The 72,089-nt window shown below is 33.5% G+C and overlaps 4 protein-coding genes across 5 annotated transcripts; all 4 read left to right on the top strand.

Annotated features, from left to right (window-relative positions):
• Window positions 1-14,482: 14,482 nt before the first annotated feature.
• Window positions 14,483-15,924, top strand: LOC105780413 (flavonol synthase/flavanone 3-hydroxylase). The gene is made up of 3 exons (XM_012604727.2): window positions 14,483-14,991; window positions 15,075-15,402; window positions 15,550-15,924. Exons 1-3 carry the CDS (start codon window positions 14,525-14,527, stop codon window positions 15,763-15,765), a joined length of 1,011 nt encoding a protein of 336 aa, XP_012460181.1. The 5' UTR covers window positions 14,483-14,524; the 3' UTR covers window positions 15,766-15,924.
• Window positions 15,925-28,030: 12,106 nt separating this feature from the next.
• On the top strand, window positions 28,031-29,488 carry LOC105780414 (flavonol synthase/flavanone 3-hydroxylase). Its single transcript, XM_012604728.2, has 3 exons — window positions 28,031-28,511; window positions 28,620-28,947; window positions 29,129-29,488. The coding sequence occupies exons 1-3, from the start codon at window positions 28,045-28,047 to the stop codon at window positions 29,339-29,341; spliced, it is 1,008 nt and encodes a 335-aa protein (XP_012460182.1). The 5' UTR covers window positions 28,031-28,044; the 3' UTR covers window positions 29,342-29,488.
• A 6,674-nt stretch (window positions 29,489-36,162) lies between these two features.
• LOC105780401 (glutamine--fructose-6-phosphate aminotransferase [isomerizing] 1) lies at window positions 36,163-48,037 on the top strand. The gene is made up of 11 exons (XM_012604711.2): window positions 36,163-36,556; window positions 37,565-37,737; window positions 41,294-41,402; window positions 42,789-42,934; window positions 44,086-44,250; window positions 45,761-46,124; window positions 46,220-46,470; window positions 46,541-46,655; window positions 46,775-47,030; window positions 47,115-47,283; window positions 47,619-48,037. The coding sequence occupies exons 1-11, from the start codon at window positions 36,301-36,303 to the stop codon at window positions 47,700-47,702; spliced, it is 2,088 nt and encodes a 695-aa protein (XP_012460165.1). The 5' UTR covers window positions 36,163-36,300; the 3' UTR covers window positions 47,703-48,037.
• Window positions 48,038-61,724: 13,687 nt separating this feature from the next.
• LOC105780749 (protein PHYTOCHROME KINASE SUBSTRATE 4) lies at window positions 61,725-63,607 on the top strand. Of its 2 annotated transcripts, XM_052629757.1 has the most exons (2): window positions 61,726-61,950; window positions 62,073-63,607. In XM_052629757.1, the coding sequence occupies exon 2, from the start codon at window positions 62,258-62,260 to the stop codon at window positions 63,401-63,403; it is 1,146 nt and encodes a 381-aa protein (XP_052485717.1). In that variant the 5' UTR covers window positions 61,726-61,950; window positions 62,073-62,257; the 3' UTR covers window positions 63,404-63,607. The 2 variants fall into 2 exon arrangements, with proteins under 2 accessions (XP_012460694.1, XP_052485717.1); XM_012605240.2 differs by having other exon boundaries at window positions 61,725-63,607.
• The last annotated feature ends 8,482 nt before the right edge of the window (window positions 63,608-72,089 follow it).

The following is a 72,089-nucleotide window of genomic DNA, read 5'->3' as shown; positions in this document are numbered from 1 at the left end:
CGTCTGACCCGTATCCGCAGCACCATGGGACTCATTCCGGTTCAAGTTCGTCGGCGGTGAACGAGCCACAGGACTTTTCCTCTATGTACGCTACACCCCCATCTGCGCCGGATGATGATGTTGGTCATCACCCAAGACGTGATCGTCGACCTCCGCGTAGGTATACCCCTAGGACAACACCATCGAACCATCAATTTTAGGGGTTTAATGCACTTTTTATATAAATTTAATATTTCTAATTTAATTTTTTTCTTACTTTTGAATTTTTTTGTATAAATAGAAATTATTTTATTTATTCTTGGCATTAAAGCTGAATCCAATTATGAATGCCTCAATTTTCGATATAATTTTAAGCGTTCCAAATTCACACATGATATTTTATAACTTAATTTGAATACAATTTGGATACAATTTAAGCGTAAGCATAAGCCGAATAATAAAAATTATTTCAAATCAATTATACTTTTTATAATAATATGCATAAAAATTTTACAGCATTGGGTCAATTCCGACCCGATCCGGACGACTGTCCAACATGAAAGTTTCGGTTAGGGCATTTATTTCGACTATGACCAATTAACATGCATATTCCACAACGCTTTCCGTCTGATTTCTCCCTAATGTCCATCTCATTACGGATTCTGCTTGACTGCGGACGACCCCTTAGATTCCTCCGTAGCCCTCTGTCTGAGAGAAGCTCGAAAGTCATTGGCGGCACCTCCCACGTACATAGGTCAGGCAGGACGGGGAACTCATTCTCCCAGACACGCAATGTGCACTCCAGCGTGTACACATCATCAACATATTGTTCAGCATCAAGGTTGACTTTAGCACACGCTGCCACGACATACGCACAGGGATAATGAAGTGTTTCGAACCTCCTGCACTCGCATCGTCTATTCCGAAGATCAACTCCGTATGACCTAGTTGGTATACCAGGTCGACGACTGATGGTCTCAGTAACTCGAAACGTTTCCAGTCGTCGTGAATATATTTCCATGTTCATTAACCTCGCCAACCGACGGTTTACGAACATTGCATCCCTGACATGATCGACAAACACATGTCCCGCCTGAATCTGGTCGACTTGCTGCCGACCCATTCTTGGCATCAAAGTAGCCAGCCTGTAGAAAGTAGTAGAAAATACCAAAGCAATCGAAAGATGACGTGTTTTCAACAAGACAACGTTGATCCCCTCCATTAAGTTTGTGGTCATTTGGCCATAATGAAAGCCCTCGTCAAAACTTTGAGCCCACTGCCACGGCTCCATTGTGCCCAACCATTGTTGGAAAGATGTGTTTGTCTGCCCCTCCATGTCACTCTCAAGTCGGATCATTCTTTGCCGAAAAATATGTGGCTCTAACTCGTACGCTGCATACGTATTAAGGAAAAATAAGTTCTAGTAAGTCAATAGCATCAAACATTACAACTTATATTGAAAAGATAAGATTATCATTTACCCATTGCCATGACTTGTCTCTTCCAGTCTGCATTCTTATAATCTTTATGGAAGTTAGACGCAATGTGACGAATGCAGTAAACGGATCTCCACGGCACACCGGAACGCCTAATAGCTGCAATTAAACCCTTCGCTCTATCGGAGATGATGCAAATGTTATCGTTCCTAATAACATACCTCCGCAGATTTGTGAAGAAGAATTTCTAAGACTCCATGTTCTCTTTATCTACGATAGCAAATGCTATCGGGAGTACGTTTCTGTTACCGTCTTGAGCAACTGCAACAAGTAGGATCTGTGTATATTTTCCATACAGCCAGGTCCCATCCACCTGCACAAGTGGCTTACAGTGGGGAAATGCCCGCAATATGGCCTTAATATGGAAAATTCGATGGAAAATCCTCTTTGCCGGCTGTAACTAGTCATCCGAGCCGTAATATGGCCTTGTCTGCAACTCAATCACAGTCCTCGGTACGTACTCCCGCATAGCAGCTATCCAACCTTGAAGCTCATTATACGACGGATCGTAATCCCCATACAGTTGCTCCATCGCCATCTGTTTAGCTATACATGCCTTCCGATATGAGACTCGATACTGGAATCGTGCTTACATTTCGACAATCAGTACCGAAACTTTAATGGTCGACATGTCCTTCACCATTGGCATGATACACGTACAAATAGTTTTCGAATCAAGTTTTCCATGATCTTCTGTCATACGTGTTGATGTGCATGTATGAAGACCAACAAATTTTCGTATCTCCCACATCTGAGAACTTCTAATTAATGCAGCTCGTACCCACCAATTGCAGCCTTCCGCTGCCTTCCAACACTCCCCAACATATATTGTCGGAGTAGATAATCCACCAATATATTCATGTTGTACCGTTTAATGGCATATACGCACTATTCTTTACAGCTGAATCTCTGGCCTATGAATAACTCCTCATCATCAGATGTTACGGCCAACCCGTGAGGATGAACTATTTCAGGGTACTCCGGGAACTCAGCTACATACGCTGCGTTAGGGTCTATGATCGACATGTGTGGCCCAGGATTATTGTGTATCAAAATACGTCGCATCTGCTCCCCAACCGAAGAAGCGTTAATGCCTTCATCATCAATATCATCATGTACATCGTCTACATCGGATCACCGTCACTATCGACCTCTTCATCCCAATGATCGCCACCACCTTCTTCTTCGCCAGCACCTTCTTCTTCACCACCAACCATATCAACATCGGGTGTAATATTCAGGTCGATACCAATCCCACCCATAGATGATTCACTATCAACATATAATATTGGAGCCACCATCCATGGTTCTTCAGCCCCGTCTTCTTCATCAGATGCATTAACATCTTCATTTTGCTCAATACCGACTAACTCAGCAAATAAGTGAATCGGTGCATTCTTCTCACTCCCATTCCCACAGCAGAGATCGACTATTGTCTCCACGTCTTCGTCGTCTACAAGTTCCATTTCGACGAATTTGACCGGATTTGTCGAAACTGGAAACTTGTAAAAAAAAATTGATATCCTTCTCTCACAACGTCTAAGTATTTTTGCATTAATCCTTGCTTTTATTTCATCGAACGATACATTTCTATTAAATCTCATTACTATTTGTTGTCGACATTCAAATACACTTCCAACACTTGTTGTCAAGATGACTCCATCGAAATAAACACATACAAAAAACTTAGCATCCATCTTCAATATTTAATCTGTAAAAAAAAAAAAAAATCTCATAAAATTCTCGAGCGGTAAATAAATTACTAATCCTAATAACTAACACAATAATAATATTAATAATTTTATACTCAAAAAATACACACTAAAATTATTAATTAGGGTTTTACTAAAATAATAACTAACTATAATAATAATACTAGTTTTTACTAACTAGTTTATATTGGTAAATAAAAATAATAACTAACAATAATAATAATACTAGTTTTTACTAACAATAATACTACTAAGTTAAATTTTAATACATTAATAACATCTTAATACTAACAACAACAACAATAATAATAATAATAATAATAATAATAATAATAATAATAATAATACTAACTAAAACTATCAATTTGAGTTTTATTAATCTTAATAACTAACCTAAAACAAAAAATATTACAAAATATACAAAACAATAACAACAATAACAACAATATAATCAATTATTTTTTAAAAATACCTTCTTTTTCTCTTCTCTTTCTCTCTTTTTCTCTTCTTTTCCGCAGCACCTCTTTTTCTTCTTTTTTTTTCTTCTGATTTTTCTCCCTTCAGTTGGGCAGAGGTCGTGTTTATAACACGGGTAGTGCCGCCAATGCCTTTGGCACCTTTGGTGCTGCCAATGCCATTGGTCTGATCAAGCTTTTTGCAGCTTTTTCCAGCTTTTTGCAGGTTTTTTTTTGGTTTTTTTATATATTTTGGTAAATAATAAAAATAATTATAATATTTTGGTAAATAAAAAAATTTATAATATTTTGATTTTTTTATTTTTTTATAATATTATTGTAAAAAACCCGTAGAGTGCGGATGACCTCTTTCTTCTTAGGTGGTGAAAAGGTATTTATAGAAGAAGAGTAGTTGAATGTGTATCCTAGTCATTAACTTTCCATTGTTGTAATTTAGTGCATTTAGTGTAGTTATTTTTATTAGGAATGCATGTAATTTTTTGAATAGATTGTTTAATAAAATTTCATCATTTACATTCTTATCTTTTGTATATGTCTTATATGATTTTTGCAAGAAAAACAAAATGTATCAAGAAAATATTAACTCATTGATTACCTAATGTTTAACTAATATTAAGTTGTATCATATGGTCAGATCATGATGCAAAATGAACACTTATATTAGTAGGTATATTTTGTCCTTGGTAAAATTATATATCTCCATTTATGCCCTTTACACTTTTAGGTATTTAGGCTTTTAGTCCTTTAACTTTTTGAATTTACACTTTAACCCCTCAACTTTTGAATATTCACACTTTGACCCCATCACTTTTCACTTCTTCGCAGTTTATTCAATACCTTGAATTTATATCTCACAATATAATACTTGTTTCAACTTTCTCTAGTATCCAATACCTTTCTCCACTAACACTGATGTACCTTATTTTATTTACTCGATAAATCAATTATACACTTTCCGAGTATGACACTTTACAAATTTAGTATGATGATTTTAGGGGAGTTATAGTTTTTTAACTCAAAAACTTCACTAGATCCATGATTTTCAACAAATTAAAAAACATGTGATACATGCACGGATGGGGTAAAATTTATTAAATTTTATTCATCGAAGCTACCAATTTTCAAGTTTGGAAAATCAGTTAACTTGTGATGACTTTTTAGATGAAATCCAGGCATTTCTAAGTTGATATGTCTTAATAACGTTCAAAGATATATCTCTAAGCTTCACAACTCAATTCCAAGTTTGGGAGCTTGAGTGATGTGAGTCTTAAGGCCCAATTTCAGATCCATGAAAATGATGGGCTCACACTACCTCAAGGTCCAACAACAATGTCAAAGGTTAATCAAATCAAACCAAGATTCAATCAAAGACAATATGAGAGGATGAATCTTTTCAAGGAAACAAGAAATGATAAATGCACGGAATGGGTGAAATTTATTAAAGATTCAACCAAGCTGTCAGTCTTCAAAATGAAAAGATTAGTCAACTTGAGACAAATTTTTGGATAGGATCCAGAAATTTATGAGCTTAGATGTCTGCATAGAGCTTGAAAATCCTCTTGTCTTCGAAATGCAATTTTAATCACTCGATTTCGAGTCTAGGAGCTCAAGTTATGACCCATTTAGTGAAGATTGCACGAGCAGAATTTTTGAACAAGATTATGACGGGAATTACAAGTTTCGAGCTTTCAATTCGAGTTTAAATCATATTGGGTTCGGTTTTTAGGCTTAATTTTTATTATATATGAGTCCAATATTGTATTTATTAGGTTTTATTATTTTTATTATTTATTTATTTTGAATTTTGGATATTGTTTAATTATTTTTAGTTGTTTAGGAGTTTTTGCTTCTTAGTCAAACAAGAAAGTTTAGTTTAAAACTATTTGTTTAGATTAATTAAGTTTCAGTATACTTCAAATTTGTATTTGAATGTATTTAGCTAGCCTATATAAAGACTTTTTCATTGCTCATTAATGAGACAATTGTTTTTGTCGTAACCATTTTTTTGATAACGGTCGACTTTGATTTTTGAAAACGAAAACGAACATGGGAGTCGCCACCAATCCTTTTTTATGAGGTGTGATCGGATCACCTCATAATTTGATTGTTTTAATAAGATGTTTTGATTTACTAAAACAACGATTTTGGTCTATGAAATTCGAGAAAATGGGTTCGGGTGTCGATTACGTACGATGAAGGATTAGCACCGTCGATACGCCCAAAATTGGTACCTAGTTGATTAATTAGTGTCTTAGTGTCGAAAATTGAAAATCTTGAAGAGGTTAAAAAACGATCCTTTTTTAAAATATTGAAAATTTTTTAGAGAATGGCGTATTTCACGTTAATCGGGAAAAAAATTATGTCCCGTAAGTTAGGACACAATGTCTTAAATTCTCGAAATGAGAATAAACACCGGAAAAGTTATTTATTTTGAAAGGTATTTGATTATCCCGATTTTAAAAAGAAATCATAGCCCATAAGTTAGAACACGATTTTTTTAATTCCCGAGAATATTTTAATTAAAATTTCATGCTAGAAAAACATTCGGCTATTTGGATTTATCGAGAAACTCAAAACCCCGTAAGTTAGGGAACGACTTTTCGAATCTCCAAAATACGAAATATTGCTTATTGTTAAACATTTTTACATACTTGGATAAAAGTTAATGTAATATTCAATAATAACATACGATAGATGATAAAATATTATAAAAATAATGATGTAATTACAAGGATGAATTCAACATTAGTAAACAAGTCATGATAAATAAATAAAGCAATGAAACGAAATGCATGATATAAAAACGAACTAACATAATATAAAATGTTTAAACATGAGTGAAATAATGAGACCATACATAAAAGGAACAAATTATAAACAAATGGATAAATAAGTGAATTTTAGCGAAGAAAACGTTAACCTTACAAACTAACGTATATATATATATATATGTATAAAACATATATATTACGAAAATATGCGATTACCATGCTTAGGTGTTGGGTTTATATGTTAAGTTCCATGTTTAATTAGAATTTTGACTTGTATATAGATAGTAGTTTCCTTGTAATATAGCTTGATCATAGGCTTAATTATTTATACTTGTATGTATATATTCACGTCTAATAATCAATGAGAAAAAAAAATCTTTTCTCTCTATTCTTTACATTGTATCAGAGCTTTCTTAGGCTATTGATTATCATTCTTATTAATCACATTCAAAACAGCCATGCCTAACAAAGAAAACTCATCAACGCAGTCTTCATCTGACCCCTCTCATTCTTTTTTTGTTCATCACTCCGATCAGCCTGGCCATTTACTTATTCCCATCAAACTAAATGGTGCTAACTATCAATCATGGAGTAAAGCCATGATCCATGTTCTTACTGCCAAAAACAAAATTAGCCTTATCGATAGATCCATTGAAGCTCCTTCACAAGACAAAAATCATGCAGAATTCACACTATGAAATCAGTGCAACAGTATGATTTTATCATGGTTAACACACTCGGTTGAACCGAATCTTGCCGAAGGCATAGTGCACGCAAAAACTGCACATCAAGTTTGGATTGATCTTCGACATCAATTTTCTCAAAAGAATGCACCAGCAATCTTCCAAGTCTAGAAACATGTCCGTAGCATCTTACTACATCAAACTGAAAATGCTATGGGATGAATTGGATACTTATCACAATCCGTTCACCTGCAACTAAACCGCGTCACATCTGGAGCAACTTCAGGAAGACAGATTAATGCAATTTTTAATAGGACTTAATGAGTCATATAAAGCTGTTAGATCCAACATTCTCATGATGACGCCTCTTCCTAATGTACGGCAAGCATATTCTCTGATTGTATAGGAAGAAACACAAAGACAACCTTCATTTGAACCAGTCGAGAACTTCATCATTGCTGCAGCTGTGTAAAACAAGGTGCAATTTTCCAAATCATCCCCTAATTTTTGTGATCATTGTCATAGATCTGGACATACTATCAATGAATGTCGTACCTTGAAATTTTATTGCAAGTTCTGTGATAAACGTGGACATACTGAGGATCATTGTAGGCTGAAGAATGAAAGAGCAAATGGCAATTCTTCAAGCCAAATCCGCGGAGGAAATTGAAACAATGGAAAAGCTATCCCTCTAGTTAATCTTTCTAAAACTTCTCATGAAAAGGAGGAAAAGAAATCGAATAATCTTCAGGGATTTTTGGTTGAATATCTTCAACAAATAGCAAAGGCATTATCCTCGATGGGTCAAAGAACTTCTATTGGTAATGGTGATGTTTATGCAAACGCGACAAGTTTGTTTTCGATATCCAAAGCTTTTGCCAATTCAGCCATGTCAAACTCGTGGATCTTAGACAGTGGTGCTACTGACCACATGTCTTCGGATCTATATCGTTTTAGATATAAAAAACCACCGATAGTACATTCAGTCAATATACCGAATGAAGTCACTGCTCCAATCACAAAAACTGGAAACAAAGAATTCAGTCCTGATATTACCCTTAAAAATGCCTTATGTGTTCCTACTTTTCATCTCAATTTAATCTCTGCCAGTAAACTTACTAGAGATTTGAATTGTCGCATTATGTTGCTTCCTGACTCATGTTTCTTGCGGGACTTGACGACGGGGAAGATGATTGGCTCGGGTATACAACATGGAGGTCTCTATCACATGATGCCTACGTATTCACCTGTTCATTATTTTCAAGCCTCTAACACACCAGATCCGTGGAATATGTGCCTCAACATCTATCCCATTCCCGTTTCAAATTAATTTCTCCTTTGTTATCCTTGAATAAGAAGTCTGTTGATTTTCATAATTGCAGTGTTTGTCCTTTAGCAAAACAAACAAGACGATATTTTCCTATCAGTTCAATCACCACTAAAGTTCTTTTGGTCTTAATACACTGCGATGTGTGGGGGCTTCATAAAATTGCCACATATACAGGAGCTCGTTTCTTTCTCGCCATCGTAGATGATTACACACGTTGCACCTATATTTTTTTAATGAGACACAGATCTGAAACTTAATATCTTTTATCAAAATTCATCTGTTTTGTCTATACACAGTTTGATACTTCCATTAAAATCCTAATAACTGATAATGGTACTGAGTTTAAGCCTCTTAAAACCTTTCTTTATGACCACGGTATTGAGCTTCAAACTTCTTGTGTCAACACACCACAACAAAATGGTGTTGTTGAACGAAAATATCGTCACATCCTTAACGTGGCTCGTTCCCTTAAGTTCCAATCTAATGTTACCTCAACCTTTTGGGGCGATTGTGTCTTGACTGCTGTTTACCTAATAAATTGGCTCCCTATACCAGTTTTATCAAACCAAACACCATATGAGCGTTTATACAACAAACGTTCAAAACTTGACCATCTCAAAGTTTTTGGCTGTCAATGTTATGCCACCAATGTTCATCGTAAACTCAAATTTGATCCTCGAACTATCTCTTATGTTTTCCTCGGATATCCAAATGGACAAAAGGGATACAAACTCTATGATCCTACTATTCAAAAAAATTTTGTCAGCCGTGATGTACATTTTTGCGAAAATATTTTTCCTTTTTCTCAAAAAGCTTCATCACATTCACCAAACTCGCAGCCACAATTAATTTTGGATGCTGATCAGGTTTCTTTCCCAACAAGTCATGCCCCATCTGCTGAAAATCAGCCATCAGTTAGTGACCCTTTACCACCGGACAATTCATCATCCTCGACCAGTCCACCATCCTTTACTCAGCCACCTAATATCACTTTATCACTACCATCCATTCCTCCTATTACTGCCGAAGAAATGCAACCACCTTCCGTAGCTCTACCTGATGACTAAACTCTCCGTAGGTTAATTCGAACTAAACAAACACCACGTTGGCATTAAGAGTATCTCATGTCATCTGAAGCCAATCACGCTGCCCCAAAAGCAAGTCTGATTCACAATACCAGGTATCCCATTACAAATTACTTGACTCTTTCTAATTTCTCACCTAAACATCGAGTTTTTTAACTAACCTTACAACAGAGATTGAATCTAAATCTTATGAAGAAGCTGCACTTCACCCTCATTGGCAAAAAGCTATGGATATAGAATTATAAGCTTTGGAACGTAACCATACTTGGAGCATTTTTTCTCTTCCTACAGGACAAAAGCCTATCGGTTGCCGGTGGGTTTATAAAATAAAGTACAATTCTGATGGATCGATCGAACATTATAAAGCTCGCCTTGTTGCCAAAGGTTACATGCAAGTTGAAGGAATCGATTACCATGAAATATTCTCACCAACGGTAAAGTTAACTACACTTTGATGTCTTCTGTCTGTTGCTTCTGCCCGAGGCTGGTATACTCATCAGTTAGATGTGCAAAACGCCTTTTTACATGGTGCATTACAAGAAGTTATTTATATGACTCTTCCACAGGGACTTCGCCGTCAAGGGGAAAATTTGGTATGTCGGCTGAATAAATCCCTTTATGGACTCAAGCAGGCTTCACGTAATTGGTTCTCCACATTTTCCATCACTATAAAGCAAGCTGGTTATAAGCAATCCAATGCTGATTACAGTTTATTCACAAAGATACAAGGTACATCTTTTACTGCATTACTCATCTATGTTGATGATATTTTATTAACGGGCAACAATTTGCAAGAAATCAGCCAACTCAAGTAGACCTTAGGCAATTTCTCATCAAAGACTTGGGCTCATTAAAATATTTTCTGGGCATTAAATTGTCACGATCCAAGCAAGGCATTTTTATATCCCAACGAAAGTATACACTAGATATACTACAGGATGCAGGTTTAATTGGGGCCAAACCAGAAAGTTTTCCTATGGAACAACAAATGAAGTTCAATGCAACCGACGGGGAATTACTTCACGAACAAACTAAATATAGGAGACTTGTTGGTCGTCTCATTTACTTGACAGTAACACGACCAGATATAGTGCATGCCGTACATATGCTCAGTCAGTTTATGGGAGAACCACGAACAACACACTGGAACACAACACTTCGATTATTGAGATATATAAAAGGCTCGCCAGGACAAGGTCTTCTATTGCCATCCATGAATTCTTTCAAATTGAAGGCTTATTGCGATTTAGATTGGGCAGGTTGTAGTATGACTCGACGGTCTATTTCAAAATATTGTATATTTCTTGGATCTTCTTTAATCTCATGGAAATCAAAGAAGCAGGCGAGCGTTTCGCGATCATCTGCTGAAGTAGAGTATAGAGCAATGGCAAATGCTTGTTTAGAGATTGCATGGCTCTATTATATCCTACAGGATTTGGGAGTGACAAGAACAAGATCGGCAAAATTATTTTGTGATAATCAATCAGCACTACACATAGCAGCGAATCCGGTCTTTTACAAACGTACAAAACATATAGAGATCGATTGTCATATTGTACATGAAAAGCTACAGTCTGGACTTATTAGACAATGTTATATCCCGACTAAAATGCAATTGGCAGACATTTTTACAAAGGCTTTAGGTCAAGACCAGTTTGAAAATCTGAAAAGCAAGTTGGGAGTTCAAAATATTCACTTACCAACTTGAGGGGGAGTATTACGAAAATATGTAGTTACCATGCTTAGGTGTTGGGTTGATATGTTAAGTTCAATGTTTAGAATTTTGACTTGTATATATATAGTAGTTTCCTTGTAATATAGCTTGATCATAGGCTTAATTATCTATACTTGTATGTATATATTCATGTCTAATAATCAATGAGAAAAAATATTTCTCTCTATTCTTTACAATATAGAATACTCAATGAATGAGTAAGTAAGTTAAATATACATAGTATTAAGCTTGAATATTTCAAAGTAGAAGTAATAAATAAATAATATAAACAATAAATAAATAACATAAAATGATAAGTGAATAGATAAATCAAACAAGTAAAATATTAAATTTGAAATATAAAAGAAACTAATAAGGGCATAGTAAACAAATAAGTATATGATTAAATAAAATCTCTCATAAAAATTTAAATTAAATGGGCGAAGGACTAAGTTATAATAAAAATGAAATTAACAATAAAACTTTTTATAATAGAATAACCACATAAGGACTATAGTATGAGGCGTGAAATTCCATATGGACTTATTAAGAAATTATTCCTTTCGCCCTCTGAACGCACCGTTTCCAGGACCAAATGGTCAAGGGACCAAAATAAAAATAGAATGAAAGTTTATGGATAGATTTTAAAAGGAAGAAATAATGGAACAAAGACCGTATTAAAAACTCTAGAAAAGCGGGAGGATTAAAAAAGAAAATAACCCCTTTTACTGAAAAACGCGCGGACCCCATCGGTGTGGGTGGGGTCAGCCCATTCCGTGTCAAAACGACGTCGTTTAACACTTGGGTTACTAATTCAAAACGACGTCGTTTCTGATAAGCTATATAAAATGATTTTTTTACCAAAAATTCATTTAGCCCATTGTTTTTTTTCTAAAAAAAAACTTAAAAAGCTTTCAAACTCTTTCCCTCTCCTCAGAATTCGGCTGAGCTCCAGTCACCGGACCACCGTGGCAGCCGCCAGTCTCTAAAAGTTATCGTTTTTTAGTAAATTTAAACTTTTATTAACATGATTAAATTAGAAGGTGATCCGATCACACCTAAATAAAAAGGTTGGTGGCGACTCTCATATTCATTTTCAAAATCTAAGTCGACCCCTTTATTAAAAAAAATGGTTTCGACAAATACATTACAGAGATTATGATATATGCGATTTTTTTCCATTTAGGTTCTGAATTTTTTTTTGTTATTATTAGTATCTAAATTTTGATTCCATTATCGCTTTGATCTAACAATTATAAACTATTAAATTTTTTTTTATTACATCACGTGACATTTTTAATTAAATAAAAATGTTTATCCCTCTTCCTTTCTTTGTTTCTTCTTTACCTCCTCATCCCTCATACTCCTTCACAGTGGCGAAGCTAAGGGGACTGGCAGGGGCCCTAATCCCTTAAAATAGGAAATTTTTTATTTGGATCTTTTATAATTTATAAAATTTTAAATTAAAAATAGTAAAATTATACTTTAGGCCCTCAAAAATAATAAAAATTTAATTTAATCATTCAAAAATGATAAATATATAAATTATTAAATTAATAAAATTATATTTTTACTATCGTAAAAATATATAATTTAATTTCGATCCCAAAAATTTTGTTCTGCCTCCGCCAGTACTTCAACCGTTTTGGAATGACACCCATTACTTTTCATGCAAGCTTTATTCTCAAATTGACTGCACATCTAACGCTTGTGAGTAATTTAGCTCCATCATTGATCAATTTACCAATTATTTAAGATTTTCTCTTGTTTATGTTTCTTTTTCTTATTTAATTTTGATATTAATTTTAAATTTTGAGATATTAATTTAAGTTTGATGCTTCAATTAATCTTTTAGTTTCTTTTCCTACAAATTTTCTGGGCTTCATCCAAAATTTATGAGTGAGTTTGTTGTTGTTGTTGCTCAGTAAGAGAAAGGAAGAAAATTGGTATGTATTAATATTATTTTTCATATATGATATAATATGATAAGATTTTATTTTATTAATTAAATTATTTAAAATTTTACAATAATTGCATGTTTATGTAAAACGATAATTTTTAACATGAATATATACAAGTATATATTAATATTAATTTATATGAAATTACATTAAAAATTTTGAACTAAATATCTTTGAGGATGAAATAAACACATATTTAAATTAACATAAAAGAAAAATTGAAGGATTCATGTTTATATGTTTTTTTTTCATCATTTCATTATAGATCTTAAAATAATTTTTAAAATTAATAAATATATGCAACAATTTGTGGCACACTTCTCTAAATTAATAAATATGCAACAAATGAACATAAGTTGGTAAATATATGCAACAAATTTGTGGCACACTTATCTAAATTAATAAATTTGTGCCACGATTTTCAACTTGTTTCAGCTCCCCAATATCCTATTAAAGTAACATCACGTCATAACATCTCACTCCATTAATTGGATGCAGGGTTTTAATAAGGATAAATTCCATTAAGTTTATTTTTATCATATAAGACTTGTGAGTATTTAGCTTCATCATTCATCAATTTATCAATTTAAGGTTTACTTGCCATATCTCGACCATGAATAAGAGAAATATATCAATATACAAAGTTGGGATTTCATCTTCACTTATATTTTAATTTTTACGATAGTCAATTTGAATGGTCTATATTTTTGTAATTTTAAATAATTAAATCAATTTTTATCATTTTTAGAGAGAGTCGAATTTTTATTTAATTAAAATGTAATGTGTGATAATATAATTTATTAAAAGAATTTTTAATTAAAAGTAACGGTTGAATCGGAATTGATAACACGGAACTAAATTTTAGATACCATTTCTGATAAAAAGAATTTAGCACATAAATAAAAAAAGTGGGTCAATATTTTCTTTAAATGTTATATGTGAATCACTATAAAAAATAAACATGTAAAATATTAATAAAAACAGTAGTTTAGAGGTGTCCATTATTAATGAAGATGAAAAATATATAGGCACCTACTTTCAGTAATGATACTTTCTGTGATGGATCCAAAGTCACGTAGGAGCATTTAAAGGAAAAGATTCAATTTGTATCATAGGTATAGACTTTTTTATCCTTGTTCTAGTGAGGTTGAAGGACGTTAAACGTGTCATGTTCTTTACATGGTGGTTGTTATAATAAGTGAACCCTGAAACTCCACGTTATTTCTTTATTTTGATGTTACTACTTAGTATGTTTGCTATAAAAGCAACTGTGCGATAAGATAGGGAACACAAAGCAGGAGAGAAAAAAGGAGTCAGATGGAGGTGGAACGAGTCCAAGCCATTGTTTCTTCATCTCTAGCTAAAGACAATATCCCACTAGAGTTTGTTCGACCCGAAGATGAACAACCTGCAATTACAACATTTCATGGTCTCATCCCTGACATCCCTGTTATCGACTTCAACCACCCTGATCAGGATCATATCATCCATTTGATTGCCAATGCTAGCAGGGATTGGGGGATATTCCAGGTTGTGAACCACGGGATACCCTTTCATCTAATTCAGAAACTGCAACAAGTTGGAAAGGAGTTCTTTGATCTCCCTCAGGAAGAGAAAGAAGTGTATGCTAAGCCACCCGGTGCACTCACCCTTGAAGGCTATGGAAGCAAGATCGGGAAAGATGTTAATGGAAAGAAGAACTGGGCTGATCACCTTTTTCATAAGATATGGCCTGCTTCATGCATTAACCACCAGTTTTGGCCCAAAAATCCTCCTTCTTACAGGTCATAGTTTATGCAAGATATAATCATTTTCTTGTGCTTTCATTATTAACAAAATTGTAAAAAATTTATTGGTTTGGTGACAGACCAGTGAACGAGGAGTATGCACAGGAGGTGAGGAAGGTGGTGGATAAACTGTTCAAATGGCTGTCAATGGGGCTAGGGCTTGAAGCAGATGTTTTGAAACAAGGAGTAGGAGGTGAGGAGATTGAGTATTTGATGAAGATAAATTATTATCCGCCATGTCCACGCCCTGATCTTACCCTTGGGGTAACATCCCACACTGATCTTTCTGCCATGACTGTGTTGGTGCCCAACGAGGTCCCTGGATTGCAGGTCTTCAAGGATGGCCATTGGATCGACGCCAAATATATCCCCGGCGCCCTTATTATTCACATTGGCGACCAAATTGAGGTTACTGCATTTTCTTCTTTCAATGCTACTTATCATTATTTTAGTTAAAACACACTTTAACATGTACATGTTAATTTATAAAAAAAATTGCTCCATTCTAATTTTAGACATTGAATTAGTCTAAGTTTTTTTTATTTTTAAATTTAGATACTAAGCAACGGGAAGTACAAGGCGGTGCTGCATCGAACAACAGTAGACAAGGAGAAAACGAGGATGTCATGGCCCGTATTCTTGGAGCCTCCAGGGGAATTTGTCGTTGGCCCACTTCCTCAACTCCTTGATCCCCAAATTCCTCCTAAATATAAGCCTAAGAAATTCAAGGACTATAGTTATTGTAAATTTCACAAACTACCCCAGTACTGAACCCAAATTGCACGCCCTATTATTTTTCCTTTTTTCTTTTTTTGTACTACGTAGTAATAATTGTGTGCTGTATTTCGGCCAAAATAGAAATTTGTGTGAGGGTATGCCCTAAGGTTTAACTATTTTCTTATATGCAATAAAAGTTTATATTTGATGTGAGTTCGAGAGTACGATTACATGTGAGGGAAGTATTTGTCTTCTCTTAACTATCGTTATCAAAATGATACCAAATAATAATGTGTTATCTAAAAATTAGATTAAAATGAGTTTAATTTTAATATTTCAAAATAATCTCCACAACAAACAACATTTTTATTTTAAATGAAACAAATTTTATTACATCCAAAAAACTTGGTATCTCTTCAAACAACCAGTGACGGAGCCAAAGGGGGCTGGCAAGGGTCTGACTTCCCCTAAAATGGAAAATATTTTATTTAGGCCCTTTATAATTTATAAAATTTTAAATTAATAATGATAATTTTGCATTTTGGCCTCCCAAAAATAATAAAAAATTAATTTAATCTTTTAAAAATTATAAAGATATAGACTATTAAAATGGTGAAATTATATTTTTACTATCGTAAAAAATATACAATTTAATTTCGCCTCCCAAAAATAAATTTTTTGACTTCACTGCATGGAATACAAGGATGTAATTATTTTTGAAAATTTTCATTTAATTTCGAGTAAGATATTCATTTGTGATAATTGTTAGAGTTGTGTGACCCAAATTCTAAGAGATTGCTTGCAAGTCAAGTTAAACAAAAATATATTTTCTTTCTAGAAGATTTAGTATTTATTAGTATAATATATTTAGCATTTATTAGTATAGTTTATTTGACTTACTAATTTAGCCTATAAATAGGCTCTTTTACAATCTTAGAAACACACACCCATTAGATTAGAACTCATAACACATTCAGAGAATTTTGTGTTTACGTTTTTCGGGTTCTTTGTTTTTCGGGTTTTCGGGTTTAGTTTTTATCTCCATCATTTGTACTCTTCATTCTTTTGCCATTATAGTAAAATTATCTTTACCCGTGGTTTTTTATCCTCTTTGGAGGGGTTTTTCTACGTTAAATTTGTGTGTTCATCTTCTCAATTTCTTCTGCTATTTTTACTTGTTTGTTGCTTAATCGGGACGATCCTAACAAGTGGTATCAGAGCTAGTTCAATTTTCATAGATCAGCCCGTTCAGATATGGCAGCAACAAGGTTTGAAATTGAGAAGTTCGATGGTGAGACAAATTTCAATCTATGGCAAGTTCGGATGATGGCAATTCTAGTTCAAAACGGCTTGAAAAAGGTTGTTAAAGGGAAAAAGCCGGAAAATCTAAATCAAACAGAATGGGAAGAGTTTGATGAAAAGGCCTTGTCTGCAATACAGTTGTGCCTCGCGAATATAGTATTGCAGGAGGTATTGATGGAGAAGACCTCATTCGCCTTGTGGAAAAAGTTAGAAACTCTTTATGCGACTAAGTCTCTGGCTAACCGTTTAGTGTTGAAACAACGTCTATTTACGTTTCGCATGAACGAAGGTGAGCTTCTTAGAGATCACATCAGTCAATTCATTACTCTTTTAAATGATTTAAAGAACGTTGAGGTTCATATTGACGATGAAGATCAAGCTATGCTATTATTGTGCTCTTTACCCTCTTCATACAAGTCTTTCAGGGAGACCTTGATTTATGGCAGAGACAAACTCTCGTTCGAAGATGTGAAGGGTCATTTGTTGAGTAGAGACAAACTCGACAATGAGTTTGGTTTGAATAGCAAAGCAGATAGGCAAGCTTCCGTTTTGGTAGCATCAAAGAAACAAGACAAAATGTGTCGCTATTGTAAAAAGTTAGGTCACATCAAAGCAGATTGTTATAAACTGCGAAATAAAAGAGCTGCTGAGAGTAACGAGGAAGATGTAGTTGGTTCTAATTTGGTCGATGAAGGTGGTGATGATTTATTGTTAGTGTCAACGAGCGATAACTCTAAGCTTACGTTTGAGTGGATCCTAGATTCAGGATGTTCTTTCCACATGTGTCCCAATAGAGAATGGTTCTCCACATACAGTTCAGTTGAAGGTGGAGTTGTGCACATGGGAAATGATTCATCTAGTAAGATAATCAGTATTGGTACTGTTAAAATTATGATACACGATGGGACGATTAGGACACTCTCAGATGTCAGGTGTATACCTGATTTACGAAAGAATCTCATCTCCTTGAGTATTTTAGACTTGAAAGGATGTAGAATCAACATCGAGTCGAGTCGAGCGACATTAAAGTATCTCGTGGAGCTCTCGTTTTGTTAAAAGGTAAAAGAACTGGTAGTCTTTATATTCTGGAAGGTTCTACAGTGACCGGTGAAATCAGACGTCCCTCATCCGTTACGGAGTCAAAGTCAACTCGTTTGGAGCGGAGGCAACCTGGTCATAAGAGGGAAAAAGGTATAACCGTTTCATTGAAGAAAGGTTCTCTTCTGGATGCAGGTTTTGAAAAGTTAGGGCACTGTGTTCGTGAAAATCAGACCCGGGTTAGTTTTGATTTGGCAGTGCACAAGTCGAAGGCTAAAAGTCTTCCAGCTTCTAAGCATAGGTTCGACTCAGTTAATTCCCTGCATAGTTCAAGATAGGCCCATGGCGAGTTTTGGCAAAGATGCGTTGAAAGAATTCGTGTCGAGGTGGAGATTGTTAGAGTTGTGTGACCCAAATTCTAAGAGATTGCTTGCAAGTCAAGTTAAACAAAAATATATTTTCTTTCTAGAAGATTTAGTATTTATTAGTATAATATATTTAGCATTTATTAGTATAGTTTATTTGACTTACTAATTTAGCCTATAAATAGGCTCTTTTACAATCTTAGAAACACACACCCATTAGATTAGAACTCATAACACATTCAGAGAATTTTGTGTTTACGTTTTTCGGGTTCTTTGTTTTTCAGGTTTTCGGGTTTAGTTTTTATCTCCATCTTTTGTACTCTTCATTCTTTTGCCATTATAGTAAAATTATCTTTGCCCGTGGTTTTTTATCCTCTTTGGAGGGGTTTTTCTACGTTAAATTTGTGTGTTCATCTTCTCAATTTCTTCTGCTATTTTTACTTGTTTGTTGCTTAATCGGGACGATCCTAACAATAATTAAGTTGATGGAGTCTCGATAACGGAACAACATTACCTTTAGAGAAATAATATTATCTAAAATTTAGACTGCATACCAAATGTATAAGAAACATGATATCAATGAACAAGATGATAATTTAATAATTATTATCCCCAAGTATTTTAAGAAACATCAAAATTTCATTATAGGTTTTAATCATATCTTTTCTTTTTAACACAATACGTAGAATTACCCATAGCTCCTCCCCAACCCATAAATAGGAGGGATAATGTGCTTCAACGCGCTCGAACCCACGTCCTCTTACATGTCAATAATCATACCAATTGAATTAAAACTCAATTGGCCAAATCCTGAAAAGCAGCTTAATTAACCATTTTTTATCCCAAAGTTGATTTTAACAAATTTGGATCGCATTTATTAATTCACTTATTTGGTATTCTAGACACATTAAATCCCAAAGAAAAAACCGAATACTCAGCACCTTGATGAGTCCAAAACATACCACAATAAATTTTTGACTTTAAACAAAATAATCGATTTCATTTTTTTCTTAATAAAAAAAGTAATTTTTAAAACACATTTATATTATTCTTTTTAAACATTTATTTTCTAAAATACTCTGGATAATTGAGATTTTTTAAATATGTTAATTTAAAAAAAAACAAACAAACAAACAAAAAAGAGTTTGACTCTTCAAAGATTCCTGTACAAGCCCAATTTTGTCCGGGCCCAGGCAAACAAAATACAAATACAAAATCACTAACCTAAACCTAAACAGATCAGCCCAAGTAAAACCCCAAGCCCAAACCTAAAATAACCCATTACAAGCCCAAATACTAAACCCACCTAAAACTAACCCAAACAGCCCAATTCAATCGGCTAAATTACCCAAACCCAAGTCAGACCCAAAACAATTAGTCAAACTAGGGTTTCAGCTTTTCTGAAACCTTAGGCGCCGCACGTCCCTAGCTCTACTAGCCGCCGCGCACTGCCACCACCGCCACTGTCTCATCGCCACCTGCTCCACCTGCAAAACAAGCAAACACGCAACCAAGCAGAAGGAAACAAAAGAAAAAGAAAAAATAAGTCCTGTATTTTTTTCAGCTATAAGAGCCGAACTTCATTCTTGTAAAAGGGGGATTTTTCCTAAAGAAAAAAATAAGAACAGAAAAAGCAATACAGCAGAGGTGATTTCTTTTTGAGATTCTCGTTTCAAATACCCTTTTTATTGTAGTATCATTTTTTTATTTCCAATTTAAAAAATACACGAAACTAAAAGAGCAAGGATTAGTGTTAATTGTTTATCTCGCGAACTCGGTGCCGGAGTTCTCCTCCGCTGTCGTCGGGATCGGACGAGGAGAGGGGCTTTGTTTTTTTTCTTTCGGTCCCATGGTTGAGAAGGCCTAGCCTTTGGACGCACCGTGAGGCGAGGGCAGAAAAGCCCGTTTTGCGCGACTCCGGCCACTGGCCACAGAGGCGGCGCAGTGGAGGTCAAGGACCCAAAGGCTGGAGATTGAGAGAGAAAGGGGGTGATTCTGAAGTTTTTTTCCTGAACACTGAAAAAATGAATTTTTTTTTAAAAAAATTGGTTTAAATAAAGTTTAAACGGCGCCGTTCTGGGGTTTAGGCTCAGAGACCAAAACGGCGTCGTTTTGGTCTCTAACCCGCGACCCGATCTACTGCAGGAGGATCCGCATGTTTTTTATGCGGAAGGGAAAATTGCGCTTTTAGCTCTTCCGCTTCTTAATGTTTTAGCAATCAGGTTTTTCTTACTTTTTAAATTTATCCCTTTAAGTTATTTTCGATTTCAATTTAGTCCTCACTGGGACGACTCCGTTTGGAGGGTGAGGGATTATTGCCCATTTAGCCCTTCCTCATTATCAGCGCGTTCAGTTTGGTCCTTTCTCTTTTATTTATTTGCGATTTGACCCCGAATTTTGTTTTTAATTCAATTTAGCTTTTTTGTTATTTTAGTTATTTTATTAGTAATATTAATAAATTTGATGTTATTATTATTATTATTATATTTCTATTTCTATTTACTTATTTAAATTTTAAATATGTTTGTCTTATTATCTATTAATATTATTATTTACTTATTCATATTTTTTTATCTCAAACTTTGTTATATATATATACATACATACATTTTGTTATATATATATATATATATATATATATATATATGCATACGTACATAATTTTTAATTTATTTGAATATATAAATACATACTTATATATTTTTATTATATCCTATAATTTATATATATATGTACATACATATACCTTTTACATTTTTATAATTTTATTCATTTTCTTTATTTCTTTATTTATTTACATTTTCATTATTATTTTGAACTAATGTTCTAATTTTATTTGCTCATATACTTGTTATTTTGTATGCTATTGATTTGTCCTTTTATTTATATTATTTTTATTGTTATTGCTCGTATTATTTTTACATCATCGCATTCATTTTTGTTTCGCATTTAGTATTAATATCGTGTTTTATTTCTACTATTTCATGTTAGATTAATTTTATTCAATGCATAAATTATGATTTTTGAATAAGTAAAATCTCATGTTTAGATTCGAGAAGGTCGTACCCTAACTTACTGGGTTTCGATTTTCACAATAAATCTAAATACACTAATCTTTTCAAATTCAAGTTTTAAACAATCTCGGGAATTAAGAAGAGATCGTGTCTTAACTTAATGGGCCGGCTCATTTTTTTAATAAACACCAAAAATTTATTTTAAAAATAAAAAAATAAAAAAATTATTTTAAAAATATTTTAAAATTAAAAAATAAAAATATATTTATTATATTCAGGCCGGGCCAGGCTGGGCCAAAAAAGTGGTGCTCGAGGCCCGGCCCGTTTTCTAAATGGGCCTCATTTTTTGCCCAAACCCATATTTCGGACCTATATTTTTACCTGAACCCTCCCATATTTCGGGCGGGCCGTTGAGTCGGGCCGGGCCGGGCCGCCCGGCCCATGAGCACCTCTAAAATAAATATATAAATGATATGCATATTCTTTTTTATTATATTAAATATCTTTTTTTAACATGGATATATACATGTAATATTAATCTATTATGGAATTACATTAAATATCTTATTTTATTTTATTAAATTATATATAATTTTTACAATCATTATAACATCATAAATGAAAAAAGATTTCATAACTTGGGTTAAGAGTTTAATAAACTAACAAATATTAAAAAAAAAAGAAAGATACATGTTAATTTTTTGATTTTTTATGGTAGATTTCCACTAGAGTGAGCTCAGTAACTAATTCTCGACATTCTGTAGGCCTTTTAATGGGGTAGATGTTGGCCACAAGTTTTGAAACTACTCCATAACCAAAGCGAGGATTGAACCCTCGACCACTGATTAAGATAGGAAAAACTATTGCCATCTCATTTAACTCTCGTAGTTGATACATATCAATTTCTTAAGATTATTTGTGGAATAAAAAAAATTATACTATCAGAATATCCCAATAAACATATCTTAAAAAAGCTCCACATTTTTCTTAAATTAAAAATTCTACCTAAAGTTGATTTCATCATGAGTTACAGTTTTAAGTTTGGGTCATGAAATTTCCATGGATGCAAATGTGGTTGAGTGTTGCATCTTTGAGGTCTACAATTATTAATGTATTTAATGAAGATGGTAAATTTATAGCCACCTACTTTTTGTGATAGCTCCAAAGTCACGTAGGCGAGTTTAAAGCAGCTTTATGCCACCCCAAGGCCAAAACCACGAAAATGAAATTGATTAGACATCGAAGCAGAAAAAGCATCCATCCATACGTAGGAGAAATGGAGTTGAAGTTATGTAGACGAGGGATGTGACCTAAGGGCTAAGAGGAGAAAACAAACAGACCTTAGAGATGACTGCTCCATAGTATAATATCTAAAAGACCCAAAGACAAAATGTTTTGTTTTATCAATAATCACCATTCCATCTCCATCAAAATCAGCCTACCATAAGCAATGTTAATCAATCTACCATAGTTTTCTCTTTTCATTATGTAGACAAAAAGCCCCATTCCTCCACCAAAATAAACCCCCCTTAACTCATCTTCTCAATCATTACCCATTTCCTTCATAACTCTCCATAAACTTCAATTCTTTCAACTTAAATCATCATAAAAATTTATTTCTGTTCCCACCCATCCACCTACTAATAATTTACTATATATTTCTTTTGTTTTTCATTCTGTTTTTAAGTTATATTTTGTGCATTTAATTCTCTTTTTTAAGTCATTATACCCTAAAAATCTTAAAACCCATGTTCATAATATATAAAAAGAGAGTATATATGCATGCAAATATATCTCAATTATAATATACATATATTTATATTCAAATATAAAATTTATTTGTTTGATTTAATGTCGTAGATTTAATTCAATATTCAACACGTAAAAATTTACCTACAAGACTAACATGAGAAAATCTTGTACTTGTTTTTATTTTTCAGTCTTATAAATTAAAAGGATCGTGATAATAAATTTAAGATATTTTATTTCTTTTTATTTTTTTAATTTTTTTATTTCATCTTCAAATTGTAAAATTAATTATAACTTCAATTAAAATTTAAAAAAAAATTTGCAAAAAGAAAAAGGAAGACGTGGCTAATTTTGAGACACGGATTGGGACAGGGAACTAGGGGCTGGGGATTTCTACTCAATAGGATAGGGGATAAATTATTTTGATTAAAATCAAACCAAAGATAATTGCAAATCAGTAGTTGGTTTTAGTTAGGTATATCGAATTTATTTGATGAGAAAATAGAAGAATGTTGCATTGAAATTACCTCAAAACATAGAGGGCAACCATGGTGGATTGCTCCTACCACACATGGATGGTCATTTTTTTAGAAGAATGTTGCATTGAAATTACCTCAAAACATAGAGGACAGCCATGGTGGACTGCTACTACCACACATGGATGGTACTTTTTTAGAAGAATGTTGCATTGAAGTTACCTCAAAACATAGAGGACAACCATGGTGGATTGCTCCTACCAGACATGGATGGTCATTTTTTTAGAAGAATTGAATGACTACAACATTTTCGTACAATAAATGCGAATTGAATAACTACAACATTTTCATACAATGAATGCGAAAGGAAATTGATTTGAAATATTAGATGTTAAAATATATGAATATGAGTAGAGTTGATCTTGGGTTAGGGTGATTTTAGATCGAGTTAATGTAAAATTTTAGACTCAGTTTTTAGGTTTAGGTTTGATCCAAAAAATGGGTCTAAAATTTTACTTAAACCCGTTCCAGATAAAAAATGTTTAACTTGAACCCAGCTTGACCTTCCGTATTAATTTTTTATATAAATACAAATTTAGAAAATATAATACATAAAATGCACTTAAAACATAAAAATAAATGTTTCCCAACAAATTGAAAATACATTCAAAAAAGTCATTATACTTAAATAACATTAAGTTGCAACTAAGCAAGTAAATGCCTCTAAAATAGTAGGAAAAAAATAAAACAATAGTTATATAATATCCAAACAATAACAACAACAAAATAATAGTAATACAATAGCAAACTGGCAGCAAAACAACAGTGAAAAAATTAGGCAAATTCGGGCTTGGCCGAAAAATCTTACCCAAGGACTAACCCGTTTAGAAAATAGGCCTTATTTTTTTGTCCAAGCTCATTTTTCGGGCCTATATTTTTACCCAAGTTCTCCCACTTTTCAAGCGGGCCTTCGAGCCTGAACAGATAACCCAACCCACTATCATGTCTAATACGAGGTATGGTTATAAAATATTTTATAATATAAAATGAAAACATTATTTTTTAAATGTAAAATGAACAACAAATAAAAAGAATCAAAATTATCCTATCCAAAGATTTATTGACAAAAATAGGGTAGTCCCTTGAATTTTATTGATAAACCTCAGGGTATATATATCTTTACAGTAGTAGTTACGTAGAAATTAAATTGCTAAGAGATAATATCCCATAATAATATCCTATTAGGAATCAAATTGCTAAAAGATAATATTCCATAATAATATCCTAAAACTCCGCTCAAGTTGGAGCATGCAAATCATAAATGTCCAACTTGCTGAGAAGATATTCAAATTGCGGTTTACCCAGCGCCTTTGTAAAAATGTCAGCCAACTGAACGAAGGTTGGAACATAAGAAGGTGCAATCAACCTATCCTGGATTGCATCCCTAACAAAGTGACAATCCACTTCAATATGTTTAGTACGCCCGTGAAATACGAGATTCTGTGCAATATGTTGCACAGATTGACTGTCACAAAATAAAGGAATTGCTTTAGGATGATGAACACCTAAGCTCAATAACAAGGCCTTCAGCCACCTGAGCTCACAAATGACAAAAGTCATAAACCTATACTCAACCTCAACAAAAGAATGAGAAACAATATGTTGTTTATTAGTTTTCTAGAAATAAGAGATTGTCTCAGAAAGACAAGCCAGCTAGTAAGAAAACGCTAAGTTAATGGACAAGTAGCCTTTCAAGTACTAGACAACATGCAGAGCCGCGTCCCAATGCTCCTGCCTCAGCTCATGCATAAAGTGGGATAAGACATGAACTGAGTATGCTAAATCAAGTCTAGTCACTACCAAATGAATCAAATGACATATTAACCGTTTGTACGACTTAGGATCAGACAAAACTATCCCTATAGTATGCGCTAATTTATGATTTTACTCTATTGGCGATCCTACGGGCTTTGCTCCCAAAAGACTCGCCTCCGAAGTAATATCAAGTGCATATTTCCTTTGACAAAGAAATAACCCCAAAGAGCTATAAGTTACCTTTATCCTCCAAAAATATTTCAAAACACCAAGATCCTTCATATGGAAGCAAGAACTGAGGTACCTTTTAAAAGTTTTCAAAGTAGCGGAATCGTTCCCAGGAATAAACAAATCATCAACATAAACCACCACATTAATGCGTACAAATCCCTTAGTGCGTGTAAAGATAAAATAATTAGAATATGATTGAAGAAATCCATACCCTTTCAGTGCAGTAATAAGTTTCTCAAACCAACACTAAGGAGCCTGTTTCAACCTATACAAAGACTTGCACAAATGACAAACCATTCCAAGCTTATTTGGAGAAAAACCTGGAGAAAGCTTCATGTAAACCTCTTCATCAAGGTCACCATGCAGGAAGGCGTTATGGACACCCATCTGATGTAACTCCCAATTTTTTGAAGTTGCAATCGCTAAGAAAGCCTGAACAGTTTCCATTTTCGCCACAGGTGCGAAAGTTTCATTATAGTCAATACCTTATACCTAGTGATTACCAAAAACAACAATATGAGCTTTAAGTCTCTCAATACTTCCATCAGAGTTATATTTAATCTTATACACCCACTTACTATCCAATGCTTTCTTTTTAGAAGGAAGTGTTTCCATAGACCAAGTGTCATGATCCTCCTAAGCACAAATCTCCTTCTACATAGCATCACGTCATCCTGCATCCTCCATAGCCTCTTTAAAAGACTGTGGCTTGACTCCTACAGTAATAGCTACAAGAAAATTTCGGTGTTTCATAGTAAATTTGTCACAATTAACATAATACTATAGGAAATGGAGTACCTAAGGTAGGATCTGAAGTAGGTGAGATTGGAGATGGACTTTTCTTTATGATGGTATGAGTGACAAAATCCCTAAGCTTCACAGCAAGAAATTTCTCCTTATACCCTCGTCCCAATTCAGACGCATCATGACCCAAAGCCTCTTGTACCACCATGTCATTAGAGAAAGAACTCTCATGTGACAAACTCACAGGCTGCAGAGTAGCAAACGAAGGAACTGCCGCGAGTTGTAACACTTCTGATTCATTAAAATATGTATCAAAAATTATGTTTGCACTCTCATATGGCAGAGCAACATTGTCAAGCTCAATGGTTGCGACATTCCCATCCAAATACGAAAAAATATCCTAAAAAAAATTCACATCGCGGGACATAAAGAACTTCTTAGAATTCAGATCATATAAATACCAACCCTTTTTGCCAAAAGGGTACCCAACAAAAACACACTTTTAACTTCGACTAGCAAACTTATCACCCTTAGAACGTTGATTATGAGCAAAACATAAGCAACTAAACACACGAAAATCATCAAACAAAGGATGGCTACCAAATAACATTTCATAGGGTGTTTTATTATGAAGAAGAGGTTTTGATTAATGAGATGAGAAGTAGCCAACACACACTCCCCTTAAAAAGATATAGGCAGATTTCCTTGAAAACGCAAAGCACGGGCTATATTTAAAATATATTGATGTTTCCTCTCCACTGTTCCATTTTGTTAAGGAGTACCAACACAATATGTTTGAAAAATAATGTCATTTGCAAGAAAATAATCATTGACAAAATTAAATTTCGTCCCATTATCACTTCTAACATACTTTATTTGTTGAGAAAATTGATGAACAACCATAGCAATGAATGACATGAAAACTTTGAAAACCTCATTTTTATTAGCCAATAGATATACCCAAACAGCCTAAGAGAAATCATCAACCAATGTCAAAAATAAGAGATCCACAAGATGAAGGATGTCATAAAACCCTCATAAATCACAATGAACTAACTCAAAAATACGAATGACTTTTTGTTCACTAATTGGAAAGTTATTTCCAGTTTCCTTAAAATGATGGTCAACCATTTAAAATAATGAAAGAAATTTTTTTTTTTCAAAAACCTTACTCACGCCATGACAAAAATAGGGTAATCTCTATATTTATATATTACAAAGATAATTGGAGTACTTTTTATTACAATAAATTTAAAAATAGAATATATATTCACTAAAAAATAATGATCAATTAATAGAAATATATTCATTTAAAAGGAAAAAAAAGTCATAATAATATTTTCATTTATTTATTTTTATTCAAGATACAAATGTAATTCATTATCTTAGGTGATATTTTAAAATTAAAATTTTTTTACCCGATTTGATTCGATTCGATTCAATCCAAGGTTAGTCCCAATTCTATTAGGTGGAACTCTAAAGGGAAACTGAACGTGATTTATTTGTTTATTTTTATGTTACTAGGACATTTGCTATAAATAAGGGAACACGTAAAGGCTAGGTGAAGCAGTTTTCTAAAGGGATAAAAAGAGGAGTCAGATGGAGGTGGAGCGAGTCCAAGCCATTGTTTCATCATCTCTAACTGAAGACAATATCCCAACAGAGTTTATTCGACCCGAGGATGAACAACCTGCAATTACAACATTTCATGGTCCCATCCCTGATATCCCTGTAATCGATTTCAGCGACCCTGATCAGGATAATATCATCCGTTTGATTGCCAATGCTAGCAGAGATTGGGGGATATTCCAGGTTGTGAACCATGGGATACCCTTTGATCTAATCCAAACACTGCAACTAATTGGAAAGCAGTTCTTCAATCTACCACAAGAAGAGAAAGAGGTGTATGCTAAGCCTCCTAGGGCACACACCATTGAAGGGTATGGAAGCAAGGTTGGGGAAGATGTTAATGGAAAGAAGAACTGGTCTGATTACCTTTTCCACAGGATATGGCCTGCTTCATGTATTAACCACCAGTTCTGGCCCAAAAATCCTCCTTCTTACAGGTGATTAAACCCATAGTTTATGCATGATATAATCATTTTTCTTGTGCTTTAATTTTTAATAAGATTATAAATAAATAAAATAAAAAAACATTATTGGTTTGGTGGTAGAGCGGTGAACGAAGAGTATGCGCAAGAGGTGAGAAAGGTGGTGGATAAGCTGTTTAAATGGCTATCAATAGGGCTTGGGCTTGAAGCAGATGTCCTGAAAGAAGGAGCAGGAGGAGAGGAGATTGAGTATCTGATGAAGATAAACTATTATCCGCCATGTCCACGTCCTGATCTTACTCTTGGGGTTGCTTCCCACACTGATCTTTCTGCCATGACTGTGTTGGTGCCCAACGAGGTCCCTGGATTGCAGGTATTCAAGGATGACCATTGGATTGACGCCAAGTACATCCCTGGCGCCCTCATTGTTCACATTGGCGACCAAATTGAGGTTTCTTCATTTTCCTCATTCAATGGAATTTTTATTATTTTTTTCAGTTTAAACATACTTCAACGTGTATGCATTAATTTATTTGATATTTAATGTAGCTTTTTTACTTGAAATGCAGTTTTAGATGTGAGGTAATTTTTATAGGATTTAAAAGTAATTGTTGTAAATATAATAAATGTAGATACTAAGCAATGGAAAGTACAAGTCAGTGTTGCATCGGACAACAGTAGATAAGAAGAAAACAAGGATGTCATGGCCTGTATTCTTGGAGCCTCCAGGGGAATTTGTGGTTGGGTCACTTCCTCAGCTTGTTGATCCTCAAAATCCCCCTAAATATAAGCCCAAGAAATTCAAGGACTATAGTTATTGTAAACTTAACAAATTACCCCAGTAAGTGAACCCACAAATATACATATAATTAATGAATTGCATGCCCTATTATTTTTCTCTTTATGTATTATGCAATAATAACTGTGTATTGTTGTATCAAAAAAACAACTGTGTGTTGTATTTGGCCCAAAATAGAAAATTGCGTGGGGTATGCCCAAAATTTCAGTATTTTCTTATATGTAATAGAAGTTTCTAATTTAATAAAAAAAAATTCTCCATAGTAAAAAGAGTTTTTGTTTTGATAATGATAGACAACTCTAATTTGTAATATGTTTGGTAAAAAGTGAGTAAAATATTTTTAATTAGAAATTATTTCATTGACCCTTCCCACCACATTATTCATAGCCACTTTTCAATTATTTAATGACATTTTAGTTAATTTTTTTGTTGGAGTTTAAGGGTTGGTGTTTGAAATTTGATGTTTAAGGTTTAGGGTTTTGGGGTTCGAGATTTGAGGTTTGATGTTTAAGATTTTGGGTTTGAGGGTTAGGGTTAGGGGTTCAGGGTAAAAAAAATTACCAAAATTATGCATCAATAACATGGAAACAATTGCTGAAATGTCATTAAATAATTGGAAAAGGACCATAGATGATGTAGTGGAAGGGTCCATAAAATAATTTCTCATTTTTCATACACACATGTCATAAAAATGGAGAGTTCAAGGGTGAGCTCTTAAAAAGAAAGAGTTTATGGTGAGTTATAATTTGTTAGTAGTAGTAGAAGATTAAATTATTTATAATTTTATAGTATTTTCAGTATATTACTTAATTTATTATGATTGTAATTTTTTACTAAATTTATTAGAAAGTAATAAAGTTTTGAGAAAATTAGTGAATTCCTTATTATAAAATTATTGAATCTCTTACGACTTTATAATGTTATCTAATTTCTTAACTTTGTAAACTATTGATTAACATATGAAATTACTAACATTCTTAAAAAAATACTAAATTTCTTATAGAATTATTGAATTTTTTACAGAATTATTGAATCTCTTACAAAATTGTTGAACCTCTTATAACATTGTAATGTATATCAACATCACTAAGGCTAGAAGAACTAAGGTAAAGGTACTAAAAGAGATGGAGATAGATGTGATTGAAGAGTATGCGGCTTTATATGATTTTGCAGAAGAGTTTAGAAGATCTAATAAAGGGAGTACAATTGAAATTAAGATAGAAAGGCTTGCTATTAGATTCCAACCATTATTCCAAAGGTTTTATACTTGTTTTGATGCTTTGAGAAGAGGCTTCTTAGCCGGATTAGGTCTATCTTAAGATTGGATGGGTGCTATTTAAAAGGAATAGATAAAGGGGAGTTACTAATCGTTGTGGCTAGGGATGCAAATAACCAAATGTTTCCTCTAGCATGGTGTGTTGTGAAGGTCGAGTTTACGACATTATGGACTTGGTTTCTTGAGATTTTGAAAAGAGACATTGGCACTCCTAATAGATATGGGTGGACATTCATATTAGATCAACAAAAGGTAATATTGCTTTTAATTAATTTGTTGATTTGCATAGTTTATAGTATATCATATTTTTTTATATTTTAATTTAATTTTGTAAGGGTTAAAAAAAGTTGTTAAACTACTATTCCCATAGGCAGAGCATAGGTTTTGTGCTAGGCATGTATGGGAAAATTGGGTTTAAAAAGGTCGAAATAGGTTTAGAGGAAAGGGTTTGCAAAATGCTTTTTAAGTATGTGTGAAAGCCACTAATGTACCATGCTTTGAACAAATGTGTATTGCTCTTGAAAAATAAAAAGAGATGGCAATTGCAACTCTTTTAGATGCAGATGAGACAAGGTTTTTCAAAGCATGTTTCAGTTATAACGCTGAATGTAATTCAGTAGATAACAACCTAGCCGAGGCATTCAATGCTAGCATCATACGTGCTAGGTCAACACCAATAATAAGTATGCTAAATGATATTAGGTTAGTTGTCATGGAATGGATTGTTAGTAAAAGGAAAGCAATACTTGGATAGAAAGGGTTGTGTGGTCCTTTAATTAGAGCTAGGCTTAATAAGAGCTTAAAAGAATCTACTAAGTGGAATGTGCATATCAATGGAGATTATGCATATCAAATATTGTGGACTTAGAAAGGATGACTTGTTCATGTAGATTATGGGACTTGCCAGGAATCCTATGTGCACATGTTGTGTGTGCCATTTAAAATAAGGAAGAGGATCTAGAGAAATATTTGGCAATATGTTATACCAAAGAAATGTACATGAGGACATATGAGTATGCTTTACAACCAATAAATGGACCTGACTTGTAGGGAAAAAACTTAAAATGAAAAAAACATCACCAATGAAATTCAATGTCATGCCAAGAAGGCCCCCTCCCTAAAAAAAGAAGAAGGTGAAGATGGTGGAAGATGAATCTAATAAGACAAAGAAAACAAATAGGCTAACCAAAATTGGTAGAATGATGACTTGTAGCATATGTAAACAACCAAGACATAATTAGCTGGGTTGTCCACAAAGATCTACTATCAATCAGGTAATAATTTGTTTTCAGTGAAATTAATTTGCAAAATTATGAAAGAATGCATTTTAACTTTGTCTAATTCTACTAGTTACAAATCGATGAATGATGGTAACTAAGAGTAGTTGCATCCTTAATCAAGACCAATTGATAATGCAACATATACATAAAATAAAGCCTTTAACAACAAAGAAAAAGCAATATAGGTAGAACGAGTTTTCAAACAAAAAAGTTTATTGAGAAGTAACATTTTAAGTGCAATTTATTACTTTTTTTAATTACTTAAGTACATGAATTTGTAATTTCTTTTCTAATTGTATGGGAAAACTGAAATTTGTTATTGTTGTTCAAGGATTTTTAATTGTCTTTTTTAAAGAGAAAATTTCAAAGAGCATAAGAATTTAATTGATCAAATACCTTCAGAGAAAGAATTATTAGGAGAAGTATTGGTGACGAATTATGGTCTCAATTTGGTCCAACAATTCTAAAATGATAAGATGTATGGAGTTTAAATTTCTTAGGACTCTCAATTGTAGATAGATTCTAATCTCGACCATCGATGTAACTCAATTTGTACTGTTGATTTTGGGGAACTCAACTATAAATAGAGGTCTCCCCCTACATTTATATCATCCATTGTATTTCATTCTTTAGTAGTGAATACTAATTGAGAGCATTTACTCAAACACCTTGTAGGCGTTGCTTTTATGTGGCTATTCTATTCTTTCGATAGTACTGTTTCTTTTATGTGACTCATTCTTTTGTCTTTGAGTTGTTTTCATTGATTTTTGATGCCTTAAAAGAATTTCTATCAAGAATTCTCACTTTTGTGAGAGTTAGGCTGACTTAGACACATATGAAGTAAAGAAATTACTTAAGCCGCACGAATCGCAAGACTAAAGTTCTAGAATACTTAACACTTATATAATTTTAATATTACATTTTTCTTCACCATAGATGGTAACAAAGTATACTATAATAAGGTTAAAATGTATTGCAAGTTTTGTTTTGTTTTGTTTTACTTTTTATATATTTGAAATTTAGTCTTCATACTTTTATTTTTAGGAATTTAGTTCCTATATTTTCTAGATATCAAAGTTCAAGTCTAATAGTTAACACCATTAAAATTTATCTATTAAATTCATTAGTGTGACATTTTGAAATAAATAAATACTCACTCGGTAGTCATGTAACAAGAAAAATGATGCTACAATGAATCTAAATTTAATACAATAATTTTAACGGTGTTAACAATTAAACTAATATTCTTAAATTTAAAAATAGATGGACTAAATTTCTAGAAATAAAAGTAGAAAAATAAATTTCAAATATATAAAAATCTTAGGACTTAAAACATATTTTAATCTAATAATAATATGCTCCATGCTAAGGCAAAATTAATAATAAATGCCACTTTAAAGAAAATTATGAAAGTAGGCCGTTTTTATTGATATTTAAAGAATTAGGTCGATTTTGGAGAGTGAGAGCTGACATAGCAAAAAATGTGTCCTATAAAAAGTGAAGCCCTTTATATTAAACACAATTATATTAAAATACTTAGCTTCTTTGGTTTGATTGTTAAGTGTTTGTACTTTTTATTTTTTTGTCTCAGGTTCGAGTCTTCTCTTATATTTGTTTTATTTTTTCTAACGCGTGTTGCTTTCTTTTTATTTTTAAAATTTTTAATTAATGATTTTTATTAATAAGCATGTTATTTTCAAGTTTTTAATTAATAAACATTTTTAATTAACAATTGCTTTATTTATATAGAAAGTAAATATATATTTTTAAAAATATCAACTATTTTTTGATCTAATTTTCTTTATATATCATTTTTATATTATGTATGTGGGTATGGTAAATTCTAATATTAGAAAATTAAATAATTATTTCAAATATCATTATTTTTAGTAAATATAATTTTGTATGTAAAATATTTAATTTCCCACCATGGATATAGTAGATTCTAATATTATAAAATCAAATAATGATATTTGAAATAAAATTTTGAATTATTTTACATATAAAAATAATAACGACATTCAAATAATTATTTGATTTTATAATAGTAAAATTTACTATACACAATGTACGTGAAAAAATAAATATTTGACATATAAAATTATATTTATAAAATAATTATATTTGAAATAATTAATTGAAATTTTATAATATTAGAACTTACCATACTCACAATGTAAGTGAAAAATAACGATTTTTGAAATAAGTTTTTGAAATATTTTAATATAAAAATAATGATATTTGAAATAATTATTTAATTTTAAAATATTAGCATCTAAAATACCCACAATGTAGGTGAAAAAATATTTCACATATAAAATTATATTTACTAAAAATAATGATATTTAAAATAATTAATTGATTTTTATATTAGAATTTATCATACCCACAATATAGATTTGATTTTATAATATTAGAATTTACCATACCTATAACGGACTTACCATACCTATAACGGACGTGAACAAAATAAATATTTAACATATAGGAACGATATAAAATATATACAAAAAAATTAGTTGATTTCTTAAAAGAATAAAATATGTTTAACGTAATGATATATATATATATATATATATATATATATATATTCATTATATAACTACATATTTATTATTTTGTCTATATAAATAAATAAATTATTAATTAAAAACATAAAATAAAAAAACTTGAAAATTATATGTTTATTAATAAAAGGGCAAACGGTTAAAATAGTCATTTTTATTTACCTCAAGTTACATTTTAGTCATTTATGTTTGAAATGTTACGTTTTAGTCACTAACGTTATCGCGTTGTAACATTTTAGTCACTGAGCTGTTAATTATCGTTAATAGTGTAACCGAAAGCTGATGTGACATGTTAAATCATTATTTCAAACAAAAATTTTAAGTTAATTTATACATTTGGTCCCCGTATTTTTTTTTGTTTTGAGCAATTTAATTTTTTTCTTTTATATTCTTTTAACTTTTTTTTTCATTCTCTTCTGATTCTCCCTCTATTTTCTTCCCTTCTACATTTCTTTTAACGTAGTTTTTCTACATTTGTCATTTGTTAAAACTAGTCTCTATACCTTTATTTTTGAACAATCTAATTTTTTCGAGTGAGGCAAACTTGTGAACTAATTTTAACAAATGGAAAACATAAAAAAATTACGTTAAAAGAAATGAAGAAGATAGGGAAACAAAGGGAGAAATAGAAGAGAATGAAAAAAAAAGTTACAAGAACATAAAAGAAAAAAATTAATTGCTCAAAATGAAAAAAATATAGAGATCAATTGTAAAATTTGACCTAAAATTTTCATTTGAAATTATGATTTAACGTGTCACATCAGCTTACCGTTACACCGTTAACAGTAATAAATGGTTCAGCGACTAAAATGTTACAACACGATAACATAAGTGACTAAAACATAACATTTCAAACATAAATGACTAGAATGTAACCTGAAGCAAACAAAAGTGACTATTTTAGTAGTTTATCCTTCTTTTTTAATGCATATTGTTTCCAGACCTAATTAATGAGTTTTTATTAAGGGTAAACTACTAAAATAATCACTCTTGTTTGCCTCAGATTACATTTTAGTCACTTATGTTTGAAATGTTACGTTTTAGTCACTTACGTTATCGCGTTGTACATTTTAGTCATAAGCCGTTAATTGCCATTAACAGTGTAATAGTAAGCTGATGTGGCACGTTAAATTATCATTTCAAACGAAAATTTTAGGTTAAATTTTACAATTGGTTTCTATATTTTTTTTCATTTTGAGCAATTTAATTTTTTCTTTTATATTCTTTTAACTTTCATTTTTTCCCATTCTCTTTTGCTTCTCCCTCTGTTTTCCTCCCTTCTTCATTTCTTTTAACATAGCTTTTTTATGTTTTTTATTTGTTGAAACTTGTCCACAAGTTGGCTCACTCAAAAAAATTAAATTGTTCAAAAAAATAAAAGTATAGAGACTAGTTTTAACAAATGGAAAACATAGAAAAACTCGTTAAAAGAAATGGAGAAGAGAGGAAAACAGAAGTAGAAATAAAAGATAATGTAAAATAAAGAAAAAAATAAAGTTAAAAAACATAAAAGAAAAAAAATTAAATTGCTCAAAATGAACAAATAAGGGGACCATTTGTATAAATTAACCTAAAATTTTTGTTTGAAATAATTGTTGAACGTGTCACGTTAACTTACCGTTAAATTATTAACTGCAGTTAACGAATCAGTGACTAAAATGTAATATTTTAAACATAAATAATTAAAATGTAATTTTTAGAGTTGAGCCGTTATTTTAAGAAAAAGTCAGAATAGCAAAAGTCAAAAGTCAAAATTATATCCATCTGATCTCTTCCAGAAAAACTGAGGGGAACAAAGATCGAATCAGAAGCCAGAACATTTTTATCCTCTTTCCTCAGAATTTTGATTTATTTCTCCAATTGGAAAATTTGAGTGAAGGAAATGTGTGGAATATTTGCGTATTTGAATTACAACGTGAACAGAGAAAGAAGGTATATTCTTCAAGTTCTCTTCAATGGCCTTCGTCGTCTCGAGTATAGAGGCTACGATTCCGCTGGAATTTCCATCGATGACTACTTCTCAGTTTCTCGCAATCCAAACACCCCTCAACCATCCTCCATCAATTCTCTCTCTTCTTCCCCTCTCGTTTTCCGACAGGAAGGCAACATCGAGTCCCTCGTCAAATCCGTTTACCAAGGTAACCTATTAACTCTTCGATTTCTCTTTCAGAGTTCTGATTTTTTGGATTTTCTCGGTTCTAAGAAAAAGGAACTCAGCCTGGGTTCTTAACGGTGTCGGCCTGTCGGCTTGTGCAGACTCGCTTCTTAATCGGTTATATTAAATTCGTCCTTTTCTCAGTACCGGGTCGGGTCAAGTTAGGCTTACAAGACCAGGTTTGGCGGGTCCAGTAGTGGTAGCAACTTAAAGGAAAAGTAAATAGCAGGAAGGGATGCTCTTATTGTAATTAGTTTATATACACACATCACTTTTTATATGAATGATATTTTACCTATTCGATCATAATAATTCTACTCTAAAAATGGATTTGATATATCTCTCTCGTATCATTGATTGAAAATACTATCTTTTATTTGTATATATTTAAGGGTTGAATGTTTTACAATTCAAAAAATAGTTATACATTTGTAATTTACTCAAAGCTCAATTCATCTACATGAATAGACTATTAAGTATAACAGTTGGATTGTTAAAATTGTTAATTATATACGAAGTTATGAAAATGTGTAATTGTGTAAGTTGATCCTTCATATATATATCGTTAATTATTATTACTATTATTACTTTAATTTTCACGGGGTTAGCTGAAGCTGAAATGTAAGTTAATTAATTAAATAGTACAATTTATTTTTATTTTATTTTAATAAATCTTGGAACATATTATACATTCATTGCAGCAGCATATCTTATAATGGAAGTATATGACTTGTTTATCAGTGAATAAAATGTTATTTTAATTGTTTCTCACAATTTAATTATCACTTTTTATGAGAAGAATTCATTTTGAGTGAAAAAGCTTTAGTTCTCTTATGTTCTTTATCTGTAGCATGTTAATATTAGAAAGAAGAAGAAGAAGAAGAAGAAGAAAAAGAAAAAGACTTGTTTGCCTCCAATGGCCACTTTTATTTATTTAATTGTGTTTCCATAGGCTTAGTGGTTGAATTAATGGTGGTTTTGGTACTTTCAGAGGTAGCTGCAACAGAGTTGAACTTGGAGGAATCCTTTACTACCCATGCTGGTATAGCACACACCAGATGGGCTACCCATGGGGTGCCTGCTCCAAGGAATAGTCATCCTCAGACTTCTGGCTCTGGGAATGACTTCTTGGTTGTTCACAATGGTGTTATCACTAATTATGAGGTTTGCTTAAATTTTTAGTGACGATGTTTCTCATTTTCTTACCTAAACTCTCTTATGCATTCTTGATGGATTTGCAACCTAGGTTTCTATACTGCAATTGTTGATTATTTAATATTTTATTTTAGAGGATAAAATATTACATGTGTATAAGGTAAGCAACTGATAGATGGATTGATAGATATCTGTCCAGTTATGTTTTTATGTACCACTAGCGCTTATTTTCTCTACCTTAATCTTCTCCCTCTGTTCTTGCAACATCCTCACCACAACTCATCTTTATGCTTTGATAGTGGTCTAGTTCCTACAATAAACCTTGCAAGAGACTCAAATATCCTATAACAGATCAATTCCTTTATTTGGTTGCTGAAATGTTTGTCTTAATTTCATAGATTTGTGCAACATCATTGATCTTGGAATAGGTCTGCTTAATAGCATCCCAAATTTCCTTTGGCAAAAGGAAGAAACATACATGAATCACTAATCTCTAGAAGCGTCGAATTCTATAACAAGACACCACCATGGAGTCTTGTTCATACTATGCTTGAAATTTAGGATCTTTTGGGTGGCCTTTGCCCGACATGTGACTCAATTTCCCTCAACCCTTCAAGAATGTACGAACCAATTGTGACCATTTCATATGATTCTCACCATTCAATCAATAAGCAGGTCGAATGTTTTGCAACTCTTCAGTTGCTGGGATTGAAGGTATAGTGGGTTGGATCATGGTAGTGTCCATGGCATGGCTAGTTTCAGTGGAACTTGACATAATTTCTTAGAATAGTAATAGCAAAGGGAAAGAGAGGGCTTTGGAAGAAGAGGAACAAAGGAATAGGAATTCGACTAGTAGAAAAAGGAAATTAGAAGGGAAAAGAATTTACTCAGGAAAGAACCAATGATATCTGATATTGTGTAGAAAATTTATCTATAGAAATTCTTCATTCAGTACTGAAAAAAATGCTTTTACAATCTCTCATATATACACACCTTAAACCTTATCAAATTAAGTAATCTTATCAGTAACTATTTAAAAATTAAGAATTAAAAAATACATATCTAATTTACTACTCACAACAACTAAACACTTACTTACAACATTTTACCAAAATTCAAACACTCACATATTATTACCTTATCCGACATTATGCATTGGCATTATAGATTAGGACATCCAAGTTTTATCATTTAAAACATTTTCTTCCTAATTTTTTTTAAAAAAAAGTCTCTCCTCATTTTAGTGTGAGATTTGTGAATTGGCTAAATATCACCGTTCATTTATGCTAATTAGTTATGTTTAGGAACCACCTATGGTTTTGACCATGTCTGGGAAAAAATGGTTTGTTACTTTTATTTATGATCATACGCAACGCAACTTAGTTGGGCATACTTACGGATAAATCTGAAGTAAAAGGTATCTTTAAGCATTTTTTCACAATGATACAGATACAACTTCAGGAAAATATAAAAAATTCTAAAAGTGATAATAGTAGAGATTATTTTAATTAGGTATTATGGGATTTCTTCTCAGAGAAAGGTATAGTAGATCAAAGCTCATGCACTGAAAACCCCAGCAAATGGCATAGTTCAAAGAAAAAAATAAACACCTTTTGAAGGTCATTAGGTCATTGTGTTTACTAATAGGGTTCCTAAATATCTTAGGAGAGAAGCTTTTTTGATTGCTACATACATGATAAACCGTATGCCTACTGAAATCTTGAATTTTCATAGCCTCTAAGTGTTCTGAAAGATTATTTTCCTACTTCTAGGTTGACCTCAGATCTATCGTTCAAAGTGTTTGGCTATACTGCCTTTGTTCATATAAAGGATCAAAACCAAGTGAAGTTAGATCCCTGTGCTAGGAAATGTGTTTCTGTAGGCTATGCTCTATATAAAAAAATATACAAATGTTATGATCCAGGTTCAAAAAAAGATATTTGTTACAACGGATATCACTTTTTGAGTCTACGCCATTTAAGGAGACAAAAGATGAAGATTTAAGTTTTTTTTTTAATATTGTTCAAACTAAAAACACTACCATGACTATTCACCCAAGTTTTTTAATAAATATTGAAGTAAGTGATTTAACTAAGGAAAATTTGGATTCCAATTCTATAGCGCAATCTGATGACATCTGTAGAAATGAGAAGTGGAGAAAAAAGTACAAAAGAACTTGATCTTTATTCTAGGAGGAACCTGGGTCAAAGAAGAATGAGACAGAAACATCTCAATACTGTCAAGAGTCCTTACCTCAGACTGTTTACGAGTTTACCTAATTTTAAGTCAGTTCATCCTGAGTCTAGCATTTCTGATCTTAATATTCCCATTGTAAAACAGAAAGCTACCAGAATTTGTGTCAAGTATCTTGTGTCAAACTCTGTATCCTATAAAAAGTTATCATCAATGGTCTCCATGGTCTCTTCACATTTGTCTAGTGTGGAGATTCAAAACTCAATATCTTATAAAAAGCTATCGCCAATGTACCGGATACTTTATAGGAAACACCCATTTGTAGCCAATTGTCTAATGTGGAGATTCCAAAAGCTATTCTTGAGGAAATGAACACTCTTGAGAAAAATGGGACATGGGAGGTAATGGAGAAAAGAAGACGGTTGGCTACAAATGGGTGTACGTGACAAAGTACAGATCATATGGGTCCCTTGAAAGATACAAAGCACACTAAGTAGTTAAAAGGTTTACTAAAACATAGGGCATTGATTATCTTGAAACCTTTGCACACATAGCAAAACTGGATACAATAAGAGTGCTATCAATCGCAGCCAACCTTGATTGGTAGCTTCAATAAATAGATGTGAAGAATGCATTCCTCAATGATGACTTGGAAGAAGTTTACATGGATCCACCCCATGTTCTGAAAGAAAATACGGAAGGGTATTTAAACTAAAAAAGTTTGTGTGTGGAAGTTGTACTAGGACAATAAGGTAGCCACCGGTATTTCCCACTATTCAGTCCAACATGACAGAAGAAACGTGTTGAGATCGATAAGCATTTCATAAAGGAAAAAGTTGAAAGCTTGAACAGGTTGTATGCCGTTTGTCCCTACATCACAACAAGTGGCAGATATTTTTACAAAGGGTTTGATCAAACCGAACTTTGAGTTTCCCATTAGCAAGTTGGGTCTGATGGATATCGATTCACCAACTCGAGAGGGATTGTATTATGGGATAAAACATCATTGACCTGGATAATTAACACAATCCCGTCAGTAAGGAACTTAGAGCTGTTAATTAGTGATTTGGAGCTAGGTTAGGAAATTTGATTTTCTTTTGTTAAGTTTTAATAAAGAGATCCCTTGAATCAAGAATCCTATCAATTAAGGAAATTTTGTACCGTATTTGGTGGTATACTTTCCCTATAACTTGTGTTGAATTTTTCAGGATGTTATATGCAGAAAATTGCAGCCCTTTGCCCTAAGCTTTCTCTTAGTTTTCTGTCCTAAGTTCCTATTCTAAAACCTTAATTTTGTTCTCAACTTTTTGTCCTAAAACCACACTAATATTTTTGAATGTAAGCTAATTTTGAGATCTATTTGTATTTTCAGGTTTTGAAAGAGACCCTTGTTCGACATGGATTCACTTTTGAATCTGAAACAGACACAGAAGTAATACCAAAGCTTGCCAAATTTGTCTTTGACAAAGCAAATGAAGAAGGTAATATATTTTTCAATAATGACTATCGCTTTGCAATCTTGCAATTTGTGCAAATTCCTAACACCTTGTTCTTTCACTTATATTTAGTCCCAGTACCTGGTTACATTGCACTTCTTTTCTGCCTTGTACCTTAGGCATTGTAAGTGTCTAGCACATAGAGTTTCCCTTAATCCTTATGCATGTGATATGCAATAACAAGTGCATTGGTCTTTGCCTAGTTTCTGCTGCTATGCTAGCGTGTAAATTAATAATTATAATGGTTTGGTGGACCATGACTATAATAGTATTATAGTAACTTGATCTCCTCTAATTGCAAATGTCATTGGTGAGCTCAAGCATGAGAGATGTAGTATAAGAAGGCTAGAAAATCTAATTCTCACTGGATGATTCTTTTTTAAACTGCTGGCCATGGACTTAATAATTTACCTGTACTTAAAATGCTGATTCATTTTCTGGAACCTAAGTATTAATATATTTCAGCCTAGGAGTTCTGCAAACTTCAATGTTAAACTAGACTTTTTGTCTCTTGCGGCACATAGGTAGGCTAGGATGCATCAAAATCTGAAAATGACTTGGAAGAGGTTGTTGGAAAAAGCATAGTCAAAGAAATTGAGCATAAGCGGGACATGGGTTATGTTACGCATTCATATACAGCAGTTAGCATACAGCAGTCATAGAACAGCAGAAAGGACAACACAACATTGAAACAACAATTCATGAAAGGAACAAAATCTATGTTTTGTTGCCATTCTCTTATCCTCTTCTTCTGATTTTCCATACTACCAAAGCTTCTTTGAGTGGCTTGTTTTATTCTGAATAAACAATTTTTCACGTAAACGCTTTCTTGAGAATGAGTACCCATTTAAGGGGACTTAAATGGCCTTTTGCTTTTATATTGAGTTAGTACAACTTGAGGGTTATCCTTTTTCCAATCTGTAACTCTTTCACCACTACTTTAAGGGTTGTTTGAGTTACTGTTATGTCGTCTGCATAAGGTTTCTTTCCTCCTTACTGACTCTCAATGTTTGATAACCTGTTTGCATGACCATCATGCCACCATCTCAAGAATAACAATATTCAGTTCCAAATCTTTCATGATATTTAATTTAATCATGAAAAGCCACTGAAAATTTTCATAATATCTAGTTTAAATAATGAGATTGAAACACTGACTTGATGTCAGATCAATGGCCTGGTTTTCTATTACCATCACTGCACGTTATATTAATCAGGCATTTATTGTGTATTGTTGCCTTTTGCCTTCATTGGTTTCCAAGTACATTATTTGCAACTAGTCTATTTTCTTACAGAAAATGCTTTTTGTTCTCGTGTTTGAAGAGACATTTCAAATCAAATGCACTTATAGTGTTTATATCTGTTCTGCAGGTGACCAGACCGTCACATTCAATCAGGTAGTACTTGAAGTTATGAGGCATCTTGAGGGTGCTTATGCCCTCATTTTCAAAAGTCGGCATTATCCAAATGAGCTTATTGCTTGCAAGCGTGGTAGTCCATTGCTCTTAGGTGTCAAAGTAAGTATGATCATGATTCAAGCCTCTTATATCATTGATTTCTGCTCCAAAGATTTCATTATAAATATATAACTTTTTGCGTATAAAGTTTCTTGGTAGGTGGCATTTTGTGCTTTTGATTAACCACTACTCTACTGAAATCTTCATATTCAGTTTATTTGTCCATTTTCTTTTGTTTGTTTTGTAGTGTTCTATTTACCAAACTTTTATTAGATAATTTGTCTTCTATTTGCTCTCTGATTTAGTTGTAATGTTCCTTCACTAGTATTATCGACTTATTGAAAATCATTTTACTTCAAGTATCATCGATTGTAATGCTTTTTGAGGATTAATTACTGCTCTTAGGATATAGAACATATCTAGAAGCTTTGCTTTAGTATTAAAGTTAATTTATGGGTGACAAGTATTTTGGATTCCTTTTGTGCTTCATCAGGGTAAATGATTTTGTCTTCTTAATATTTTAAAATCCTATAAAAATTTCTAAGCAAGTATTATGGAGATTTGAATTTTGAGCAAGTATGATAAGGGGGGGGGGGGACTTAGTAGACATTGCTGGATTATTACTTTGTTATGCCCCTTACTGACTTAGTATTTAAGGCAACAAGTATTATTATCTTTGGGCCAGAGCAATTGAAAGGTCCATCTGTAAAGAAGTTTGAAGGATTGGATTTTATGCTTTTGCTATTGATAGTCTTCTGATCCAACCTTACTGACTGTAGGAACAAATTTTATGTGTCATTGCCTAACAAATTGGTAGAAGCGAGTAACATAGGGAAGTATAGGGAGGCATGACTGTCTTTGACTTTTTCTCTGTCAAATACATGAATATAAAAGCTAATTATTGTGATTATAAATTTGGATTCCATATCTTCATATGGAGATTAATTTTCAAGAGGTGCCTGCATTATGCAGTGTAATTTCTTCTCTCCACCCTTCTCTACTGAAATATAAAAAATTCTTGCAATAGTGCAAGCATTATAAAGTTTTTGCTTGCTCATTTGATCATTTACTGTTTGTAGTTTTAATGGGTTATGGTTTTATGTATAAATTATACAAGGTTACAAATTCAGTGCATAAACTTTCTAGTTATTTTTGGTTGCATATTCCTTTGTCTTAGATTGTTTTTATTTAAGAAAATTGCTTTCTCTCAGGAATTAAATGATGACGTCTGCAATGGATCAGCATTTCATGATGCTAAATTTCTCTCAAAAAATGGCAATCCTAAGGAACTTTTCTTATCAAGTGATGCAAATGCAATCATTGAACACACAAAGAAAGTTCTGGTCATCGAGGATGGTGAAGTAGTTCATCTTAAGGTACATTTCATCTTTTGGAAAAGTTGCAAGTATTCTTTTACCCTTTTTGTCTTTTTATACTTGGTATATCTTGCAACTCTTTCATGTTCTACTCTGCAGTTATTTTTGATATGCATCTCTTCTTCTTCTTCTTCTTTTTTTCAATTTGATCCCAAATTTGCCATCTCTTTCTATCCTACACCTTTTCTATAACATGTAAGATTTCCAATAATAAATGCTATGCAGGATCGGTCTGATTTTTATTGGAATGTTTGAGATACTCGGGTTATGGTTGTGAGCCTATTTTGGTAGGCATTTCCCCTTTTAATTAACGCACACCAGAGTTTCCAATTGAATAAGGTGCTTTCTATAAATCGACTCTAAATAAGTTGTTGATTTAATTTAAAATCATACAAGAAGTTATACACATGTTGGTTCAATGCATGTCTGTACATGGCTTCTAATTTATGAAATTTCCAATCAAATCACTAGGAGGCTTCTCGTGGTGAGTAAATGACATTTAGCATTAAGCCCTTTAGATCCACTGCCAATTATCATTGTCTTGCAGATGATTAACCTAGCTGTCAATAGGGTGCAAGTGATGTCCTGACCAATTTTCTTCCAGGTGTGGTTTAGGTGAAAACCAGTACTAAAAAAAGAGAAGTATGGTTGAAAAATTAGTAGAAAGAAGTTGGAACCATGTAGAAAACGTAGGGTTATAGAAAATCTCTAGTTTCTTTATATTATTTCGGAAAAAAAATAAGAATAATAATGCTGACTGTAAAGTTTATAACTTATTTATACTAGGCTTTCTTGCAAAAAAAGCTCTATTCCTGCGCTTAGTTTTAAACTCTACAAGTAACTAATAATCCTAGCCGTCCATAATATATCTAATACTTAATAAATAAATAAAACTGAAATAATAAAATATTAAAAATAATAATAAAGCTCCTATGTCACTTTCCCTTGTGGAGTTTCTATTGTTTTCAGATGTTTGACAACCATTTGAACAGCTGGTTTTCTGACCAAGTGGCATGCTTTTGTTAAGACAGTTGCAATGTTGTGCTCTTCTGGTTTGATGGTTATCATTATCAGGTTTACTATTTAAAAGATCAGTTGCAATTGTAACCAGCTTCTGAGATTGCCAAATTAGGCAAAAAATGACTGTCAAGTCTTCTGCTCTAGGATGTCCCATTAACATCTATAACATTGAATTTGATCAGTGAATGACATTTTACTTTGATCCCATTCTATCGTCTTGAATGGAAATATTCAAGTATGCTCATTAACATTTTATTTCGGAGTAAACAGGCCATTACAGCTCCTTTTTCTGTTTTATTTTGCTAAGTTCTGCCCTGAGGTGTAAAACTACGCAGCTCTTGAGTTCATCATCTTTTCTTCACAGAATCATAGTTAACTCGTGATATACTACTTTTTTTTTTCTTTTCTTTTTTGTCTTTCGCATTGATTAATTTTTGGAAGTGGCGGTCTGTTAAATCATTTTTCCCCTCATGATACTTGGGTTCTTCAGGAAGGAGGTGTATCAATCCTAAAATTTAATAATGACAAAGGAAGAAATGGTGATAGTCTTTCTGCTAGGCCTGCATCAGTGCAACGTGCATTATCTATTCTTGAAATGGAGGTTGAGCAAATAAATAAGGGAAAATACAAGCATTATATGCAGAAAGAAATTCATGAACAGCCAGAATCTCTGACAACTACCATGAGAGGGAGGCTTCTACGTGGAGGTTCCTGCAAGGCTAAGACTGTTCTTTTGGGTGGACTGAAGGATCACCTTAAAACAATTAGGCGGAGCCGAAGGATTGTATTTATTGGTTGTGGTACGAGTTACAATGCTGCTCTAGCTGCTAGACCCATCTTGGAAGAACTCTCAGGTAACTGCAATTTGTCTGGGAATTATAATTCTGCACACCTTAAAATTTCTTATGCTCATTTTTCAACTTCTTGTTTGATTTATGTGGAAGCTTAGGGGTGCCTGTTACAATGGAAATTGCTAGTGATCTATTAGATCGGCAAGGTCCTATATACAGAGAGGATACGGCAGTTTTTGTAAGTCAATCTGGTGAAACGGCTGATACATTGCTTGCTCTAGAGTATACGCTGGAAAATGGTGCACTATGTGTTGGCATCACAAATACTGTTGGGAGTGTAATAGCTCGGAATACACACTGCGGGGTTCATATAAATGCTGGTTGTGAGATTGGTGTTGCAAGTACCAAGGTAAATACAGGATCAAGGAATCTTTGTCCGTTTGTTTTTTAGTTAAAAAAACTCATGCTGTTATTGATAGGCATATACAAGTCAAATAGTTGTGATGGCCATGTTAGCTTTGGCAATTGGAGGTGACACAATTTCTAAGCAAGAGAGGAGAGAGGCTATAATAGATGGTTTATTTGACCTGCCAAGTTAGTCTAAAATCTTGCCCCTTTTACTATGCTTTTGTTTTATTTCTTTTATTATGATGTCCCCCTTTTCACTTTGCTTTTGTGGCTGTCTAATTTTGTGTTATATTCTGATTTTACAGATAAAATCAGAGAGGTACTGAAGCTTGACCAGGAAATGAAGGATCTTGCAAAGCTATTGATTGCTGAACAGTCGCTTCTTGTCTTCGGGAGAGGATACAATTATGCAACTGCTTTGGAAGGTGCTCTAAAAGTGAAGGAAGTTGCCCTTATGCATAGTGAGGGGATACTTGCTGGTGAAATGAAGCATGGTCCCTTGGCATTAGTTGATGAAAATCTTCCTATTGTTGTGATTGCTACCCATGATGCTTGCTTCAGGTTTGTGTGGTTATTATTTGGGAGAAATTATATTATCTTAGTACATCAAATTGTTTGGCACTGACATCTCATGATTGCCAATAGTAAGCAGCAGTCAGTTATTCAGCAGCTACGTGCCCGGAAAGGACGCTTGATAGTAATGTGTTCAAAAGGAGATGCTGCATCAGTGTGTCCTGGAGGCGGCTGTCGAGTAATTGAAGTTCCTCAGGTTGAGGACTGTCTTCAACCTGTGGTTAATATAGTTCCATTTCAGGTACCATTCTCATAATTATTTTAGCTTTGTTTGCTTATCATGAAATTTGCAGTTTACTGTATAATGTATGTTAGTGAACTATACTTGAATCATGGGCGTTATGCATTCTGTAAGTGACAAGACAACTGCATTCCTTTATGTTCTTACATACGTATAGTTAATTATTACATTAATAATAAAATGTTTATGAATAAAAATATATTAAAATAAATATAGTAGTTGGCTATTGCAAGGTATCTGTGTATAGGGTACCCATTGCAAAGCTCTCGTTGTTAAGGCAAATTTTTTAGTCTTAATATGCTAATCAACCATAAACTTTGCATATTTTGGTGCAGTTACTTGCGTATCATCTCACTGTGTTAAGGGGATACAATGTTGACCAGCCTCGGAATCTTGCAAAAAGCGTGACCACACAGTGAAGAATGCTTACTGATGAACTTCAATCACGCACCTCTGCAAATTATTGGAGGGTGACACAGTACACATTCTTTTGCCTCTTATTTTTCCTTTTTCAAATTATTTGCAAGATGAATTAATTAGGTATTTCTGAATTAAAAGTAATGATGGTTTTATCATTTATGCTTACAGTTCTCTAGAAAGACATTCATACTAAAAATTTTGGGACTATATGACATAATGTTTAATGAAATGGCTCAACCAGAAATACAGCCATTTTATTAATTCTTGGTCCTTTTCTTGAGTTCAATCTTGTTAAATAAAGCCAATAACAGCGGGGAGAATGTTTGATTCACAAGTGTCGACATCTATATTAATGCGTTCTTTAAGCCAATGATAAAAGCAGGTGACTTGAGATTAGTAATTTTCTCAAACTCAGTTTGCTGGTATCTCGCAGAATCAGTGTGGACTTTCTTTTTTCCTTTTTTAATCAATACAATATTGGAGGCAAGGATGGGAATAATAATAATATTTGAATGTATGTCATCTAGATGTTTGAGGGGAGTTTTGATTACTACTCAAGTGCCGGCAGTTGTAGAAGGTAATTGTTAGCTTTGCTTTTAAGAGTAAAGTTTGGTGAATGGTTAAGATATGTTAAATTTATGGTTCTACTACATTTGAGGGATTCACTTGCTGTGTAAATATATATATATATTTACCTTTATACGTTTTTTCAATAAAATTTTCTTTTTAAATGATAAAGATATCAAATCCATGTAGTTTATAAATCTAATTGATTTTTTTTTTATCAATTTTTGTGTGCATTTAATTAATTTACAATGCCTTTATGTTATCCAATGTTCTTTTTATGACATGGTTTACTCAAAGCCTGAGTTTTGTGATGCAATGTTGTCATGACTTTGTGGAGCAATGGCAATCAATTTTATTATGTTGAATTGCAGAGCAGATGACTCATGTCATGTCATTGCTAAAAACTGATGGGAGTGAACAACCAAGGAAGTTTTACTCATACATATCTTTTGTAAGTAAAAAGTTCTTATAATTCTTTCTTGAAAGAAGTTGGTGAGTTCCACCAAGTAGATATGGTGTCCTTTACGTACGCAATCTTAGTAGTTAAAAGGCGAAATGGTCGCTATTAGGGGTGACATTTTACATGAGCTAAAACAAGCTAATAGATAATTCCACTACTAGCTTTTACACGTGAAAATAAAAACTGAGACATAAAATCCCAAAATATTGACACAATGACTGGGTTGTCTTAACTCTTGCTTTGAAATTCGTATTCTTTCGTCTGAACTTTTAAGAGCTTAAAAAACCAAAACTTAACTACGACACTCTACTCTTTAAGCAATGGTAATATCCAAAGGATCCCTTTTACACCAAAGAATGTAGCTTTAGTCCATATTGCATCCGAGGGTTAGTTTCTACATCTAAACCTTTTATGGACTCATGTCAAAATTAAAGTATTTTTCTTTTCAGTTTGCAATTGAAAAATAAAAAGTGTTAGTTTCTTGATTTTTACTTTAGATGGAAAAGTATTGCACATACTTCAATTCATAATATATTAAATTTATTTAATATTTTTATAAAAATATGATTAAGATAACCATCATTACATTATATCCATATAAAAATATGTCATGTAAAATCTTATATATGTTATATTGTCATCTCATTGACTAATCACAATATCCTTAATTATGGTTTTAAAGATCATTATGGTAATTAGATTATCAAATCAAACCTGATGAATAGTTTACTAATCAAGTGTATAATTTACAATTATTAATATTTTATTTACAAAATTTACAATCAATCATATACTATTAATTATTCAATAGTTAATAGAATTTCCATAACCGTAGTAATAATTTAGTCCGTTAAAGGCATAATAACAAGAAAATCAGATAATGTCAACGGTGAATTCAGCTGCTGCAATTTCATCGGCCCTTGAACGTCCTAGCTCGCCGATCCCGTCGGGGATTGAACGGGCAATCAAGAAAGTGCGAAACAAGAATTCGGAGGAGTCCCCTCCAAAAGAGCTGTCTATGGAGGACACTGGGAAAGTGTCATTCAAAGAGAAGCTAATGGCAAATGTTCCAGAGATTTTCTTCTCTGGTCGAGTACAAGAAATACTGGATAGGAACATGGAGCAGACGGTGGAGGTGAGGCTGTTGGGACGTTCGATCGGTTACAAAGCCCTATTTAACATAATTCAAATTCTTTGGAAGCCTATGGGTTCGTCCCAAGTTATTGATATCGATAATGACTACTACCTTGTGAAGTTTGTTGTGTACCAGGATTACACCAAAGCTCTAACAGAGGGGCCTTGGGTAGTCTATGGTATCTATCTTACGGTTCAGCCTTGGAGCCGTGACTTCTCTACAAAGGAGAAACACCCTTCAAAAATCGTCGTGTGGATGAGACTACCGGGCCTCCCTTTTCAAGTTCTACAATAAGAAGTTGTTGCGTCTCATAGTAGGGACACTGGGGAAAGTGGTGAAGGTCAATTATAATACAACAGTCGGGAAACGAGGGAAATTTGCGAGGTTTGCCGTGGTGGCGGATTTGATGAAACCATTGAAAGTATTTGTGGAATTGATGGTACCTCATTTTGTGTTGAGTATGAGAGGCTTCCTTCGATTTGCTACAAGTGTGGATGCTATGGCCACGGGCAAGATGAATGCTCGTCAATAGTGAAGGATAGGGTGGAAGAGCGGCCTACTGTGAGTGATTCCCAGTTGACTCCGCCATCGGGTGAGAAAATGGCAGCTGACCGAAACTGCTTTGGCCCTTGGATGCAGGCTCCTGGTCGGAAACAACGGCTGGCTAAACAAGCGACAACAAATAAACTTGGCAAGAACCTCTTAGGCGAAAAATTAGGAACAGGAAATACTCGTTTTGATGCCTTGATGGATCTAAAGGAGCCAAGATTGGAGGAATCTGGTGAGATTTTACGTGAGGAGATTGAGGCATTTAGATATGATTGAAATGGAAAGTTGGCAGTAAGGGAGAATTAAAGCAAGGAAAAAGGGGGAAGTGTCGTGAGAAACAAAGGGGCTGCAAAAATTAACGAGGTGAGGGATTTTAATAATTCAAAAAATGTGGGTCAAATGGAAGCTGGGCCAAGTGGTGCGCATGGGATTGAGAAGTTGGATGGTTGTATGTAGGGCTCCATAAATGGGCCGAATGGTTCAAAGCTGGTGGGCCAAGAAGATATTGCTTTTATTATAATTAAGAAGAAATCAAGTCTTTCAAATAATTGTCATACAGTTGTCGAAATTGAGGAAGAGAATGGAATAAAACAAGCTGGAGGTGGCATGCATGACCCATGCAAAGGCAAAAGTTATTCGAGTTTTAAAAATATGACTATTTCCATGAACGAAATTACCAAAAAAGGGCATAAAGTGAGAAAGAGGTGGAGCATAAATGGCCTTCTAAACCCGTTTTGGCTGAATGGGTGGAATCTCTATTGAAGGAGCTCGACAATGCGAGTAGAGGTCCTGGATTAGAAAATAATTTTGAGGTCCATATGGAAGTGATGGAAATGGAGAACGGTGATGCGGGTATAGATTCAATGAGTGGAAGAAGGGTTGGGGAGGAACCATCGAACCAAATGGTAATAGTTGAACATGGTGGTGTGGATGTCCCCGTAGTTGGTGGGTTATTGGCTAGGCAGTGAGCGGTTCCCTGTAATTATTGCTTTTTATGGATATTAAGATTATCTGTTGGAATTGTCTAGAAGCTAGTAGCTCTAAATTCGGTGTTATTTTAAATATATATATGTTGCAGATACAGAAATCAGATATTCTTATTTTGTTGGAAACAATACTTAGTGGGAATAAAGCCGATGAGGTTATCTAGAAAACAAATTATGGCTTTTCATACAAATTAGAAGCAAAGGGGTTTTTGGGTGGCATTTGAATCTTATGGAAGGATATAATGATGGTTAATGTTGTGGAAGTTAATGCTCAGTTCATTCATTGTCAGTATTTCAGGCAAGGTATGAAGCAAATTTTTTTGTTTATGGTTGTGTATGCTAGTCCTTGCGCATCAAAATGTAAACGTTTGTGGAATCAATTAGCATATTCCTTGACCCCCCAACGAGGTGAACCATGGCTTATGGAGGGTGATTTCAATGCTATTGTGCCCAGCGAATAAAGGAAAGGTGGCGCAGGGTCGCGTTTGGGTGTTGATCTCTTATTTCGGGATTTCATGTTTAACCACAATTTTGCTGATATGGGGTATAAAAGACCATCTTTCACCTGGAATAGGCGCTCATTTTTTTAGCATCTGGACCGATTTATTTATAATAAAGATTGCTTGGTATCCTTTCTTGAATCCTTGGTGGCCCATTCACAACGTATAGGGTCGGATCACGGGCCAATTTGTATATCTACTAGGCTTCAGGCAGTTCCCAAGTTGACTAAGCCTTTTTGGTTCCTTGTGGCATGACCTGATCATGCACAGTTCGACTCGGTTCTAAATGGATCCTAGTCTTTGGGAGATGGTGTGGCGACTAATTTTGAGAATTTCTGTTATAAAGTCAAGGAGTGGAACATAACTCTTTTGGCCATATTCAGAATAAGAAGAGTGTGTTTCTGGCCAGGTTGAAGGGGATTGAGGAGAGGCTTGACAGACACTCGTCTAATTTCCTTAGTAGCCTAGAGAAGGAACTTAAAATCGAGCTAGAGGATATCCTTTCCTAAGAAATGTCTCTGGCAATAATGATGCGAGTGTAAATAAGATTGCGAGGGAGACCGTAATACAATTTTTTTTCATGCTAGCACTATTCTAAAAAGGATGACTAATTTAATTACCATGCTAAAGCTTAGCGATGACAGCTAGTGTGATAACCCGGAGGTGTTTCAAAAAATGGCTGTTGAAATCTACAAAGTCCTCTTCTCTAAGGAAAGGCATCAGGACATGACATCGATGGAACAAGGTTTATTTTACAAGATAACTGAGGCTAAGTTCAACTCTTTGCAGGATAGTATCACGTCAGAGGAAATTAATAAGGTTGTATTTGACATGGACCTTTTGAAAGCTCCTAGATTTGATGGGATACACACAATCTTTTATCAAAAGAAATGGGATGTGGTTGGTCAGAGGGTTTGTGACTTTGTGAAGAATATCTAGAGTGGGGAAAATCTTAAAGGCTGGCTTAATCGTACTTTGCTCGTGTTGATTCCTAAGGTGGAGAATCCTGAGAGCTTCTTCCAATTTTGGCCTATCAGCCTTTGTACGATTTTTTACAAGATTGTGACAAACACCATTGTTAATAGATTGAAATCGTTGATGTAGAAGTGGGTGCTTTCGAACCAATCAAGCTTTGTACCTGGACGAAGTATAACATACAATATTATTGTTGCTCAAGAGATTATTCATTTAATGCGTAGTAAAGTTGGAAAGAAAGGGTAGATGGCGGTGAAGATCGATCTGGAAAAAGCATATGACAGTCTAGATTGGATTTTATTGCAGAAACATTAAATGATATTAGTATTCTAGGTAAACTCCAACACCTCATTATGCATTGTATTAGTTCTTCGACAATGCAAGTTTTATGGAATAGGAATCTTTCTGAAGTATTTACTCCATCTAGAGGTATAAGACAAGGTGACCCAATTTCACCTTATATCTTTGTTCTCTGTATGGAGCAATTGGCTTAGATTATCAATTTGGAAGTTCTTAGCAGGGGGTGGAAGCCTATAAAACTCTCTAAGGATGGTCTTAGTATCTCTTACCTATTTTTTGCAGATGACTTGGTGTTGTTTTGTGAGGCATCTGTCGACCAGATGGAGACAATAAATAGGGTGCTTGGAAGATTTTGTGTAGTCCTAGGTATTGAGTTAATGCACAGAAAACTCGAATCATTTTCTCAAAGAATGTCACCCATGAATTGAAGGTAAATATTAGTTGTGGACTTGGCTTTTCTCATGTGGATAATCTGGGGAAATTCCTTAGAGTTCCACTATTGCATCAAAGAGTCACAAGGGATACCTTTCAATATATAGTTGAGAATATGAGGAAAAAATTAGCAAGATGAAAGTCTAAATTGCTATCTTTTGCTGGTAGAATCACACTAGCTAAGGCAGTTTTGGCCCCCATTCTTATATGTTATGTAGTAGACGGTGGTTCTGAAGGAGTGTGTTATGAGATGAAGAAGATTATACGTAATTTTGTATGGGGGACCACGGAGGAGAAAAATGGATACATCTGGTCAAATGGGGCAATCTGTGCAAAGGTATGAAGAATGGAGGCCTTGGTTTTTAAGAAGTTTGACAGTACTAATAATGCTTTCCTCATGAAGATTGGGTTTGTAACAGTCCATTTTCAGTGAAATCGGAACAGTGGTTTCGAGACCACAAATTCAATGTTGAAAAATTTATTTTAATATTATTTTAATATACACAGCATGATAAAATTATGGTATAAAAATTTCGTTAAGAAATTTTAACGTTTACATGTTCAATTTGATGAAAAGGACTAAATCGCGTAAAGTGCGAAAGTTGTGTTCTATTAGCTAAAGGTGTTAAATAGCTATAAAAATTCAAATTGATGGTCTTTATGTGGTAATTAGACCATTAAAGATGATAGTGGATTAGCATGGCTTGGCAATTTTGTTACTTTTAAAGTTAGGTAAGGTTAAAATGGTAATTAAGTAATAAATGAATAAATTAAATAAAACACAAATGGTCATCTCTTTCATACATGCATGAACTGGAATTTACAGAAAAGAATGGCTATTTGAGAGCTTGAAATTTTTGCAAAGAAAATCCCTTGCATGTAAGTGATATCTTGTCCCGTTTTTGTTGATTTTTATGTTTTCGGAATCGTTGTAGCTTAACCTAGCTAACTAGAGGGCTAATTTGCAAAATGGTTGGAAGTTTAGGGTTTTACCATGAGAGAATTTTAGTTGTTTGTGAAGTTTAATGGAAGAAAATGAATCTTTGTTGAGAATTAAATAACTTTTGTTAAGTGATTTTTAATGAAATTGCCAATTAGGGGTTAAATTGAGAAATGTGTAAATTGTGTGATAAATGTGTGAAATTGTGGAATTTATGGGATATTCGGCTAGGCTTGGGTGTGTTGAAATTACATGAATTTCATTTTACGAGCCTAGGGACTAAATTGTAAAGAAGTCAAAAATATAGGGGCAAAATGGTAATTTTTCATAACATGATTTTTGGATTGAATTGTATAGAATGAGGTTTAAATTAGTTAAATTTTATTATATAGATCAAGAAAAGCAACATTCGGAATTAAATCGAGGAAAAGACAAAGTAGTAGATTAACTGATCGTTTTATCTCCGTACGAGTTTGAGGTAAGTTTGTGTAATTAAATTGCGTATTTATATGATTTAATTGAAATACATATATGTGGATTGTGTAATTACTATGTATAATTATCGAGCGCATAACCGACGACGTACGAAGAATATCGATCCCCGTTTGAACCTTAGGAATTCGTAGGATACAAATGACATGTTATTAGGGTTACCGATACTTAGCTCGGAAGAGCTTACCGTTATTCAGCTCAGAGGAGCTTACCGTTTATAGCTCGTATGAGCATACATGTACAGGAATTGACATATTAAGTTTAGTACACCTCGTGTGCGCGTATCTAACGATATTCTAAGTGGTTCAACGGGTACAATTCTATTACGAGTTTATTTAAGTTCGATACGAAATTGTACAGGTATTTACATGGAAATGGTTTATATATGATATATGGATACACGGTATAGATGTTACATGTACATAGAATTTAAATAATTGATGAATTCATACATGATTCTCGATTTTTATATGAATACATGGCTAACTTGGTTAATGATTTTGTGTTAGGCTTTGGCCAAATTGAATTGTGTTATGCTTTGAGTTACTTACCTAAATTGTGGTTGAATGGTAAGTTGTATTTTTAGTTATACGAACTTACTAAGCTTAATTGCTTACTCTGTTTATTTTTCCATGTTTTATAGTGTTTCAGAAGCTCGTTCGGATTAGAAGTTGTCGGAGATCTCATCACACTATCAAACGCTATTTTGGTACTTTTGAATTTATATTTTGGTTAAATGTAATGAATAGGTCATTTTGGCTAATGGTAGCCTATATGTTTTGTTGTGTTTTAGCCATTTGTATTGGCTTGTATTATGGACATACTTTTTTATATGTAAATATGTAAATAGACCTATGGTATGTGTTGAATGATTTCCATGTGAATGTCTTGGTTGTGAATTGGTATTTTGGGTACCAAATAGTTGAGATTTATAAGTGGCATACATGTTAAGTTTTAGGCACAAAGATGCAAATATGTGTTTGACCATTTAGGTAGATTTTGGTGACATATTTGGCATGAGTTTAAATGGTTAATTGAGATAGCTATAAGTATCATGGTTGTATGTGATGTTATAACATGTTATAAGTTTGACATTGGTTGGTTTTGAATGCCTATATATGTCATGGTTATATATAAATTATTGTGTTTAGGTTGGTATCAATTTGGGTGAGAAATATGGATTGGAAAATGACCTATTTTTGTCCACACAGGCAGAGACACGGGCGTGTGCCTCGACCATGTGTGACACACGGCCATGTGTCCCCTGTAACTTCTAAAGAAAACAAGTCAGCAGCTTCACACGGCCTAGCACACGGGTATGTGGCTTGGTAGTGTGGCACAAGTCAGTATACCCTCTAGTTTTCACAAGGCCTAGCACACGGCCTGGCACACGAGCGTGTGAGGCTATTTCGAAGGGTACACGGCCTGGAACACGGGTGTGTGGTCTAGTCATGTAACCCACGTCAGTATGCTCACTAGTTTGGACACGAGCAAGGACACGGACGTGTGGCCGCATTTAAATGCCCACACAGCCTGAGACACTGGCAAGTCTCTTGGCCGTGTGAGACGCACAGCGTAGCCATACGGGCGTGTGTCCCCTGCACCTTTGAAAATTTTCCATGTTTTCTAAAAAATTTCTTAAGTGCTCGGCTTAGTCCCGAACTATTTTTAATGTCTATTTGGGGCCTCGATGGCTCGTATTAGGAACTATATGAATGAATTTGAATGGTTTTTTATTTGAATGAGTAATGAATATGAAATATATAATTGTTTGGTTTATAAGTTCGGTAATGCTTCATAACCCTGTTCTGGATTCGGATACGGTTTAAGGGTGTTACAGGGTTTAATCTTATAAGCAAACCCGATCAACTTTAGGTTCAGATTCTCAAAGCTAAGTATAAATGGAAGGGTAGATTACCTTCTACTTTATATATTGTCTTGAGACACATCAAGTATGTCTTAAGACAATTACACAATTGTCTCAAGACAAGGCTCCCTTGAAGTAAACTTTAGCTTCAATATTTTCTTGTCTTGAGACAAATAAGCTTTTTTTCTCTCAAGACAGGATTCCCCTATAACATAACCTTAGCTTTGATGTCGGTGTGTCACAAGACAAACGGGCTTATGTCTTGAGACATGGTCTGTGTCTCAAGACAAAACCCAATTTGTCTCAAGACAATGCTTCCCTTGAATAATTTTACATTCAAAGTTCATATGTCTCGAGACATATGGCCTTGTGTCTTGAGACACTACTATGGAAACTTGAAAATAAGGTTTAGAAACATTTTAAAGGATTTGGGGGTCTCAAAAATTTTTGCAGAATAATTAAGTCATTTAGAAACTTTATTTTTGAGTTTGTAACACTTAAAAATATATTTGAATGTGATCAAAGTAATTTGTGCAAATTTTATTAATGGAATTTAGAATTAAATTTGGTATGTTAAAATATTTGAAAATCAAAGCTAAAATATGATATAGTATTAAAATTTTACTTAAACTCGTTAAATTGTTAATTATTCTCATAATGTTAATATATATTATTCTATGAAATTGTCATAACAATATATATTTTATTGATTTGATAGATTATAGTATACACAATATAATATTACACGTTATAGTATCAATAGTTAATATTCTAAAAAATCAATAGTTACATGTAGCTTAGTATATTACAATAAATGTATGTAACTATTAATGCATAAAATATTATTAAAATTTAATATATTAATAAATATTACTTTTATTATATTAGATTCCAAATTGGTTTTTAACTTTTAGAAATTGTATTTGGGTATTGGATTTTTTTTTATTTTGAACTTGTTATATGGTATATAATTGGGCTTGAACCCTCATCAAGTCCCTCGTTCCAAAAATCCTGCAAAACAAAGGCCAGATTCTGATAAGTTCAGATGAACTTAGTGAGTCTCTACATTACTCAAAAGTAAACCCCATCTTCCAAGGGTTAAATAGAAAAAAAACTAAAATACAAGTAACTCCATGCTTGTGCAAGTAGAGTCTCTTAAACCCATTGTAATGGCATCTGATTTATTCCTAATCCTATCTTGTCACACCCCAAGTCTGGCGAACCTAAGATTTTGGTGTACAGTGACAAAATAGTTTGTTAGGCGAAGTGTAATCCGCCCATATGTTTCTTTTAACGCATAGGTGTGGGCATATTGTAACTGCCATATAAGTAAGTGAAGATTTTATTTTAGGATATTCTATTATTTAAAGGAAAAGATAGTGTTAAGCAAAAACGGGAAAGTATGATATGAATTATCGCCAAAGGTATAGTACACCTTGTTTGTCTAAAGTACTCTGCTAGTTAGGTTGTAAAGTAACTTATTAGGAACCAACTGGATAGACTAGTCTGATATTTATAATGTGGGATAAGATAAAATGACTTTAAAGATAGGTAGAAGTTTGTAAAATGATGAATGATGTTTTAATTGAAATGATTCATTTTGTATAAGCCAGTTAAGGTTAGTTGATTGTATTCTATATGCATACGGATATTGAATGGTGCTTAAATAGTATTGTTTGATATCTTGTGAATGTTTGATTTGGAGTGCCAATTGTGGCACATTGGTTAGACATTTAGGATAGATGGTTTTAAGTGTTGTTTTTGGCATATTGTAGTGAATTGAATTAGTTTTATACATGATAAATGCTACCTATATGTGTATATGAAATAAGTTAGGTTTGCGCATGGAATGGACTTTTCAACTTGTGATTTTTGACCTTTCTGACATAAGTATCGATAGAATGGACCAAAGAATCAATACAAGACTAATTGAACAATCTCAAGAATACATATTTGGTATCGATAATTTTTTTTAGTATCGGTATTTTTTAATTTATATCGATACCTTGAAAATAATATTGATACTTTGAATTGGCAGAATACCGAAATGATATCGATATATATTTTCGTATCGATACTCATTATAAAATATCGATACCTATTTACTTGGTATCGATACTTATCCAAAGCTTTAAAGTTTTATAATTTAGTCCATAACTTCAAACTCTATCTAAATTTTAAAAGGTTTAAAGCTCGTTTTAACTTCTTTAAAATATGCATAGCATGTTTTTAGTTATGTATAACATTATTAATAAATATATGGAATGTTTTATTCTGTTATAACGTGTACTGCCCTATTTTGTTTGGTAACATCTGGTAACCTTATTCCGGTGAGGGGTGTTACAGAACCCTTAGAAAGGTTTCTGGGAATCCTTGACTTTACTTTCTTAATCTTACATACACAGAAGGACTAAGGGCCTTACAAGTTTCTCGGGTTTTCTACTTTTCCAAGCAATTCTTCATGACCATCACTCCATGTAAAACTTCTCATATCCATCACTTCCTTAGAGCAACTAAGGAAAAAGATGAATGAGAGGAGAAAATTAAACAAAATTAAGAAGAAGCCCCCTCAGGAAGTCATTTTTTGCTATTTATAGCCCTTCCCGTACAACCTCCAACTGTATAAAATCCATTCTTTGACAATCCTTATGTTCCCCACTAAAGAGTCAAGTGGTTTAAATCCAACCAAATCGGTCTTGGATTTCCACCAAATCCTAAATTGATTATTTTCTCCTCCTGACTTTCCAGTAGAGGTCACCAAATTATGTCTTGTCTCAATTTAATCCCTCAATTATTTCTAAATTTCCGAACTTAATGGAAATCGGGTGTGACAAAGTTATTCAATTGTCAATATAGTAATATAATAAACAATAAAAAATATTTTTACACAATTTAAAACTTTTTTCAAACTCGTACTTAAATATATTATATTTTCATATTTTCAATACAACATTTATGCATATCATATAATAAAATTAATTATGTTTATAAAATTCATTTTCATATTGGTAGAGTTGTGTGACCCGAATCTCATTTGATTTGGCCTAAAAAGTTTGAGGTGCAACTCAGTTGTTAAAGAAATAAAATCAAGAGGCAAAATTGGGGATCTGTGGGGCGAGGGGGGCGGAGCCACAACGGTACGGACCTTGCCACACAAGTTGAGAGTATGTATAGGACTATACTTCTTCTATTAGACGTTGATTATAAAAGGGTTGTTTAAACCTTTATAAATTGCGCATAGCCGCAAAGCTTTTGTATTATTGTTTTTCAACATTAGTAAATTTCTCCTCCTCTGCCTATGGTTTTTCCCAATAAGGGTTTTCCACGTAAAATTTGCGTGTTCTCAATTTTCTTTCTTATTGCTTTGATATCATTCCTACTGTCAATATCAATGTATAGTATAACACATATTATATAATCATCCATTTTACATATAAGAAGCACTTTAATTTTTTTTGGTATTAAATATCTCTATCAAGATAGTTAGTACCATATTGACGACGTATCATCTTTGTCATGATATTAATATCTAATGGTATTTGTGTGTTTTAATATACTATTTCGAGTTTCTCAATGTTTTTATTTTCACATATATGTATATATTTATAGTCTAACTTTTGGTTTCTTCATAAATTTTATATAATATATACAAGCAAATATATCTCAATTATTAATTCTTAGTCTTTTAATAAATTACATTAATGTAAATATATTTATATGCAAATATAAGTTTTATAATTATTAATCACATTGAAAATTAAATTATTTATAACTTAAAATTTTAAAAATTACTTGAATCCATCATCAGACCAATTAAAACCATCCAAATAAAAAAAACTATATTTGAAAGGCTCTAAACCGAAAAAATCTGAAAAAATCGAAACACAAACTAATTCCAATCCTAAAAATTTTGAATCCTAGTTTATTTGAATCCAAAAGTCTTAATCAGGGTCAGTTGAGTAATTTTTCGTTGTGTCTCATTAAATAAGACAATTGAATATTTATATACATGATTACTATTTATAGAATTGACGTTCTTAGTAGACTTTATACATGTAGGACACGTATACTGTTCTGGGCTGTTTGCTGGACTTCGTGACCCCCACATGCGAACTCCTTGAGTATATGTGAGCTAAGACCGCGAGCTCTCCTTGCGAGCACCCCATAACATGTGCAAGCTGAAATCGTGAGCTCCTATTATGAGCACCTCGTAGCATGTGCAAGTTGCGACAACAAACTCCTAGTACCGTCTTCTCACTGTAACACTTGCGTATATTCACTCGTTAAGGTTTAACCGAATCGCAAATAAACGACCCAATATATAGTTATCGAATTGATGATCATGACAGAGTCCATTCGAATCGGCCCGATTGCAACCTCTCATTGCAGTTGCGTCTTTGTTTATTCTTGTATGAATAATAAATAGACTAAACACCACAAAATTATGGATGGATAGGGAAAGCGCAACCCGAAAAAGTAAATTTAAAAAAAAAAAAGAGAGCACAGATCCCTAAATCAATCATGCTTCTCAAATTAAGATTGGATAAAGCGACCAACTTGTCTTTGCACATTCCTAGCCTCGCCTGTTATGTTTTTTGTCAGTTGCGGAAATTGGGTTCCACTCATACACCAAACTATACATCACTCATCAAATCAATTTATTTATCACATCTAACCATAGAAGAAAAATAATCATCATATTTGATGGAATTACCATATAAAAAAAAGTTCTGTAAATTCTCAAACACAAATAAAAAAGTTTAGGTGAGTAAAAACTACAATTTAGAATGATAGGATGAGTAATCATATAAAAATATTATAAATTCTAATGGACGTAAATGAGCTGCCGACTGTCCAATTTCTTGGATCTTGCGGCTTTGGATTAAAGCTTAAATCCCATATATGTATGTATGAAAAAGAACAGGGAATGTTGGTTTAATTATTTGGTAGATAATTTTCACTGCAGGTGCTGTGAGTATGCCTCCTAGCTAGGCGTATGATTGATGTTTTGGACAAACTTCGTATCAAACCTCTACATATACCTGTAAATATGGAATTTCAGAGACAATACTACAACCATATATCTATTATTGCCTTTCTTTCTTTCTTTCTTTCTTTCCTAGTGATTAATTATACCAAAACTAATGCAAACTATGAATGGTGTAGGAAGCTCTGAAGAACGCTCCTTGGAACAGGGACTTGAACCTTCCCTTTCTTGCAGTTCCTCCGTCCAACACAAAGCCAAACTCAGAGCAGATGAGGACACTGAGATTAGCATTTTCGATGCCCAGAGATACTTCAACGAAACCAACAGCGATATTAGAGTGTGCAAGAGGGTTTCCCCGCTTAACATGCCCAACCTGGAATTAGATCCTATTTCATCAGCGCCCCAGCGTGATGTTTCCTCCACCTCTTGTGCCGACGGCTATGGCTATGGCTATGGCATGACCTACCGAGTTCGTTCTTTCCATGCAACTCCAACGGCTTCATCAGAGGCTAGCTGGAATAGCCAGACTGGTCTTTTGTCGAATCCTCCTGGCGCCATTGCGGTGTCTATGACCATGAAAAATCCTACCACTGATCACAAGAGAAAAGGGTGTGGTAAATTGAAATGGCTTTGGGGCCGAAGCTGTCCCTGCTCCGGCAACAAATCCGTTCAAGTTGAGCCCAAAACACCCTTGGGCATGAATCAGAAAAGTTCAAGCGTTGCCGACGGAGATAATAAACGGGAAGAGAGATTATTAGCCTCTAATCCTCACAGGATGTCAGCAGAGAATCAATTTGATTCCAGCTTAGGGCGACAGCGTGTGGTAGCTTCGGTTTCAGCATCAGCAAGACCAAGGCCCCCGATGATAAGTGATGGCTACTCCGGGACAGCTGTAGCTGGTTTCACCTTTCCAATACTTAATCAACAACCAACATCATCCCGTCGTAAAATGGCAGTGCCGCTAAATAGAAATCATAACTCCCTTAATGATGGTGGTGAGGATCCACCTCGAGACTCGTTGGAGGTGTTCCGACCTTCTGACCAATCATCATCTATATCTGTTCCAAAGAAACTGGTGTCCATAACTGACGATGATGTTGGCAGTGATACCAGCTCAGACTTGTTCGAAATCGAGAGCTTTTCCACGACCACCCAGGGCCAGACCACGTCAAATCCACTGTACCATCGTCGAGATTCGATGGAAGAGGCCTCCAGCTTTAATATAAGAAGATCGATAGTATTAGCAGCAGCAGCTTCGCCGATGATGTCGGAGTGTTACGAGCCGAGCGAGGCAAGCATAGATTGGAGCGTGACGACGGCAGAAGGGTGTGGTGAAGCGGAGGAGAACATCACAGCGGTTGGCAAAGGGGGGAAGAAGAAATCAGGGAATGGGGGGTTGTTGAGCTGTCGATGCGAGAAGGCGGTGAGCGTGGGGCCTAATCCCGTCAAGTACGTGCCCCCTCAGAGACAGGCAGGTACTACAATCAACCATGTGGGCTGCGCAACGTGAACAAGCCACCGTTTGCCCCTCTGTTTTTTTTTTTTTTCTTTTATTTTGAGTGTTCTCTGAGTTTTGACACTAGTAGACTTGTCATAAAATTTACCCATCGTTCGGTTGTTTTGCATTTTTCCCATATTTTATACCGTTTCAATTTAATATAATAAATTAATTTATTATTTACACACAATTATTAATAAAGAAAAAATTTTGAAAGGTAAGTTCATTAATTTATTCAATGTATGGAATTATACAATTCAAATAAAATAATAATAAATACTCATTGTAGATGATGAAGAATAAGCTCCTTCAACATAACAAAGGCTTTAGCTTTAATATCAATAGAACATCATAACATGTTGACAATTGGCTTCATCACAACTCAAGCACGACATATCTGGAGTGATTGCAAGCACTTAATACGATAAGAAAATCAACCCCAAATGGTCCAAAGCAGCGAGCAAAAATCGACAAAAGAATCAAGTATTCACTAAACTAGAGAGGACGACAACAAAACTATCCATAAAATCACTTGTAAAACTAAGGTTACATGCATAAACAAGACTAAAAACGTGCTACAAGAGCTGACAAAAACTTCTAAAACTGAAAACTTATTAAACAATGGAAAAACAAACAAAAAAATATAAAACTTAAGACAACATGGGTCCAAATTAACTCGTAAAATCATTTATTATTTGGAAATACTCTCAAAACAGAAATATATTAAGAAGTTGATGAAGAGCCATCCACTTTCCAAAAAACTTTACTGGTGGCCGGTAGAGGTTTAGCGAACAACAAACATTGTCATTTGTCCATCACAACTTATGAAGATAACAAAGATACCCACAGAATAAATCTGCAAACTGAAAAGAAAGAAGACACGTGGAGTGGATAAGAAGAAGTTAAAGAAATTTTTAACTTATTATAGATTTCAAAACACCAGTTGTTACCTTTTCTCAAACAAAAAACAAATCAAGCTCTACATGCTTAAACTTAGAGTGCAGACTGGATTTGCTACAATTGCCATGGCACTTGAATTATCACACCACACCACAACTTTTCCAGCAACTTTAACTTGTAGTTTAGACAACAAGGATTCAAGCCAGGTAACTTCAGCAGCAGCATGAGCAAGGCTTTTGTATTTAGCCTCTGTAGTGGATCGTGACACCACATGTTGCTTCCTAAAGCCCCAAGAAACAGGATTGGATCCTAGAAAGAGACAAAACCCAATACTGGACCTCCTATCATCTAGATCAGTTCCCCAATTAGCATTTGAATAGCCAACAAGAGATAAACAAGATGCAGTAGTGAAAGAGATCCCATAAACCAAAGTGGCTTGAAAATATCTCAGGATGCGTTTAATTGATTTAAAGTGTTGATCAAGAGGCTTGTGCATAAATTGGCACACCTTATTAACAACAAATGCAATCTCAGGCTTGGTGATCACTATGTATTGGAGGGCTCCCACTATACTATTGTATTTTGACTTATTTTCATAGAACTTTCAATATGTGCAAACAAATTGCACTAGGTAACCATGGGAGTGGGAGTGCCCTTGGCCTGATCCATATGGCTCCTTCTTAGCAAGTCTGTGATATGTTTTCTTTGATTGAGAAACAAGACAATAGATGTAAATGACACTTCTAACCTTAAAAAATAGCTCAACTTCCCTAGATCATTCACAGAAAACTTGGAGCGCAAAGACTAAACAAATGCATCTACATTTGATTGCTTATTACCAGTGGCAATTATGTCATCTACATAGACTATAACACACAACACCATGTCTCATGACCTCTTGATGAAGAGAGAAGTATCTGATTTAGACAAAACAGCTCCTGTAGCAACTAAATATTCTTTTAACTTGTGGAACTAAGCTCGAGGAGCCTATTTGAGGCCATAAACTGCCTTTTTTGACTTGCACACCAATGGTTTGTCTCCTTTTGTTGCTTAAACCAGGCGGTTGAATTATATAGATCTCTTCTAAGAGATAACCATTCATGAAAACATTGTTGATGTCAACCTGCTTCAATTGCCAACCAAAAGCCACAGCTAATGTCAAAACTACTCGAATTGTTGTTGGCTTAACCACTAGACTAAAAGTTTCTTAAAAGTTAATGCTAGCTTATTGCATGTAAGCTTTGACTACCAATAGACCCTTGTAATGTGCTACAAAGCCATCAACATATCATTTAAGCTTGAAAATCCACTTACAGCCCACACCTCTCCTATTAGCAGGTAAGGGTACCAGTTCCCATGTCTTATTTCTAATAAAGGCATGATACTCTTGTTGAGAAACTTTGGTCCACTCAACAATAGTGAAGGCTTCTTCAATAGTCAATGGCTTGTGCTTATCAAGTTTAGCTGAAAAGACCTTAGGCTTGTAAATTCCATTCTTGGAACGAGTCTGCATAGGGTGAATGTTGGAGCATAGAGGCAAACATAGGGAACTGGTTTATGGTTCCTCAACAAGAACACTAAGAAGAGTGGGTGCACTAAGGGAACTAGGAGCAACAACAAGAATAGAAGAAGACTTGGATGATGGGAAACTATCTGCTGAAGTTGAAAGACCAGCAACGTCTCGCCCAATAGGTATAGCAAAGGGGCACAGGTCTCTTTCACTCAACAATGAATTTGAAGGATTCCCCGAATTTCAATTCCACCAAAATATACTTCTTTCAATTCAAGGACAATTTACCCAACCCTTTGGAAATGACCTGTTTTATTTTCGATGCCTCCTAATGACCTGTTCTATTTTCGATGCCCCCTCGTCTAGGCAACATAAAAGAGTCCCAAGCAGATGGGATCTTCTTTTTCTTTTAAATAATACATGTATTGAAACAAAGATACGTTAGGCCATATACCCCAATGTCCGCATAATATGATAAACCCTATGGTTAGCCACCAAGAAATGCCAATCAAATATCCAAGCACCATGCTGTAGTGCTTAGGAGCTCTTAGATGAAGGAATGCATAGAAAGATGAAAGCTCACTTCCAGCACATACAATGGGAAATAAAACCCATGCTTGCCGCCACTATAATTTGGCCCATACACAGCACTGAAATGGTGTGTCCCGCTTGGAACACTAAATTCATATTTAGGGTGGTTCTGAAGGAGACACATGCACCTCAGTACCCTCCATGTTTTCTGCTCCATGGCAGTACATTTGTACACACCGCTAACAACTACTTCATCTACCACCCTTTCATCTTTTGGATTTCTCCCTTTCAAAATTAACGTCACGGCAATGGGTTTATCCTTTACGACGTCGGACCTATCCCCTGACGACTAATCCCTAGCAAGTTTCTCTGCCTTTGGTGTCCACAATCTCTGCTTTCTAGCCATTTTTTGATTTTTTCGATAGTAACAACGCAAAAAGGAAAAACGTGTCTACAGAAATTATGATAAATAAAATAGGAAAGCCCCTAACTCTAACAACTAAAGAAGAACTTCAGATGAACAAGAAGGCACAGAATAATCTTGAAAACCAAAGGGATAAAAATTGGCTTCAAGGATAACCAAGGCCAACATTTATAAAATTTTCCTTAAAGTCCCTTACAAACGCACCGTTTTAAGCTCAAAGGCCATGAGCAATAACATTCGACCACGTACACTGTGTCAGATGCCCTTCATCATTGTCACTACTCTCTAGACACAATTAAATCCAACTTTGCATTTATGGTAGACCTTCCAGAAGAAATAGGACAACCCTTCATCTTTCTCGGTGAAAGTAACGTTTTGCCCTCCCAAGACATTTGAGGAAAAGAGTGTCTCACGAAAGGCCACTTTGTAACCTACCCTTTGACTTGGAAATTACTGTTATACCTCTCCCCAACATATACACATGTCAGTAGAATATATGGCTTTGACCTTCCTTTTGACTCTATCGGGAGTTACAACTTACTTGGCCATCTGTCGCGGCTAAAGATGTACCGACCTTCCTCTTTCATAGTCGCCTGCTTGGAAACTCTTCCCAGCCAACTCCTCTGCTTCTAGAAATAGGGCATGCACTGTCTTTTAGGCATGAACAATCAGCCTGTCCTTTATTCCATTTTTGATTCTCCGCCTCTTAAGATGAACACACCTCCTTCACACCACCAGATACTCCTCCTTACCTCCTCCCTTGTTATACATTGTATCAACAATAATAAACAATGAAATACTAATAGAAAACAAAAATATATATAATTGTATATCTTAATTATTCTATTTATATATATTTGTTACTAAAGTTATATATAATTGTATATTTGTTATTCAATCTTGTGAGTTCTTTATCAGAGTTTATATCAACCAATTAGAGAGTGGATGAACCGATCTACCAAAGAATCCTAATGTGCACTAGGATGCCAAAAATTGACGAGACACCAATTGATTCGTGTTGCACCGAGGAAGAATTGGGCACACGTTTAAATCCTACTAACACAAGAAACAAGAAGGTGTTAGATATTGTAAAGGGAGAATAAAAAGCAAACAAATGAAAACCTACAGCTAAGAATTAATAAAAATTGTTGAAAACAGAAAACCCGAAAAACTGCGGAGTAACTTGACAACTTCGTTCGAGGTGTTCCCGATCTCAAAAAATCACAAAATTAAATCTGGAATGTCTTCAAATATTGAATTTTAATCTGGAAAATTTGGGCACCAAATTCAACCCGCTGAATATTTTTTAATTTTTATTGATTTCGTCTTTTTTCAATTTTTGACTTTTCGACTTATTTTTTGCGGAAATATTTTGTATATTCAATAACAGTGCCACAAATATGTATGTAAAATTTCAGATCAATCAGAAAACGTTTACCCACTCAAATGAATTTTTTTCGAAAATTTTTCTAGGTAAAACTGCTGTTTGTAATTTAAAAAATAGAGATCAGTTTAGAAATCAACCAAGAACACCCAAAACGCCCAAAATCTGATACCAAATGATACGGGGTTGCGCGCGGACCAAGATCGAGTTGCCAAGTCACGAGAAATTCCTACGAAAACCCTAAACAATTAGATCTGAAACGAAACAGAAAATTAAAAGATTAGATTTTTGAATTTTCAGATCTGAAATAAAATCCCCAAAACAGTAAAGAATCAAATTGAGAATAGAAATAAGTGTTAATAAGGAATCTTGAAACCCTAGAGGAGATTGCGATTCTGCCCAATTGAACACCAAGATAGTTTTCCCAAATTTCGACAACTGATTTCACCCAAAAGAGTATGGAAGAGCCCTAGAAATTGGGGATTTTTTTTGGGCTGATTCCTTAAGATAGAAAAAGGCTGAAAACACAATAAAAAATAGAAAATAAATTAGATAAAGATTTAGCACAAGCAGAAATAAAGAAAGAATTGACAGTAAGAAATTAAAAGATAAGTCCTAAGAAGTCTTGAAATCCCGAAAGATCTCACAACTCCCTTCAAACGGCTCTAATCTCCCCTCCAAAGAATATCAATGGCAAGAAGAAGGTTGAAGATGGCTCCCACAATCAAAAAGATTGCTAAAACAACTTCTAAAGAAAACTCAAGAGAAAATTCTTGGAGAACTCAAAGAGAATTTTCACTCAAATCAAATCTGAAATTTTCAATGTAATTGTAATGTAATGTAGGGTGGTGGCCAAGCCATATAAATAGGCCTTTCAAATGTTTTCCTAATTTAATTAGAACACTAAAACTAAAACTAAAAAACTCCTAATTATTTTAATATGGAAATTCGCCAAGGGTATTTTATTTGGGACTCTTGGACTGAATATAAAAATTTAAACTAAGTAAAATAAATAAATAAATAAATAAAAATAAAACTTTACAACTTGGGCCACTTTGACAATTTGACCTGATTTTCAACTAAGTATGGGTGGATTTCTTGATTGGGCTTGGAATCTTCTTATTGGGCCTTGCCCTCAAGAATTTGGGCTTGTGATCCATCTCCTACCGAAATTGAATCGTTGATGCTCGTAACGGAGATCCAATGCGTTTTGGCTGCAAGATTTGGTGTCTTGGACCAAGATTCCCAATATTTGAAATATTGATTTTCCCTTTCTTTTGTGTACGCATCTAAGGCCTTGCTAACAAACTCCTGGATGGTCCCATTTAGTTTGGAACGTATTTGTCGGGCCTTTGATCTCGTATCAAGTTATCTATTGCTACTCATTGTTATCAAATCATTATATACTTTATTTAATAGTTTTCAATAAAAATATATTTAAAACATTTGGCTTTATATTACATCAATATTAAATTTAAATTTAATTTAAAAATATAAATAAATATAATAAAATTTAAACAATAACAATAAAAATAAAAATAAATATGTAAACATTCTCTATTTTAATTTTCTATATGCATTTACATATGAATTATGTAAAATATAAATTTCATAATATTTTACAATAAAATTTTATTAAATAATTTTTACAAGAATTTTAATTATATATAATTCTTATTTAATTATAAATTAATTTTAAAATTATATATTTAAAGGAATAACTTACATTAGGATGATCCTAAAAACTAAAGTTTTTGGGCACTAATAAAATTTTGCCACATCATCAAATTTTAAAGATATGAAATTATTATTAACTGCCCGGTCTAAACCCTAGTTGGACAGTGGTTTCGGGACCACAAATCCGAATTAGAAAAATATTTTAATATTATTTTCTGTGTCTATTATGTGTAAATTTGCTTGCCTGAAATTTTCATGTTTTAATTTTATCGTTTAAGTGTCCGATTAAATGAAAGGATTTAATCGCGTAAAATGAAAATTTAAGGGTTAAATTCAATGGGGCCGAATAATAGTTGTTCTTTTAATTTAAAGGCTTTATGTGGCAAATAGACCATTATTAAAGCTAGTGGGAGGTATTTGACAAGAATGACCTTAGCATATAAGTTAGAAATTATTATTAAAGGTTAATTGGTAAATGAATTATAATGTATATATTATAATAAAACAAATGAAAATGTTAGTGGATTGTTCATCCACCCATCACCGAATGTTGAAAGAAAAAGAAAGAGTTGAAGCTTTGTTATATTCGGCCTAGGTTGAGCTTGATTGAGGTAATTTTTTTAATCGGTTTTTGATAATTTTTACGTTTTTGAGATCGTTGCTTCGTGTTCTTTAAAACCCATGCTTTAATTTTTGGAATTTATGATGATTTTGTGATGTACCATTGATGATAGTTTGTGATTTTTGTTGGTTGATAGTAGAAAATAAAATATATGTGATAGATTATAATGTTTGTTTTTGAATTTTTGATGAATTTGATTATTTTGAGTTAAATTGTAAGAAATATTAAATTGAGGGACTAAAATGTGAAATAAATGACATGCAAGGACCTATACGAGACTAGGGAATATTCTGCCAAACTACATTGTGATTAATTTGAAATATTTTGTGTTTTGTGCAATTTGGACTGAATTGTAAAAATGTTAAATATTTGGGGCAAAACGGTAAATCACCCATTTATGTGTTTTTGGATGAAATTAAATGAAATTATGTTTGAATGAGTTAAATGCGAATGTGTTTAGATCAAGAATTAAAAAAATCAGACTTGGATCGGGGGAAAAATAAAGTCGTCGATTAATCGATCCGTTCCGATTTATCGCTATCCAAGGTAAGTTTATAATCAAATATGTGTTATAATTTCTGAATAAATATTAATTATATATGCTGAAATGAAAGTATGCAAATATATATATATAGCTGAATGTATTTTAGTCAGAAAGTAGAAATAGACGTGAATGTGATTTATCAATATTTAACATTAAGTGTGCAAGTATGGGATAGCTATAGTTATATGAACGGCACTAAGTGTGCGAAACTAAAATGACGAGGTTGAATAAAGGGCACTAAGTGTGCAAAATTAAAATGGAGATGTTGAATAACGGGCACTAAGTGTGCGATACCGAGAGCAATTTGGTTAGATGAGAAAGAGCACTAATTGTGCAACTTTATTATGGTCTCGAACAATTATTTAATACATGATAGATCAAGTATGAAATGGTTGAATAATGCATGATATCAAGGTAAGTTGGTTGCTTCGATTGTGAATAAAAAAAATGTTATATGAGGTAAATGAAAGTATATGAGTACATGAAGGCCTATATTCGGCCAAATGGTAAATATAGGTGATATTATAATTGTGAATTATATGCATTTATATATATGAATGAGCACAGTTGGTAAAGAGTGGGTATATGATTTGAAAGTGAAAAAATACGTCTTTAATTACATGTAGATTCGCCAAGTTGAAATTGATTCTTAGTTACATATTAGATTCGGTATTTATAAAAGTTAAATATAAAATCTATGGCATGTATAGGCTATACTACCTTTTGAATATATATATATATATATATATATTGAATGAAGTGTGTATATATAATAAGCCATACTAAAATGGCTTGTTTATTTTGTTATGAATGGTTTCATGTTTTGATTAAATATTATGGTTGATGATATGGCTATGTTTTGTAAATGGTTGAGATGCTAATTTAATGTCTTTATATTTGGCAATTGAGATTGAATTTGGATTATACTATGTGAAAGTTGTATATTGAGTTACTGTGATTATAGGATAGTTGAAATTGGTTATTTGCATAATGAATCTTGTTTATGGATTTGGCCTTATAAATGACCTTTGATTAATTGGGAGAATAAATAATACTAATATATATATATATATATATATATAGGATTCGTTGTTGGTATGTTTGGT

Source organism: Gossypium raimondii, chromosome 4 (assembly GCF_025698545.1).
Source record: "Gossypium raimondii isolate GPD5lz chromosome 4, ASM2569854v1, whole genome shotgun sequence".
Taxonomy (NCBI): Eukaryota; Viridiplantae; Streptophyta; class Magnoliopsida; order Malvales; family Malvaceae; genus Gossypium; species Gossypium raimondii.
This window is presented reverse-complemented; position numbering and strand designations above follow the sequence as displayed.

Bases quoted from the DNA above. Each gene is read 5' to 3' on its own strand.
- LOC105780413 (XM_012604727.2), top strand. From the start codon at position 14,525: ATGGAGGTGGAACGAGTCCAAGCCATTGTTTCTTCATCTCTAGCTAAA. The intron at 14,992-15,074 runs GTCATAGTTTAT...GTTTGGTGACAG, and splicing joins AAAAATCCTCCTTCTTACAG to ACCAGTGAACGAGGAGTATG. The intron at 15,403-15,549 runs GTTACTGCATTT...TTTTAAATTTAG, and splicing joins ACATTGGCGACCAAATTGAG to ATACTAAGCAACGGGAAGTA.
- LOC105780414 (XM_012604728.2), top strand. From the start codon at position 28,045: ATGGAGGTGGAGCGAGTCCAAGCCATTGTTTCATCATCTCTAACTGAA. The intron at 28,512-28,619 runs GTGATTAAACCC...GTTTGGTGGTAG, and splicing joins AAAAATCCTCCTTCTTACAG to AGCGGTGAACGAAGAGTATG. The intron at 28,948-29,128 runs GTTTCTTCATTT...TAATAAATGTAG, and splicing joins ACATTGGCGACCAAATTGAG to ATACTAAGCAATGGAAAGTA.
- LOC105780401 (XM_012604711.2), top strand. From the start codon at position 36,301: ATGTGTGGAATATTTGCGTATTTGAATTACAACGTGAACAGAGAAAGA. The intron at 37,738-41,293 runs GTTTGCTTAAAT...TTGTATTTTCAG, and splicing joins GTGTTATCACTAATTATGAG to GTTTTGAAAGAGACCCTTGT. The intron at 41,403-42,788 runs GTAATATATTTT...TCTGTTCTGCAG, and splicing joins TGACAAAGCAAATGAAGAAG to GTGACCAGACCGTCACATTC.
- LOC105780749 (XM_012605240.2), top strand. From the start codon at position 62,051: ATGCAAACTATGAATGGTGTAGGAAGCTCTGAAGAACGCTCCTTGGAA.